The sequence below is a fragment of the Arachis ipaensis genome, chromosome B5, assembly GCF_059453495.1.
Source record: "Arachis ipaensis isolate K30076 ecotype BB chromosome B5, ASM5945349v1, whole genome shotgun sequence".
NCBI classification, from domain to species: Eukaryota; Viridiplantae; Streptophyta; class Magnoliopsida; order Fabales; family Fabaceae; genus Arachis; species Arachis ipaensis.
In genome coordinates this window covers 124,051,824-124,123,912 of record NC_142440.1, presented here as the reverse complement: position 1 = coordinate 124,123,912, position 72,089 = coordinate 124,051,824, and the positions used below count along the sequence as shown (strand labels likewise).

At 37.1% G+C, this 72,089-nt stretch overlaps 2 protein-coding genes and 1 pseudogene across 6 annotated transcripts; 2 read left to right on the top strand and 1 right to left on the bottom strand.

The window, feature by feature from the left end:
* Positions 1-31,705: 31,705 nt before the first annotated feature.
* LOC148565659 (uncharacterized) lies at positions 31,706-36,569 on the top strand. Of its 4 annotated transcripts, none has more exons than XM_088486139.1 (3): positions 31,706-32,099; positions 32,515-32,629; positions 32,738-36,569. In XM_088486139.1, exon 3 carries the CDS (start codon positions 34,618-34,620, stop codon positions 35,188-35,190), a length of 573 nt encoding a protein of 190 aa, XP_088342265.1. In that variant the 5' UTR covers positions 31,706-32,099; positions 32,515-32,629; positions 32,738-34,617; the 3' UTR covers positions 35,191-36,569. The 4 variants fall into 4 exon arrangements, with proteins under 4 accessions (XP_088342265.1, XP_088342264.1, XP_088342263.1 ...); XM_088486138.1 differs by having other exon boundaries at positions 32,515-34,441; positions 34,601-36,569; XM_088486137.1 differs by having other exon boundaries at positions 32,515-34,441; positions 34,598-36,569.
* Positions 36,570-41,031: 4,462 nt separating this feature from the next.
* Positions 41,032-42,243, top strand: LOC107643854 (zinc finger protein GIS3 pseudogene; annotated as a pseudogene). Its single transcript, XR_015883597.1, has one exon. The product of XR_015883597.1 is annotated as a zinc finger protein GIS3 pseudogene (transcript).
* A 15,818-nt stretch (positions 42,244-58,061) lies between these two features.
* LOC107643852 (uncharacterized) lies at positions 58,062-59,842 on the bottom strand. Its single transcript, XM_016347601.3, has 2 exons — positions 58,744-59,842; positions 58,062-58,633 (listed from the first exon to the last, which is right to left on the bottom strand). Exons 1-2 carry the CDS (start codon positions 59,524-59,526, stop codon positions 58,472-58,474), a joined length of 945 nt encoding a protein of 314 aa, XP_016203087.1. The 5' UTR covers positions 59,527-59,842; the 3' UTR covers positions 58,062-58,471.
* Between the last annotated feature and the right edge of the window lie 12,247 nt (positions 59,843-72,089).

Here is a 72,089-nt window from a genome sequence, read left to right as displayed (position 1 = left end):
AATTTTGAATAAAAACTAATAAAAATATACTAAAAAGTAATTAAAACATACTGAAAACTACCTAAAAATAATGCCAAAAAGCGTATAAATTATCCGCTCATCAATCCCATTAGCGAATCCACGCCAAAAACCTACACCCAAAAATCAAATAAAATTATACTAAAGTAAGGTGAAGGCCACAAGGACCAACCTTGCTCTGATACCAAACTGACGCCGGGACGTCGCTTGGGCTCATAATCTTGGTGATGTTAGCAACCCCACTATGGTGACATAGTTTAGATTCACTAATCCTGGCGAGGTTAGCAACCCCACTATGGTAAAAATAGCCATAAACCCACCTTGGTTGTCCAAGCCAAAGATGCACCTCTTACTCTCAAAGTGTCTATAGGAAAATAAGTACACAGCTTATTTCATATTCAAATAAACTTTAACTCTATTTCATAAATAAAAGGTACATGAGTTATTTATACTAATGGGAAAAGGAAAAGCCTTCATAACTTGGACGATGTTTGACTAATACGTAACACAAATTTTACCATCCTAAACAATATGGGACTTGTATTCCCTTATTACAATTAACTAATATAATTAACCTACTAACTCTACTTGCTCCCGCGTTACTAGGACATAAACCAGAGGTAGCGAGGTCCTACAACTTCTAAAAATAAAAATACTAATGTAATATAATTGAAGGAAGTTGTAACTTGGAGCCTTGCAAAAACAGAACAGAAATCGCATCACTCAGAAAAGTTATGCATAGATGGATAAGCAGGTTCAAAAGGAAGGTTTAAAACATAAACATACTTATATACATATATGCATAACCCAAAATACAATCCCAAACTATATAATAAACTCATGTTTCTCCAAGTCAACCTCTAAGAGGAACAAAGTATAAAATACAAAGAGCGGATAACAACTATGTAAATATATATACAAGCAGAACATAATGCTAAACCCAAAATATAGCTCTTCACTTCCAGAAGGTCTCTAGAATGCTCAGTGTTGTGCCTCCCGACCTGCATCTGAAAAACAGCAACATATGTATGGAATGAGAACCGGGGATTCTCAATATGGTAAAGGTGCCTGCATAGTTAATATAAAAGGTCTCGGAAAAACTAGAGGCAATCATAGAATTTCGACACTCAAAAAATCAAACTTAAAGTCAATACTAAACCATAAATTTTGGTACTCTACCCAAGCGATTCCCTTTTCTAATTTAACTCGTCTCCTCTTGTCTCTTTCTAAACTAACACTTGACTTCCTGTCTTCCCAGACCTCCAAATCATAGGTGGAATTACCCTCAACGTCACTTCCGCCAGCATAAGGGATATCTCAGTTGCAAACACAAATAAAATAGACAAAGAAAGTACAAGTATAGATAGAAGTTACAATTGATAGAAAAAGTAGCAATTAATTACAGTTAAACAATTAGGCAAGCCAAAACAAAGCATACTCAAACAAATCACACAAATGCACATGATGTATATTTGTCCTATGGCTAATGAGCTCATTTGTTGGTTATACAACCAACCCGACATGTCTGGTAGCTAACCCAGGCATTGTCTATCTGTTGTGCACAAATATCTCAGCACACCGGCTGACTGTTAGAGGGAGAGTACTCTGTCACCGTTAGAGAACATATGTGCCCTGTCACCATTAGAGTGAATAAGTGCCCTGTCACCCTCACAACCAGAGAGAAAACACAGACATACTCATCATAAATCATCTTCATTTCTCATAATCATAATCATTCTCATCATAACTTAATCAGACTTATACCCGGAGCAAGTGAACAATGCCATGCATCATATCTGGCTTCTCAACTCTTACCCAGAGCAAGTGGATAATACTACTGCATCTTACTCAGAGTCTCATTCAGAAATTCATTCTCTTTATCATTATAATTCATTCATACTCATTCAAAGTTCATAATTAACTCAGTTCTCATTACTCCTCTTTCTCATAACCAACCTCATCATTAAACACATATCAACTCAGCCACATTTCTTTACTATTATCATTATCTTCATTATTTACTTCTTATTCAACAATACCAATGCCTCGTTAATTCAGTTAACACTTTACAAAATTCTTCCAAATATCTCCTCAACTTATTTAATAGACCCATCCTCATTCTAAGGCTTAAAGGTTCACTAATGGACCTTAAACAAGTGTAAAAGAAGTTTGAAAAGCTAGAGGTTTAATTAAATATTCAAAATATCACACTTGGCCAAAACAGGGGTTCCGCATACGCGAGACTAAATCCGCATACGGGGGAGTGTGAAAATGGCATCTTGCATACGCGACCCCTGGTCCGCGTACGCGAGTCATGAAAATAGCAATACTTCTCTGCATCGGGTGCAGGTTCTCACGTATGCAAGCCTCTCTTTTTCACCAAAATGACTAAGTTGCAGAAAAATCATATTTGTGCACCAAAATTTATACGTGCATAATTTTTTTGTTTTAAATTATTTTTCATCCATTCTTTGAATAGAATAAACTTCACAGACCCAATTTTTATTTGAAACAAGTTTTACTCAAATTGGAGGTCTGGAAGACAAGTTATGATTTGCCAAAGTTGGTTAAAAGTCAAGTTTTATCAAAAAGCACAAAACCTTTATCCTTTCTAAATTCCCAAATTCAAAACCAAGGCTCATATCCCAAAACAACACAACCTGAATTTAAACCACATTCCTACACTTTCCATCCCTTCCACAATATACCAACATCCCATTTTTATAAATTTCATTCCAGACAAGCCATGATCAAAACAACACAATCATTATTCTTCAACATATCATCATCATAACTCATAATCATTCTAAGTCATCACCAACATCAATAATCATCACATTTTCATAATAACTTAAAACTTTCAAATTATATACATACACCACACATACTCGATCAAAACAACCAATTCATTTAACAATTTCTAATAAAATCACTAATCCTCAATTATTCATATAATTCAACTTATCCTACGGTCAATTAGCCTAAGTTTTCACGTGACATTAAACATTAACTACAAGAAGCCAAAATCATACCTTGACCGATTCTTCCGTAGCTAAAAACACCTCAAAGTGCCTCTCCTCCACCAGCTCCAAGTCACAATTTCTAATTTCGCAAGCTCAATTACCTGAACTTCATTCCAGACCGCCAAATTGAACTCCAAAATAACAAGAGGCACAACCTAACTCACACAATATCATAATAATCAACATAGAGCTCACTAAATCACCAATTCACAAGAGTTAGGATTTTCTTACTGTTACCCACGGGTCAAGTGGATAGAACTCAGTGATTATCCACTGCTAGAGTACCCCTAAACCATCAAAATAAAAAATATCTCAAATTCCAAAACATAAATCACAAAAATAAAAGGAGAAGAACTGGGCATAAAATTTCAAATTTCTTACCAAATTGTTTCATGAATTTTGTAGAAAATTCCAAGACGAACGCATGGCCGCTGATGGCTCGTCAATCGGAGCTCCGAATTGAAAGTTATGGAGGATTAAAGTTTTAAAGTGAAAGGAATTTGGGGTTTCTTCAAATCCTGCTTCTTCTTCATGAATGGAGGAATGAAAGGGAAGGAAGGCTGAAATAAGCCTTATATATATTGGACGTTGGGCCCAATGTAGGTCCGGTTCAACCAGTTTGGCCTAATTTTAGGCCAAAATCTTTAAAATTAGTGCCAAAGTTCATATTTTAATTATTTTTACTCTTCTAACTTATCAAATTTAATTTCCTAATTTTTTTAAATAATAATTAATTTATTAGTTAACTATTTATTAATTACCCAGGATTTACAGCTTTGCTAAAACATCAGCTGGCGAAGCCACTCCTAATGCAGATGGGGGCATCCCTCCCATGGAAAACCACGTATCATATGGACTACCTACAAGTTTGTTGAGGTCAACCACAAACTGTGGCTAGAAGCCTGGTATGTGAGTGGTAATTCGGTATCTACGCCAGAACCTGGCATCTGGGACTGTTAATCCAGTATCTACACCTGAACCTCTGGCATCTGGGGCTGGTAATCCGGTATCTGTGCCTAAACCTCTGGCATCTGGGGCCTATAATGCTAATCATCATCATCTCGTATTATGGTCGCGAACTCTGCGTAGAACTGTGAACCGCCCATCTGATTGTGAATGTCCATAGTCATGGTAGTGGTAGCAAAATCAGCATACATCTAGGTGCTAATATCCTAAAATACTTGAGAGCTCAAACTAATAGTATATGTGCCTCCGCTAATGCCGATCTCCATATCTCCAACCCTTGAGGATCAGCCTGGACTCCATCACCTGCACTAGCGGAGCTCCCATCGTGTCCAGCCGATGCACTGCCACTTCTAGCACCTCGACGTCTAGTTCTAGCTCAACAAACATGATGATCGCCAAGTCCTCTCCCGTCATCACCTGTTTCCTCCTCCTGCATCATATCATCTAGCCATCACCACTCCCAATCGATAGCTCGTGTATCAAAACGTCATCGCCACTCCACACACCTGTTATCAGGCATATCTGGCACTTGCACCCTAGCAGGTTCCTGTGATGACCCTCTATCAAAGGCATCACCTAAAATTTCAACTGGCCTAGGATCAGCAAATGCGATATCTGGAGACCAAACCCTGTGTACCACCAATCTAAGTACTTCACGGATGGACCTAGATCAACAACTATCTGGATACTCAAGACATAATCAACTCTGTTACTCCAAAGCAGATGCCATGTCTGATAATAAGCGGGGAACCACTTATCTCCACCCTTATCGTCTTTCGCATGAAGCCAGTCTATATTCAGAGTCGGCTTAGGTACATGTTGTACGCCGTCAAGCTGTGGTACCACCCTATCAACTTGATGCCATTCAATCACAGCAAAATATATCAAGCTCGTGACTGCCCGCCATAACCTAGAGTACTCCTCAGTAAGTATCTATGAATGAACCACGGCAAGTACCTGAGCATCAGAATAAGGCTCCCACACAAACTAAAAAAGAGAAGATAATCTAATGTTAGAACACGACATACAAAGAAGTCGGTGAATTACTTATGAAACATCCAATCACACATAAACAAATTACATCTCGACCACCCAATCAGCCAAATGCAGGAGGAAGCTGAATAAGTCTTTGCTCTTTGGCATCAGAGGTCGGTAAATAAGTCGCCCACCTAAAGCATAATAATGTAAAATCAATATTTAATACAATATCTAAAAGGTTAATAACTTGAAACAAATAAATAATGCGCTCATACATTAAATGATACATGGATGCCAATGGAAAAGCAAATGTGTCAAAATCTTGTGGCCTCAACATGGAGAATCGCTGGAAGATCCAAGACTGTAGAAGTTGAAGAGGACCAGCCAAGTTGATGACATTTTTGTTGGCCACCCAACACATGGATCTATATAACTATGCCAGTGCAGCTGAACCCCAGCTATAATTCCCATCTCGTCAAGCTTTGCCACAAATGGCAACCACCGAAGGTGAACTCAATTTTCACTCTTGTCACTAAACAGTTGGGTGGATAGTAGCATCATGATGTACGCACGTACGTATACGCGAACAATATCATCACTCGCATCGGCTGGTAGCACCCTAAACCTCTCATGGAACTATGTGAAGTGGATTGTCATCTGCTTGACTTTATTTTCCGGCGATAGCTCACTGAATAACTCCTGAAACCACTCCCAAACTGGTCTACCATCTTATATAAACTGTTCAAAATTAGTGAGGCACCTACTAACAGCCTTTCCATCAACGAACAATCCCATCTGATATGCGACATCCTGCAGCGTGATGGTGCATTCTCTGAACGGCATGTGAAAGGTGTGCATCTCAAAAACACCACCTCTCAATGAATGCACTCACTATAGGCTCATCCAATCAGAATCAATGAGTGTTTAGCCTAGCCAGGTAATACAAACCAACCTTTTCCAAATAAGGTATGATCTGCTCATGCAAAGGCATATTCCGTTGCGTTTGAACGCTGTAAATACACCTAGTCGGCTGCATCATATAAAAATTAATGACATCCTAATTAAATTCTAAAATATACAAGATTAATCCATAAATTATTTCTAAAAATGTCTTAATCAGGTACAAAAACTACATAAACTACATAGATATTATCTATCTAATCTTTTAAATATACAAAAACTACATAGATCATACGTGAGAATAAAAAACATAAAAATTCTAAAATATTAAAGCCTAAATCATAATTTTTTTATAAAAAAATTATAATCAAATTTCAAACACACGAATACGTGTTATCTCTCCAATCTTTTAAACATACAAAAGCTGCAAAAATATTACGCAAGAAAAAATATTTAATGTCACTTATATATTTAAAAGTTATAACTAATCTCTTAATACAACGACAACTCTTGTAGTTAAATAAAAAAGAAACTAACCTCTTCATTAATGCTTTTGGCAACATGAGCAATGTCGTTCAGCCAGAACAAGCGATTTTCTTCTGTCATAGTCCCACTTGAATATAGTATCTCCAAATTCTCTCCAAGCTTCCTCCCTCTCTCTCAATCCAAAGTTTTCTTTCTCTATGAAATGAAGAATCCGCTGCTGACTATTACAATTTTATAACCATACAACACGTAAATTGTGGCACCCTCTAGCGAATTACGCTAGTCCCCTATTCCTTCATAAACTGCGAAACTCTCTAGCAGTTTATGTATTTCCATCTTTTTTATAATCTGTGAGACCCTCTACTAATTTATGCATGTGCATTTTTGAACCTAATCTATGATATCTTGGAATGGATTACATATAAATGTTAAACTGTGGTTGTCAGTAATAATTTACATAGAATTAATTCAAAACAATAATATAACCTGTTTAAGAAAATTGTACATGCATAAATTTAAAATCCAATTAACTTATTCACGTAAATTATCCTAAAAAATCTAATTTTAAATTTTGTGAAACTATATTTCTCAAAAAACTTGATGTGAAAATGATATTAGTATTGACACGTTGGCCACGAAGTGGTGATTAGTGGCACGTAGTAGGTCCATTTGGGAAGCTTTAAGGTCCAATTTGGGTAAACAGCTTAATTAACTCACTTTTGAAAAAATAGGTTAAACAATAAATGACTATATTAAAAGTAGTTTGTAAATAAGTTATTTTGTGTTTGGATTTTTAGTTCTAAAAGTGCTTATTTTATAGAAATGTGATAAAAAGTAGTAGTATTATGAGAGAAGTCATTTTTTTAACTTCTCTATAAGCTTCTAAATAGCTTCTTAGAAAGCCGCAATTTAGTTTTGAAAATTGCGCCAAACATTAATACTACTACTTTTCATAAGTCAAAATCTCAAAAAAGTTACTTTTAAAGCTTTCTAAATGACCCCTAAAAGTGGTTTTCTTAAACTTTTGACTTATGAAAAATAGTAATATTAATATCTGGTACAATTTTCAAAATCAAATTGCAACTTTTTAAGAAGTTATTTAGGAGCTTATAGAGAAGTTAAAAAAAATTATTTCTCTCATCATACTATTTGTTCTTACCAGACCTCGCCGAGAAATAGATCGCTTTCCTGATAAGGATGACGTATCTCTCCGAAGTATAGCTCGGTTGATGTCGACGATGAAGAACCAGGGGGGTGGGTACCTGCAAAGGCACTCCGACGCTCAAATTAGTGAGAGTATTTTGGTATGTAAATGCTTCTTAGAAAGATCGCTCACTTTTCTCTGTTCCTGCTTTCCCTCTTATATTCGTACGGAGCTGAACGTTAGATTTAGGTTGTAACGTTTGGAGAGGAAATTAATTGCTTATTCCAACGTTATTAAGTGGGAAATGAATGCCGATCATTGCAAACGTTCGGTTGCAACTGTAGATACGTTACCGAGCTTATAACTCGTAACCGACTTTACTGGTCATATCACAGCCCCCAAGCTTTGCCTGACTTGGAGGAGACAGGTTGAGCTTTTAGTTGATGAGTTATAGCTCGGTATGTGGAGCCCCCAGATCAACGTGGCTCAGTTATGGTTTACCCTTGATATTCGAGCAGTTAGACAGTAATTTCTGATGTGTCATTGGTTTTTGTGTACTGTAATTATTATGGGTTGGTTCAACTTCCAATGGGGTTTCTTAACCGTTTAACGTGGTTTTAACTCAACGGCCAAGATTTAATCATGGAACTGAAGAGTTAAATTAAATTAGTGGCTAGGGAGGCTTGCTGTACGTTTATTGTGGTTGAGTGGGAGGCAGGAGTTCTTATAGAAGAATGAGTATGAGAGGTCAGTAAACTGCTTTTACTTCCTACATTTTCTAATTTTTCCTTTGGTTTATTCTTTGAAAATGAATGATAAGAAGAAAAAATTGTTGCCTCGTGTTGAAGATGACGAAAACTATGGCTGGGTTGATCAAGATGTACACATACGGGCATCATTGTTTTCTGATAGGGAGAGTGTCAACAGGATAAATTTGGGTAGGGTAGTGAGAACTGGGTTTCGGGTAGAACTGTTGCCATGCAATCGATTTGATCGCGTATTCCATAGAAAAAAGGATTTCGAAAATTTTTATATGTACAGCTGTATGTTAGAGGAGCTGCGGGTTAGGCTTCCGTTTTCCTGTTTCGAGTGTGATGTGATGAATCAAATGAACTGTGCTCCTTCCCAAATACACCCGAATGGCTGGGCTTTTATCAGATGCTTTCAAGCTCTGATGGATTTTCTTGAAATTGAAGCGAAATTGGAATTGTTTTTTTCTTTATTCCAAGCCAAGAGGGTATGGAAGGGTTTGTGGATAAATCTAAATAGTACGCCAGGGTTTTCAATTTTCAAACTTTATAAGTCGTCCTTTAAGGATTTCAAAGAGATGTTTTTGAAAGTAAAATCAGTAGATGAGGAATTTCCATTTTACCTTGATGAGCACTTGGGGGAAAAATTCCCAATGTATTGGTGTTGTCAACTGCAGCACATATTGGGGCCGGAACTCATCAATGGCCGAAATGAGTGTATAATCTCATTTCTGATTGAGATGGTTGATAGGGGTGGTTTGATATCTGTTTCTGACTTACTTCTGTGGGAGGAGGATAAATCGGCTGTTTTAAAATATTTTGGTAAGAAATTGGGGATTTAAATTTTGTTCAAGTTTGCTGATCAAATTAGGGACTGATCAGTTTTTCACTATTTTGCAGCTGGTAACTTCCCGGGAGTAACCGCCTCGAGCTTAAGGTCTCGTTTTAAGGCAAAAAACTTTGATGGATCCTCTTCGAATGTCGAGAAGGTTGATGGTGGCACTGAGGTCAACCAGCCTCAGCCGAAGAAAAAAGGAATTGTGTTCAAGAAGAGAAAGTCAGAGTCGGCTAATTCGGAGGAGGTCTTGTGTAAAGACAACAGTGTTCAACTAGAAGACTTATCAAATTTTACTACGAAGCAAGAGAAGTTGCATGTGTTTGAAGAAGAAGGAGAGTGTGCCTCAGTGTGGAGTAAGAAATTTCCTTTCAGTGTTGTAGCTGACGAAATTGTGCAAACAGTGTCCGACATAAATCAGGTGGAGGAGGTTGGAGATATAGGGATAGATCAGTTTCTGCAGGTTTGTATCAAGTGTCTTGTTGTTTTTTGTTTTTGTTTTTTTTTTTTTTTTACACCATTGCCTTGGAAATTTTAGGTGCTAGGCCTACGGCTTGCTAGCATTGGTCGTAGTCAGGAAAAAAGACATAGGAAGGCAGTTTATGATTTCTCCCAAATTACTGAGCTAAAAGATCAGTTAGTGTTGAAAGAAACGAGTGTCACTGATTTGAAAAAAAAGTTATCTGATACAGAAACTGAGTTGAAGGTGGAACGAGAATGCCATGAAAATATTTCTGGTCTGTTGAAAAAGAAAGAAAATGACCTGCTGAGTTTAAACGAGTGAGTTATTGAGTTGTCGGCAAAGATGAAGGAGCTTGAAAGTAACAAACAAGGTGACATCCTGGATGCTTTTACGGAAGGATTTCAAAGAGCTATTAACCAGGCAAAGTATTTTGCTCCTGGTGGGGATTTTTCTGCGATGGATCCCGGTAAGATAATTCGGGATGGGAAGCTTGTGGATGATGAAGAGACTGTTGAGGAGGGGGATGAGAATCTGGCTGAATGATGTTTTTCAGGAGTTTATTTTCTGTTAAAAAAACTTATATATGTTTTTTGTTTGTAGTCTGAGTGATTAGGGTTTGCTGTTTCCTAATCGTTTATTTGGTAGCCTTGATTTGGCTTAATGACTGTGGCGTCTGTATAAGTTTTTTGCGCATTCGAATTAGAGTAATGCGACTTTTAGTGGTATTGGTACTTTCACGGAATGAGTATGGTATATCATAATTTATATAATGGTTCCGTTCGTACTTTGAAAAATAAATGAGCATTGAAAGTAAATGAAAAGATTGAATTTTATTAGAAGTAGTACCTGTACAACGTTATTCAGATAGACCAGCCTCATTAAAACCTCTATGAGTAAAAACCTCTTGGGAAAAAAGCCTCAAAGTAGGAAAAAGAGTACTGGTGTGCTTGCTAACTGTAATATTGTTTCAAAGAGTTGACGTTCCATGTGCTTGGGATTTTGGTGCCATCTAATTCCTCCAATTTATAAGCTCCTCGCCCTAGTACTTCATATACTCGGTATGGACCATCCCAGGTTGCGGCGAGTTTTCCGTGGGAAGAAGGTCGGCGGGCCTGTTCAGTTTTTCTTAGTACTAGATCACCATTGTTGAACGTTGATGAGCGGATATTTTATACGCTTTTTGGGGTTAATTTCATATAGTTTTTAGTATGTTTTAGTTAATTTTTAGTTTATTTTCATTAGTTTTTAGGAAAAATTCATATTTCTGGACTTTACTATGAGTTGTGTGTTTTTCTGTAATTTCAGGTATTTTTCTGGCTGAAATTGAAGGAGCTGAGCAAAAATCTGATTCAGGCTGAAAAAGGACTGCTGATGCTGTTGGATTCTGACCTCTCTGCACTCAAAGTGGATTTTCTGGAGCTACAGAACTCGAAATGGCGTGCTTCCAATTGCGTTGGAAAGTAGACATCCAGGGATTTCCAGAAATATATAATAGTCTATACTTTGCATGAGGATAGATGACGTAAACTGGCGTTCAACGCCAGTTCTCTGCCCAATTCTGGCGTCCAGCGCCAGAAAAGGATCAAAAGCTGGAGTTGAACGCCCAAACTGGCACAAAAACTGGCGTTCAACTCCACAAATGGCCTCTGCACGTGAATTGCTTAAATCTCAGCCCCAGCACACACCAAGTGGGTCCCAGAAGTGGATCTCTGCATCATCCATCATAGTTTACTCATTTTTTGTAAACCTAGGCTACTAGTTTAGTATTTAAATAACTTTTAGAGACTTATTTTTGCATCTCATGACATTCTAGATCTAAACTTTGTATTCTTTGATGGCATGAGTCTCTAAACTCCATTGTTGGGGGTGAGGAGCTCTGCTGTGTCTTGATGAATTAATGCAAGTATTTCTGTTTTCTATTCAAACACACTTGTTCCTATCTAAGATGTTCATTCGCGCTTAACTGTAGAGAAGGTGATGATCTGTGACACTCATCACCATTCTCAACCCATGAACGTGTGCCTGACAACCACCTCCGTTCTATATCAGATTGAATGAGTATCTCTTAGATCTCTTAATCAGAATCTTCGTGGTATAAGTTAGAATTGATGGCGGCATTCATGAGAATCCGGAAAGTCTAAACCTTGTCTGTGGTATTCCGAGTAGGATTCGATGATCGAATGACTGTGACGAACTTCAAACTCATGAAGGCTGGGCGTTAGTGACAGACGCAAAAGAATCAAGGGATTCTATTCCAACCGGATCGAGAACCAACCGGTGATTAGCCGTGCTGTGACAGAGCGCGTGAGCGTAGTTTTCACTGGAAGGATGGATGGTAGCCATTGACAACGGTGATCCACCAACACACAGCTTGCCATAGGAGGACGTGCGTGTGTGAATCAGAAGACAGAGGAAAGCAGAGATTCAGAAGACAAAGCATCTCCAAAACTCCAACATATTCACCTTTACTGCATAACAAGTAACCTTTAATCCATGCTCTCTTGTTTATTCGCAATTCAACTGATCAACACAATTGACTTCCTAACTAAGATTTACAAGATAACCATAGATTGCTTCAAACCAACAATCTCCGTGGGATTCGACCCTTACTCACGTAAGGTATTACTTGGACGACCCAGTGCACTTGCTGGTTAGTGATACGAGTTGTGAAAAGTGCAATTCACAATTCGTGCACCAAGTTTTTGGCGCCGTTGCCGGGGATTGTTCGTGTTTAAACAACTGACGGTTTATTTTGTTGCTTAGATTAGGAAAAATTTTTCTTTTTGGTTTAGAGTCTCTTATTATTGTTTTTGGTTAAAATTTTAGAATCTTTATTTTCTTTTTAAAATCTTTTTCAAAAATAATTTTTCTATTAAATCCTGTGCCAAACTTTAAGTTTGGTGTTTTCTTGTTGATTTTCTGTGTTTTTCGAAAATTTTAGTTTGGTTTTCTAAAAATTTTAAGTTTGGTGTTCTTCCTTCATGTTCTTGTGTTCTTGTGAGTCTTCAAAGTGTTCTTAAGTCTCCCTTGCGTCTTGATCTTAAAATTTTTAAGTTTGGTGTTCCTTGGTGTTTTCCCTTAAAAATTTTCGAAAATAAGGAGCATTAGATCTAAAAATTTTAAATCTTGTGCTATTTTATTGTTTTTTTTTTCTCTTTCCTCACTAAATTCAAAAATATCTTTTCTCTCTAATTTTAAAACAAATTTTCGAAAATTTTGTTTTTAAAAAAAAATTTCACATTTTTTTTCAAAAATTTAAAATCTTTTCCAAATCACATCTTTTTCAAAACTTCCTTACCACTTTCTCTCTCCTCAATTTTTCGAAAATCTTCACCCATTTTTATTTATTATTATTTTATTTTCGAAATAAATAAATAATTAAATAAATAAAAATATTTTTCTATTTTACATCATCTCCCTTTTTCCATCATGGACCTAAGCGGAAATGAACAGTCCAGGAGGACTCTGGGGTCATATTCTAACCCCTCTACTGCTTCATATGGGAGTAGCATCTGCATACCCTCCATTGGAGTCAGTAGCTTTGAGTTGAATCCTCAACTCATTATCATGGTGTAGCAAAGTTGTCAGTATTCCGGTCTTTCACAGGAAGAACCTACAGAGTTTCTGGCACAGTTTCTACAGATTGCTGACACAGTACATGATAAAGGAATAGATCAGGATGTCTACAGACTATTACTATTTCCATTTGCTGTAAAAGATCAAGCTAAGAGGTGGTTAAATAACCAACCTAAAGTCAGCATAAGGACATGAAAACAGCTGACAGAAAAATTCCTGAATCAGTATTTCCCTCCAAAAAGGATGACGCAGCTAAGGCTGGACATCCAAGGCTTCAAGCAAGGAGATAATGAATCTCTCTATGATGCTTGGGAGAGATACAGAGAGATGCTACGAAAATGCCCCTCTGAAATGTTTTCAGAGTGGGTTCAGTTAGACATCTTCTACTATGGGCTTGCAGAAGGAGCTCAGATGTCTCTAGATTACTCAGCTGGTGGATCTATCCACATGAGAAAGACAATTGAAGAGGCTCAAGAGCTCATTGATACAGTTGCCAGGAATCAGCATTTGTACCTAAGCAGTGACCCTTCAATGAAAGAAGAGGTTAAAACAGCAACTGCTGAACTCAGTCCTATAAAACAAGCTGCTGAATTCAATCAGCAATTGGACTTCCTAACAAAGCAGCTAGCCGACTTTAAAGATAGGCTACAAGAGACAAAGATGGAAAATATACATATGGAAGAACAGTTTAGGCAAACAAAGCAGCAGCTATCAAGACAGATAATAGAAGAATGCCAAGTAGTTCAATTAAGAAGTGGGAAAACATTAAATACCCCACCTCAAGGCAGCAAGAAGCTAAGAAATGAGCAAACCACCCAAAATTCACCTGAGGACAGTAAGAGCCCAGGGAAAAGTAATTCTGGAACTAAAACGCCAGAAATTTGGTGGAAGGCTGGTGCTGAACGCCCAGACCATGCTCAGGACTGGCGTTCAATGCCAGAAACAAGGCAAAACTGGCGTTCAACGCCAGAAATGGGCAAGGATCTGGCGTTGAACGCCCAAAATGGGCACAATTCTGGCGTTCAAATGCCAGGAACAGACAAGGAGTTGGCGTCCAACATCTCTCCAACTTCTACTTCTGGCACTCAATTGCCAGTGAGGGATCAGACACACACAAATCATGATAACAACCCCTCTAAAAAGGCTTCTTCAACCACTTCTGTAGGCAATAAACCTGCAGCAACTAAGGTTGAAGAATATAAAGCCAAGATACCTTATCCTCAAAAACTCCGGAAAGAGGAGCAGGATAAGCAATTTGCTCGCTTTGCAGATTATCTCAGGACTCTTGAAATAAAGATTCCATTTGCAGAAGAACTTGAGCAAATACCTTCTTATGCCAAGTTCATGAAAGAGATCTTGAGTCATAAGAAGGATTGGAGAGAAACAGAAAGAGTTCTCCTCACTGAAGAATGCAGTGCAGTCATTCTGAAAAGCTTTCCTGAAAAGCTTAAAGACCCTGAGAGTTTTCTGATACCATGCATATTAGAAGATAATTGTACCAAGACAGCTTTATGCGATCTTGGGGCAAGCATCAACCTAATACCTGCATCCACTGTCAGAAAGCTTGGCTTAGCTGACGAAGTTAAACCAACCCGGATATGTCTCCAACTTGCTGATGGCTCCACTAAATACCCATCAGGCGTGATTGAAGAGATGATTGTCAGAGTTGGGCCATTCGCCTTTCCCACTGACTTTGTTGTGCTGGAAATGGAAGAGCACAAGAGTGCCACTCTCATTCTAGGAAGACCCTTCCTAGCAACTAGACGAACCCTCATTGACGTCCAACAAGGGGAAATAACCCTGAGGGTCAATGATGATGAGTTTAAGTTGAACGCTGTCAAAGCCATGCAGCATCCAGATACATCAACAGACTGCATGAAAGTTGATCTTATTGACTCGTTAGTAGAAGAGATCAACATGGCTGAGAGTCTCGAATCAGAGTTGGAAAATATCTTTAAAGATGTTCAGCCTGATTTAGAGGATTCAGAGGATATGAAAGAGCCTCTGAAATTCCTTCTAGAAGAGGAAAAACCTCCTAAACCCGAGCTCAAGCCATTACCACCATCCTTGAAATATGCATTTCTAGGAGAAGGTGACACTTTTCCAGTGATCATAAGCTCTGCTTTAAATTCACAGGAAGAGGAAGCACTTATTCAAGTGCTAAGGACACACAAGACAGCTCTTGGGTGGTCCATAGGTGACCTTAAGGGCATAAGCCCAGCTAGATGCATGCACAAAATCTTATTGGAGGATAATGCCAAACCAGTGGTTCAACCACAGAGGCGGCTAAATCCAGCCATGAAGGAAGTGGTGCAGAAAGAGGTCACCAAATTACTAGAGGCTGGGATTATTTATCCTATTTCTGATAGCCCCTGGGTGAGCCCTGTCCAAGTCGTCCCAAAAAAGGGAGGCATGACAGTGATTCATAATGAAAAAAATGAACTGGTTCCTACAAGAACAGTTACAGGGTGGCGCATGTGTATTGACTACAGAAGGCTCAATACAGCCACAAGAAAGGATCATTTTCCTTTACCATTCATAGACCAGATGCTAGAAAGATTGGCAGGTCATGAGTATTACTGCTTTTTAGATGGCTACTCAGGCTATAACCAGATTGCAGTAGATCCCCAGGATCAAGAGAAAACAGCATTCACATGTCCATCTGGAGTGTTTGCTTATAGAAGGATGCCATTTGGGCTATGTAATGTGCCTGCAACCTTCCAGAGATGCATGCTCTCTATTTTCTCTGATATGGTGGAAAAATTTCTGGAAGTCTTCATGGATGACTTCTCAGTATACGGAGACTCATTCAGCTCCTGTCTTGATCACCTGAAACTTGTTCTGAAAAGATGCCAAGAGACCAACCTAGTTTTAAACTAGGAAAAATGTCACTTTATGGTGACTGAGGGGATTGTCCTTGGGCATAAAATCTCAAACAAGGGAATAGAGGTGGATCAAGCAAAAATAGAGGTAATTGAAAAATTACCACCACCTGCCAATGTTAAGGCAATCAGAAGCTTTCTGGGACATGCAGGATTCTATAGGAGGTTTATAAAGGATTTTTCAAAAATCGCAAAACCTCTAAGCAACCTGCTAGCTGCTGACACACCATTTGTGTTTGACACAGAGTGCCTGCAGGCGTTTGAAACACTGAAAGCTAAGATGGTCACAGCGCCAGTCATTTCTGCACCAGACTGGACATTACCATTTGAGCTAATGTGTGATGCCAGTGATCACGCCATTGGTGCAGTACTGGGACAGAGGCATGACAAGCTTCTGCATGTCATTTATTATGCTAGTCGCTTTAAATGATGCCCAGAAAAATTACACAACCACAGAAAAAGAATTACTTGCAGTGGTTTACGCCATTGACAAGTTCAGATCCTACCTAGTAGGATCAAAAGTGATTGTGTATACTGACCATGCTGCTCTTAAATATCTACTCACAAAGCAGGATTTAAAACCCAGGCTCATCTGATGGGTGTTGCTTCTGCAAGAGTTTGATATAGAAATAAGAGACAGAAAAGGGACAGAGAACCAAGTGGCTGATCATCTGTCCCGGATAGAGCCAATAGAAGGGACGTCCCTCCCCTCTCTTGAGATCTCTGAGACTTTTCCGGATGAGCATCTATTTGCCATTCAGGAAACACCATGGTTTGCCAATATTGCAAACTATAAAGCTGCAAGGTTCATACCCAAGGAGTATAACAGTATACAAAAGAAGAAATTAATCACTGATGCGAAGTACTACTTGTGGGATGAACCTTATCTCTTTAAGAGATGTGCAGACGGAATAATCCGTAGGTGTGTGCCTAGGGAAGAAGCACAGAGAATCCTATGGCACTGCCATGGATCTCAATATGGAGGCCATTTCGGAGGTGAGCAAACAGCCACCAAGGTCTTCCAATGTGGCTTCTATTGGCCCACACTCTATAGAGATTCCCGAGAGTTCGTACGTAACTGTGATAGTTGCCAAAGAGCTGGCAATCTGCCTCATGGTTACGCCATGCCTCAACAAGGAATCTTGGAGATTGAGTTGTTTGACGTATGGGGAATTGACTTCATGGGACCTTTCCCACCATCATACTCAAACACTTATATTCTGGTGGCAGTTGATTATGTATCAAAATGGGTTGAGGCCATTGCCACACCCACCAATGATACTAAAATAGTACTGAAGTTCCTCCAGAAACACATCTTTAGCAGGTTCGGTGTCCCTAGAGTGTTAATCAGTGATGGGGGCACTCACTTCTGCAATAAACAACTTTACTCTGCCATGATTCGGTATGGAATTCGCCATAAGGTGGCCACTCCATATCATCCACAAACTAATGGCCAAGCTGAAGTCTCTAACAGAGAATTAAAGAGAATCCTAGAACGGACAGTAAATACCTGTAGAAAGGATTGGGCACGGAGCTTGGATGATGCTCTGTGGGCTTACAGAACAGCATTCAAGACTCCTATAGGGACCTCTCCATACCAACTTGTGTATGGTAAAGCATGTCACCTGCCCGTGGAACTGGAACATAAAGCCTACTGGGCAACCAGATTCCTAAACTTTGATGCCAAATTAGCAGGAGAAAAAAGATTGCTCCAGCTAAATGAGCTAGAGGAATTCAGATTCACAGCTTTCGAAAATGCCAAGCTTTATAAAGAGAAATCCAAAAAGTGGCATGACAGAAAGCTGTCATCTAGAATCTTTGAACCAGGACAGAAGGTTCTGCTGTTCAACTCTAGACTCAAGCTGTTCCCCGTGAAATTGAAATCCCGGTGGAGGGGACCATACGTGATTACAAGTGTATCACCATATGGTTATGTGGAGCTTCAAGATATTGATTCTGATAAGAGGTTCATTGTCAATGGACAGAGAATCAAGCATTATCTTGAAGGCAACATTGAGCAAGAATGCTCAAGGCTGAAGCTAGATTAAAAGCTCAGCAAAGTCCAGCTAAAGACAATAAAGAAGCGCTTGCTGGGAGGCAACCCAGCCATGGGGCATCAATCCTCTAAGCATTCTGCCCTATTTCTATTTTTATTTTTATTTGTTTATATAAAGTTCACTGACACTAAGGTAAAGAATCATTTGCATAAGTTTACAGGGTTACAGAAGGAATCTGCACACAAAACAGATATAGGGAGCTCACTGGCAAGAAAACGCCAGTAAAGGCCATTTTGGGCGTTCAGCGCCCAAAATGGGCATCCAGTGGGCGCTGAACGCCAGGAAGGATAGCTATCTGGCGTTCAACGCCAGAAAAGGGCAGCAACTGGGCACTGAACGCCCAGGAGATCAGCATTTGGGCGTTGAACGCCCAAAACCGGCAGTGTTTGGGCGTTCAAACGCCAGAATGGCAGGGGGAGCCAAATTCATTTTTCCACACGTTTTTCCATTCTAATTTCAAATTTTATGTTTCAATGCATGATTTTTACATAAACATGTCAAGAACCCTGATTTCTAAAATCCCTAATTTCTAAAAATCTTACTTTCAAAATATCAAATGTATCTTAATCCATAAGCACACACCCTCTTTGCAAATTCAATCCAACTCTTTTCAAATCTTTTCTAAAAACAAATCTATCTTTTTCACTCTAAAATCTTTTCAACTAATCAATATCTTTTTCAAATTTCCATATTATCTTTTTCAAAATCTAGATTCATCTTTTTCAAAAATCTATCATATCTTCTCAATTTTAAACTATATCTTCTATCTTATCTTTTTCAAATCAATCTTTTTATCTTATCTTTTCCTTTTTTCGAAAACCCCCCCCCATCCCTTTAAATATGGGTTCGGCCTCCCTCCTCCTCCATCAACAATTGCACCTAGCTCTCCTTCCATCCCTCTCCTTTCTTTTCTTTTGCTTGAGGACAAGCAAACCTCTAAGTTTGGTGTGTTTATCCGAGATCACTAAGATCATGGCTCTTAAAGGAAAACAACCCACTCCAAGAGGCAAGAAAGAGAGCGTTCCAAAACCACTTTGGAATCAAGGGAAGTTCTTATCTAAAGAACATTCGGACCATTATTACAAAATAATGGGTCTGAGATCAGTGATCCCGGAAGTTAGATTCGATCTGAAAGAAGATGAATATCCGGAGATCCAGGAGCAAATTCGAACCAGGAACTAGGAAGTCCTAGCTAATCCTGAAACGAAAGTGGGAAGGAACATGGTCCAGGAGTTCTATGCTAATACGTGGCAGACTGACAAGCAGAAACTATCTGGGACTGCTCTCTATGACTATCGGACCGTGGTCAGAGAAAAAATTGTTCATACCCACCCTGACAGGATCAGGGAGATCTTAAAGCTACCTCAGCTGAAAGATGATCCAGACTCATTCAACAGGAGAATGATGAGAACAGACAAGGGCCTGGACAAGATTCTAGAGGACATATGTATCCCTGGAGCCAGGTGGACCACCAACACAAAGGGTGTCCCAAATCAACTCAAGAGAGAAGATCTCAAACCAGTCGCCAGAGGATGGCTGGACTTCATTGGGCATTCTCTGTTGCCCACCAGCAACCGTTCTGAAGTCACCATTAAAAGGGCAGTGATGATCCATTGCATCATGATGGGAAAAGAAGTGGAAGTCCATCAGCTGATCTCAGCTGAACTCTACAAAATTGCTAACAAAAATTCTAAAAAGGCCAGGTTGGCTTATCCAAGCGTGATCTCTCTGCTCTGCAAGGATGCTGGAGTAAGGATGGGAATAACTGAGTATATCTCAGTTGAGAAGCCAATCACCAAAGCATCAATGGAAAAACAACAAGTACAGGATGATCCCACCAAGAAGAAAACACAGGAATTTCTCCCAGAGATCCCTCAGTCTGAATACTGGGAGTATCTTGAGACGTCTGTTACCAAGATACGGGAAGCTATGGAACAAATCATAAAAGAACAAAAGGAACACGGTCAAATTCTTACCTATATGTTTAAAGAACAAGAGGAGCAAGGGCGTGACTTAAGGGACTTGAAGCGCCAGAAGTTATCTCTTGCAGGACCAAGCACCCCAAGGATCAGAGGAACCCCCATTCCCCCAGAATAAAGGTTGTTAATTTCCAATTTCTGCCTTAACTCTGTGATAGTGTCCTTATAGAAGTTTACCTTAGGAGTCATATAGTAGTAATTAGTATCTATTTTGATTTTATCTCCAATTAAGCTATAGTTTAATTTTCTCATCATCAGCAAATATGAATAAAGTAGTAGATCTTTTGAATAAGAGGCAATAAAATTTAGAGTTTTAATAAGAGAAATTCTAATTAGTTAAATGTGGTGGCAATGCTTTCTGTCTTCTGAATGAATGCTTGAACAGTGCATATGTCTTTTGAATGTGTTGCTTAAGACTGTTAAATATGTTGGCTCTTGAAAGAATGATGAACATGAGACATGTTATTGATGATCTGAAAAATCATAAAAATGATTCTTGAAGCAAGAAAAAGCAGCAAAGAGCAAAGCTCGCAGAAAAAAAAAAGTAGCAAAAAAAAATAGAAAGAAAAAGAAAAAGCAAGCAGAAAAAGCCAAAGCTCTTAAAACCAAGAGGCAAGAGCAAAGAGCCAATAGCCCTTAAAACCAAAAGGCAAGGGTAATAAAAAGGATCCCAAGGCTTTGAGTATCAGTGGATAGGAGGGCCAAGAAGGAATAAAATCCTGGCCTAAGCGGCTAAACCAAGCTGTCCCTAACCATGTGCTTGTGGCGTGAAGGTGTCAAGTGAAAACTTGAGACTAAGCGGTTAAAGTCAAGGTCCAAGCAAAAAGAAGAGTGCGCTTAAGAACTCTGGACACCTCTAATTGGGGACTTTAGCAAAGCTGAGTCACAATCTGAAAAGGTTCACCCAGTTATGTGTCTGTGGCATTTATGTATCCGGTGGTAATACTGGAAAACAAAGTGCTTAGGGCCACAGCCAAGACTCATAAAGAAGCTGTGTTCAAGAATCATCATACTGAAATAAGAGAATCAATAACACTATCTGAATTCTGAGTTCCTATAGATGCCAATCACTCTGAGCTTCAATGGATAAAGTGAGATGCCAAAACTGTTCAGAAGCAAAAAGCTACTAGCCCCGCTCATCTAATTAGAATCTGAGCTTCATTCAAAAACTCTGAGATATTATTGCTTCTCAACCTATTAGTCTTCTATTTTATTTGTCTAGTTGCTTGAGGACAAGCAACAGTTTAAGTTTGGTGTTGTGATGAGCGGATATTTTATACGCTTTTTGGGTTAATTTCATATAGTTTTTAGTATGTTTTAGTTAATTTTTAGTTTATTTTCATTAGTTTTTAGGAAAAATTCATATTTCTGGACTTTACTATGAGTTGTGTGTTTTTCTGTAATTTCAGGTATTTTTCTGGCTGAAATTGAAGGAGCTGAGCAAAAATCTGATTCAGGCTGAAAAAGGACTGCTGATGCTGTTGGATTCTGACCTCCCTTCACTCAAAATGGATTTTCTAGAGCTACAGAACTCGAAATGGCGTGCTTCCAATTGCGTTGGAAAGTAGACATCCAGGGCTTTCCAGCAATATATAATAGACCATATTTTGCATGAGGATAGACGACGTAAACTGGCGTTCAACGCCAGTTCTCTGCCCAATTCTGGCGTCCAGCGCCAGAAAAGGATCAAAAGCTGGAGTTGAACGCCCAAACTGGCACAAAAACTGGCGTTCAACTCCACAAATGGCCTCTACACGTGAATTGCTTAAATCTCAGCCCCAGCACACACCAAGTGGGCCCCAGAAGTGGATCTCTGCATCATCCATCATAGTTTACTCATTTTTTGTAAACCTAGGCTACTAGTTTAGTATTTAAACAACTTTTAGAGACTTATTTTTGCATCTCATGACATTCTAGATCTAAACTTTGTATTCTTTGACGGCATGAGTCTCTAAACTCCATTGTTGGGGGTGAGGAGCTCTGCTGTGTCTTGATGAATTAATGCAAGTATTTCTGTTTTCCATTCAAACACACTTGTTCCTATCTAAGATGTTCATTCGCGCTTAACTGCAGAGAAGGTGATGATCCGTGACACTCATCACCATTCTCAACCCATGAACGTGTGCCTGACAACCACCTCCATTCTATATCAGATTGAATGAGTATCTCTTAGATCTCTTAATCAGAATCTTCGTGGTATAAGTTAGAATTGATGGCGGCATTCATGAGAATCCGGAAAGTCTAAACCTTGTCTGTGGTATTCCGAGTAGGATTCGATGATCAAATGACTATGACGAACTTCAAACTCATGAAGGCTGGGCGTTAGTGACAGACGCAAAAGAATCAAGGGATTCTATTCCAACCGGATCGAGAACCAACCGGTGATTAGCCGTGCTGTGACAGAGCGCGTGAGCGTAGTTTTCACTGGAAGGATGGATGGTAGCCATTGACAACGGTGATCCACCAACACACAGCTTGCCATAGGAGGACGTGCGTGTGTGAATCAGAAGACAGAGGAAAGCAGAGATTCAGAAAACAAAGCATCTCCAAAACTCCAACATATTCACCTTTACTGCATAACAAGTAACCTTTAATCCATGCTCTCTTGTTTATTCGCAATTCAACTGATCAACACAATTGACTTCCTAACTAAGATTTACAAGATAACTATAGATTGCTTCAAACCAACAATCTCCGTGGGATTCGACCCTTACTCACGTAAGGTATTACTTGGACGACTCAGTGCACTTGCTGGTTAGTGGTACGAGTTGTGAAAAGTGCAATTCACAATTCGTGCACCAAACGTTCTTGGGAGTACTTTATGGGCATATCGTCGGCTAAGTTGCTGCTGTAGTGCCCGGTGCCGGACGGCTGATGTTTCGCGAATTTTCTCAATTAGGTCGAGCTCTGCCTGCCGAGCTTCATCATGATGCTCGGCTAACATCCGAATTGAGTCTTGTGATATCTCCATTGGAATCATTGCCTCGGATCCATAAACCAAGCGAAATGGTGTTTCTTTGGTCGTTGAATGTGCTGTAGTGTTATATGCCCATAACACTTCTGGAATGAGTTCGGCCCACAATCCCTTTGCATCATCGAGCTTTTTCCGCAATGCTTGAAGGACGACTTTGTTAGCGGCCTCTGCTAGCCCATTAGACTGTGGATGTTCGACCGATGAAAAGTGTTGTTTTATCTTTAAATTCTGCAAAAATTCCTTGAAGTTATGGTCAGTGAACTGCCGACCATTGTCGGTTACGATGTGACCCGGTACACCAAATCTACAAATTATGCTTTTCCAAACAAAGCTTATCATTTGGGATGATGTAATTTTTGCCACAGGATGTGCTTCAATCCATTTGGAGAAATAATCTATTGCAACAATTAAATATTTCACCTGTCTTGGGGCAGTAGGAAATGGTCCGAGAATATCGATTCCCCATCTATTGAATGGACAACTTACCACTGATTGATGAAGCTGCTCAGCAGGCATATTAATGACCGGTGAGTGCTTCTGGCATTTGTCACAGGTTCTGACTTTTTGCCTGCTATCGTCCCATATCGTCGGCCAGTAAAAGCCTGCCCGGAGTACCTTTTGCGCTAAGCTCCGAGCTCCACAATGTATTCCACAAATGCCCTCATGGGCTTCGGATAAAGCAAGATCGGCTTCTGTCCTGTCCAAACATTTTAACAAAGGTCAAGAATAACCTCGCCTATACAGAATGTTATTCATCAGTGTGAAAAAGGAGGCTTGTCGCCTGAATTTGTTCTTATCCTTGATTTCTTCTGGAATAGAACCAGTACAAAGGTATTGTATGTAAGGTTGCTGCCAACTTTCTTTATTAACTATGCTTAGGATGTTAAACATATCAATGCTTGGCTTACTTAAAGTTGACTGCAAAAGTGTTGCAGTTTGTGTTTGTGTGGTGGCCAGTTTTGATAAAATATCGGCTCTATGGTTTTGCTCTCTAGGTATATGGGTAACCTCAATTTTTGAAAAGTCATTTAATAGTTTCTGGACAATGTCTAGGTATTTCAATAAAATCTGATCTTTTGTTTGAAAACTATGATTTACTTGCTGAACAACTAATAATGAATCATAGTAAACTTTCAGATTATTAACATGCAAATCGGTAGCTAACCTGAGCCCAGCAATGAGGGTTTCATATTCAGCCTGGTTGTTGCTTGCCTTGAACGAGAATCTGAGAGAATGCTCGATTACTATGCCATCTGAGCTTTCGAGTAGTATTCCTGCACCTGCCCCTTGAGGGTTCGAAGCACCGTCCACGAATAAGGTCCAGGGTTGACCTTCATCCTTGGAGTTTGAGTATATAAGTTCGGCCACGAAGTCCGCTAAACATTGTGATTTAACAGACCCTCTAGGTTGATACTGAATGTCAAATTCCGACAGCTCTATGGACCAATTAATTAACCGTCCTGCTAACTCAGGCTTAGAAAGTATCTGCCGAAGTGGTTGTGCTGTTCGAACGATAATTGTATGGCTCTGAAAATAAGGTCGGAGTCGTCTGGCGGAGAAGACTAGTGCTAGGACGAGCTTCTCGAGCATTGGGTAACGTAGCTCAGCATTTTGTAGTAACTTGCTCACGAAATAGACCGGCTGTTGATCCTTGTTGTTTTCTGTAATAATAACAGAACTAATGGTCACATCAGTTACGGATAAATATAAATATAATGTTTCGCCGAGCTTTGGCTTCTGCAGAACAGGTGGCTTAGACAGAAATTGTTTTAAGCTCAGGAATGCTTCTTCACACTCTTCATTCCAAGAAAAGTGCTTTGCTGTTTTCTTTAAACATTGAAAGAAGTTAAAGGATTTAGCTGCTAAACACGGCAGGAATCTTGATAACGCAGCTAATCGGCCTGTCAGCCGCTGAACTTCTTTTACCGTTTTAGGACTGTGCATGTCGAGAATAGCTTGGCACTTTTCTGGATTAGCCTCTATTCCTCGGCTTGTCAAGATAAACCCGAGAAATTTTCCTCCTTGAACACCAAAGGCACATTTTTCAGGGTTTAACCTCATGTTGTATTTTCTGATTTGAGTAAATATCTCATCAAGGTCCTCTATGTGGGGATGGCCGACCTTTGTTTTGACGACCATGTCATCCACATATACCTCGACGTTCCTGCCAATCTGCTGCTCAAAGACTTTATTCATCAATCTTTGGTACATCGCACCTGCATTCTTTAAACCAAAGGGCATAACATTATAGCAGTAATTACCGTATTCAGTTATAAAAGCTGTTTTTTCTTGGTCTGATGGATGCATAAAGATCTAGTTATAACCAGAATATGCATCCATGAAACTCAGAGTACCATAACCACATGAGTTATCTACTAAAGTGTCTATGCAGGGTAGGGGATAAGCATCTTTGGGGCATGCTTTATTTAAATCAGTAAAATCAACGCACATGCGCCATTTACCATTACTCTTTTTTACCATAACAACGTTGGCCAACCATGTTGTAAATCTGAGTTCTCTGATGAACTGAGCATCGATGAGTTTGTTGACTTCTGTCATTGAGGCCGCTCGCTTCTCAGCTCCGAGGTTCCTCTTTTTCTGAGACACTGGTCGGACTGTTGGGCTGACTGCTAACCTGTGTGTTATTACTGATGGACTAATTCCTGGCATATCTCCGGAGGTCCAAGCAAATAAGTCGGTATTCTTACGTAAGAATGCAATCAGCTTCTCCTTTGCGTCTTTATCCATCGACGCTCCGATAAAGGTGAACTTCGTCTGATCGTCAGTCAGGGTGACCCTTATTAGATCCTCATTTGGTACAGGGCGCTCTTGAAAGTCGGCCCTTGGGTCCAGCTCGGCTAGGACTGGCTGTTCTGATTGTATGGAATTGACACGAGCTTCGGTGTTATATTTCACGGGCTTAAGGCTTATATTGTAGCACTGCCGAGCTTCGCGTAAATCACTGTGGATTGTTGCAATGATGTTGTCCTGCATAGGAAACTTGACACAAAGGTGAAATGTTGAAACTATTGCAGTGAATTTATTCAAAAATGGTCTCCTTAATATAACATTATAAGGACTAAAACAGTCTACCACCAGATACTGGATGTCTTGTGTTTTAGACAAGGGTTGCTCTCCGAGAGTGGTTTGCAACCACACAGATCCCATCACGGGAACTCGTTCTCCTGAGAAGCCGACCAGTTCTCCCGAATATTGCTGTAAAATGTTAGTGCTCAGTTTCATTTTCTGAAATGTGGTAAAGAAAAGGATATCAACACTACTTCCAAGATCGAGTAGGACTTTTCTGACTATGAGGTCGCCCAATTGGATGGAAATAACCACGGGATCATCGTAGTTGGTGTGACTGGAATTAAGATCGGCGTGTCCGAAGGTCAACTCGGGGACGTCTTCCATCGGCGGTGGGTTATGAGCGCTATTCTCGACTGCTAACATGGCTCTGTAGGTCCTTTTTCTAGCCGAGCTTGTATGGCCACCACCAGCATAGCCACCTGAAATGCAATTGATCACCCCTCTAGGGTGAGCAGGAGCTTTATCCTTGTCCTTTGACGATGGACCTGTTGTAGGTTGTTCGAAGCCTGATGCTGTTCTCTTTTGCATATGTCCTGTAATGAATTTGTCAAGATGGTCTTGCCGTGCCAAGCGCTCCAATAAATCTTTGGCGATGACGCATTCGTCGGTTGTGTGGCCATGCTTTTGATGAAAAGTGCAATATCTGGTTTTGTCGACGTTTTTTGCTTCTGGATAAGCGCTTGCCTTTCGGGGGGTTTGATCAGTTTGGAATTCAGTATCTCCTTGATTATATCATCCCGTTTGGTGTTAAACTGGGTATAAGATTCATATCGCGGGACTGGCTTGAATTCCTTCTTGTTATCGCGTGGCTTTTCATCGTCCTTGGTGGCCGATTTATCTGCCTTTCGTGCTTGGCGAAGCTCTTCGATGTCGATCTGTCCCTTGGCTTTCTCGCGGAACTCGGCCAAGGTTTTTGGTTTTGCGACAGTAATGGTCTCCTGAAATTTACCTGGACGCAGGCCACTTTTAATGGCATGAAGATGGACCTCAGGATGGAGATCAGGGATCTTCATGGCCACTTTCGTGAAGCGAGTTATATAGTCTTTCAGGCTCTCTTGTGGTCCCTGCTTAATGGTCGTTAAATAGTCAGAATCGTGGAGGTATATTGCGGATGCTACAAAATGGTCTTCAAATTGGCCGGCTAACTCCTGAAAACGGGATATCGAATCTGCAGGCAAAGAGCAAAACCAGTCAAGTGCAGGACCGTCTAAAAAAGATGGAAAACATCGACAAAGAATTGGATCAGATGCACCGTTAACAATCATAATAGATCGGAACTTCTTGACGTGTTTCTTTGGGTCGCCCAATCCGTCATATGGGGTTAGAGTTGATGGAAGAGTGAATTGTCTGGGGAGCTGAAAATTCATTATATCTGCTGTAAATGGCCCCGCAGAGTTATCGGGCTGTTCTTCCTCATTATCAGGCTGAGCTTCTTCATTCTGATGATTTCCTTCATTGTTGCTCTGTGGTGTCTCAGAAACATGAGTTCGTTCGTTGTTTCCTTGCTGCTCATGATCATCATTATTGTGTTCTAAGCGAGCTTGTACTAACTGGGCGATTTGGTTTTGCATTCTCTGGTTATCCTCCGCCATTCGTTGGTTTGCTTGTTGGAGCTCGGTCACCATCCGTAAAAGCTCGGATGGGGTGGGCGGGGGAGCATCAGCCATGAGAATGTATAAAAATTTTGGGGCTTAAAGGATGTTTCAAACTTCTGGGCCCCACGGTGGGCGCCAATGTTCTTACCAGACCTCGCCGAGAAATAGATCGCTTTCCTGATAAGGATGACGTATCTCTCCGAAGTATAGCTCGGTTGATGTCGACGATGAAGAACCAGGGGGGTGGGTACCTGCAAAGGCACTCCGACGCTCAAATTAGTAAGAGTATTTTGGTATGTAAATGCTTCTTAGAAAGATCGCTCACTTTTCTCCATTCCTGCTTTTCCTCTTATATTCGTACGGAGCTAAACGTTAGATTTAGGTTGTAATGTTTGGAGAGGAAATTAATTGCTTATTCCGACGTTATTAAGTGGGAAATGAATGCCGATCATTGCAAACGTTCGGTTGCGACTGTAGATACGTTACCGAACTTATAACTCGTAACCGACTTTACTGGTCATATCACTATTACTTTTTATTACATTTCTATAAAATAAACACTTTTAAATCTAAAAATTCAAATACAAAATAATTTATTTATTAATTATTTTAATATAACCATTTATTATTTAAGTAGTTATTTTTTCAAAAAGAGTTTAATTAAATCGTTTACCAAAGTAACGTTAATGGTGCTTAGATTAGAATGTTATACTCATCGTAGCTAGTTTAGGATCTGGGGTGCCACACACTGTCATCATCTAAAAGCTCTCTTGTGGCGGCTGTTTTGACCTTTCATTTCTTAACCTTTTTGTGGGAAATCTAGAGTGGCGGTGGGTAAGGGTGTCGGCTTATAAGATTGACCCAAGGCATCATTGATAATTTGCTAATATATGCGGTAGGGTGAGAGATAAAAGGACATACATAGAGAACCTGAAAATATAAAAGAAGCTAAAGTGGAGGTGGAAGTTAATACCACCAAGACATAAAGCAGAGATGTGCAATGGCAAACCTGTAATGATATGTTATATTACAGTACCTCGTGCATATTTGTGGTAAAAATTTGAAAAAATACACCCTCTTTGGTAAAATGTCTAAATAATATTTCTCTCATCTATTTATTACACTTTTTTTCCGATTAAAATAATGTATATTTTAATCTATTTAATTAAAATATCATTTGATAATACTTTATTAAGAAGTCTAACAGCATAGTTTTACTTTTAGTCCATCTCATCACGTTATTAATGGTTATGTGATAAAAATAAAGTAAAAAATTAACGTGAATCATGAACTAATTAAATAAAGAATAATGTTAGAGAACTAAAAGGGTATTAATAAAAAATTAGTTAAATATTTTTGGGTGAATCCAAAATCTCTACGAATTAATATATATGGATGTTTCTTCTGCTAAGAATCAGAATGTTTCTTTTTCATATTAAATGAATGTTCTTTTATATATTTTTCGAATTTTTTTTGTATTGTAAATATAAATGTCTCTATTTCTTTAAGAATTTCATATTTTTTTTAAATTTTATAAATATTTAATTATTTTTACTAAAATATAACTGGATATTTCTTTTGTTAAGTATTAGGATGTTTTTTTTTCATATTAAATGAATGTTTTTTTTATATTTCTGTAATTGTGTAGTTTGCAGTCTCTTTAATCATCAAAACGGCTCCTAATATCCCAAAACGCAGAGAGCAACATCCTGATGATGCTCCTACCGTGCGACTACTGTGAAAGCCATTGGCAATCCAAACTTCAGATGATCACCTGCGCATCATAGTACCCTCCAACCAAGTCCACCTTCAAAAACAAGAACATATATACTTCAATTTTCAACTTGGGAATTATCACAAACACCTAGAAATCTAGAACTAGAAATTGACGTAACTAACTAACCCCTTGTTCTAGACCATCAGTGAGGCTGGAATGGTGACGCCAAGAGACGCGCTGGTTATAAGGAATTCTTCCTCCGTCGCCTCTTCCCTCCACACCCGCCACCGCCTCCATGGCTTCTCCGGCTGTCCCCCCGCCCTCGAAATCGCCGCCGCCTTAGGGATCGAGCTCAAGTTCAACTCCAACTGCAACGGCGACTTCGATAACGCATCTGGTTTACAAAAGGGAAGCGGTTCTTGTCGACGGTGGCGAATTTGACGAGTCAGATGTCGGTGATAGAAGAGGAGTGGGTCGCAGTGGGGAGGCGGAGAGGACCTGACGATGAGAGAAAGAAGTCTGTGTGTGTGATTGTTGGAGGTGGGTAGGTTAATGTGAAAGAGAAGAGAAATGTTTTTATAGGTTTTAATTATGTTTACTTAATTAATTTTAAATTTTTTAAATTTTAAATTTAAAAAATTTAAAATTAATTATTAATATAAATTAATATGATTTTGTTTAGTTTTTGACTGATAACATCTTGGTTCCATATATTTTTTCTTAAATAAAAGGATCAAATTAAATATATTGAAATTTTGAGAATTAATTTAATACACAAGTATAAATTGAGGGATCAATTTGAATATTAAATCTTAACGTTTCCTCGATGTAATGGGTTCTTAAAAAAAAAAAGGTTGGTATGTATTTTATATGGATATATGGAAGTATATAGGTCATATATAATGTCTGTCTCATAATTAAGTAACGTGGTTCAAAAACTATACACATTTGAGTTGAGTTAGATCTTGCTTTGGTAAATAATGTTTATTATAGTTGATCAAACAATTTGGTAAGCTTCTGATTGGTCATCTTATATTTACTTCAAATGGATCAAAAAGTGCGGATCAAGCAAGTACCAAAAATATCTTTGTATACTTTTTCTAACTTTCACCAAATTTTATTACTACGAATAATTTAACTAATTTCACTTGACTTGAAAAAGATTTACCGTGTGCATTAAGTCTTCAATTAAGAAAAAGATCCTTTTTATCTTAAAGATTCAAAATTTCCATCCTTATTTAAATAATTAAAATGTTTACAACCTTGATGATTCTTATAAATGATAATGTATACTTTTCTAACCTAATTGCATTAAGATGGCCTCATTGTCACCCACTTTCTAGTTGTTGGTTGGACTTTCAATTAAAAATTGTGCATGACTTAAATTATTCCGATGATTTAGTATATATATATATATATATATATATATATATATATATATATATTCATGAATCTAAGTTTAATCGGCTGAAACTTTCAGTGTTGCCGCTTGATACACATGTATATTTGTTTCTAATTATTTTATTTATTTTAAACCCTAAATATAAACTCATAATTTTAAATTTTAAATATTAAATCCTTCATAAAATGAGAATTTTTAGTATTAAAAAAGATTGGTTAATAATATTAGTTAAATAAAAATTGGTTTCTTATGCTTTCTTTTAATAAATATAACTTATAAAGGCAATCATTCAAAATTAAAGAATATATTATTGATTATCTTTTTAAAATATTTTCATAACATTAATGCTATTAAAATTAAATAAACTTAATTTTTTTATTATCTACAATATTTTTTAATTTGACATATAAAAAAAGAATACATCCTAAATCTAAACTCTATTTAATCATATGCTAATGGAAATATTATTTTTCTCCTTCTTTTAAGGACTTTCTACCCGTCCCATACTCTCGGTCACATGGATCACATTCTCAATCCTCGTCTCGATTTCATTTAAATATTATAATAATCATAGACAAATATTGATTATTTGCATGGTTCTGAAAACCGGACCGGACCGGCCGGTTCAACCGGAAAAACCAGGAACCGGTCACCTAACCGGTCCGGGTAACACTAATAACCGCCTGGCAAAAAACCGGCCAAAAACCGGTCGAACCGGCGGTTAACCGGCGAACCGGAAGAACCGTCCGGTTTTTTTGCGGTTCAATGGTTTGCGAATTCATAAGCCAAACGACGTCGTTTTGGCATTTTTTTAAAAAAAAAAAAAAAGAAAAACGCTCGCGACTAACCCTAATCTGATATCCCCCCTTTCTTTCCCCTTTCTTCCCCAGTTCCCTTTCCCCACAGTGTCCATAGCCACCCACAGCCACAGCCTCTCACCCTCTTCAGCCTCTTCATCACCGTCTCACCCTCTTCAGCCACTCAGTTTCTCTCACCCTCTCACCCTCCGACAGGCCACAGCCACTCATCGCCGTCGCACCTCTCTTCCATCGCCGTCGCAGAGCTCCGGTCCTCCATCGTAGTCCCCCAGCTCGCCACCTCCACCGTCGCACCTCTCCTCCATCGCCGTCGCCCAGCTTCCCACCTCCACCGTCGTCGCCCAGCTCTCCACCTCCACTGTCGTCGCCGAGCTCTCCTCCATCACCGTCGCCCAGCTCCCCACCTCCACCGTCATCGCCCAACTCTCCACCTCGCCCAGCTCGCCGGTAATACTCTTCCTTCCACCTCCGTTCATGGTTCTGTTCTTGTTCCTGTTCTTCTCTATCACAGAAAACATGTTGCTCTCTGTTCATGTTCGTTGGTGTATTCTGTTTATTCATGGTATTTGGTTGATCATGTTCTGATTCTGATTCTGATTCTGTTCATGTTCCTGTGAATTCTGTTTACTCTGTTCATGTTTTGATTCTGTTCATGGTTTATTTCTGTATGCACAAAGTGGTGTACTCTGTTTATTCATGGTATTTGGTTGATCACCACCTTGGTGATTTGCTTATGTAGTAGGTGCTAGCCTGCTAGGTGGGTTTGAAAGAGTTTGTACTTGAAATTAGATCAGTGGTTTGGTTAATAGTGGAGGACATGGTCCTGGAATTAGAACTTACACTAATGCTGATTTCTTTCAAGGGCTTGATGAATCACAAGAAAGCCAGGAAATAAGAGACTCAGAAGCCATACTGCAGATGTTGAGGAAAACTATTTAGTTACCTCAGAGTGCTGAATTGCATTGGCACTAAAACAGGTACGAATGTCTAACTTTCTAATTGTAAAGAGTAAAACTTATCTCAGCTAATGCACATGCACCTGGTGCTTTGTTAACCATTACTGTCTAAATATTAATCAATGGCAGAAGGGAGCTTTATCAAACATAAATTGTGTCATAATTGTGCTTATAACTCAAATAAATCTACGTACGGTAATAAATCTACACTCGCCGATGATTCATAATCCAAGTACTCTAGATTGGTAAGCCTAATCATATCCTTATGTTATTTGATCCTGTTAATGTATTAAGAGGTTAATCATATTGTCTCATCAGGTGGTTTTCCTTGTCTTTGATCCTGTTAATGATAATTATGATTTTTGATGAGTTGCACCTTTGATTAGTTGAAAATTTGCTAGTAATTGTATCTTTTGAATGTAGAACACTATGGGTTTGTCATTATGTACGTTTTATTTTTTGTTTAGTTATAAACTTTGATGTTTGAAGTTGTTTGTGAACCTCTAATCTTAAGTAATGGATAATTTATTATGTAAAATATTAAATTTTATTAAGTTATAAATTATTGAATTTTATTAAGTTTAATAATTTTATTTAATATTTAATTAAACCGGTTGAACCCCGGTTCAACCTCGGTCGAACCAGTGAACCATTGAACCAGTGACCTCACCGGTTTATTGACCGGTCCGGTTCTCGCAACCTTGATTATTTGTAACAGTCCGTAAGATCTATTACATTATATTGATTTCTTCCCTCCCCTTAATATTTGAATACGGAAGTACAGAACCAAGTGCGCAACGGTGTGTTTGTGTTTCTTTGTCGGTCTACTCTCGAAGAGGTAGATAAGTACTTCTGGTGCATTTAATGTTTTGTATTGAAACTAAAATATTTCAAGTTTATAATACATTTAAATACAGTAAAATTTATAAAAAATGTTAAAGTGACAATATTTTTTCTTTACATTTACTTTACATTTGAGTTAATACTAATTAATTTTCTATTTTTTTTATTAAAAATATTAATCTCCTAACATTCTCAAAAGTTCATAATTATGTTTTCAGATTCAACTAAAACAAAGGAGGCCTAATAATCATTATACTGAGTTTAATCATTATACTCTAGTTTAAGAGTTTAAGATATTAAATGTATTTAAATTTTTATTTAATTTAAATTTTAAGATGATATTTACAAAGAGAAATATTATCATTCTTTCTGCAATTTGGAACTATTTATTAGTTAAATAATTGAAAATCTGATAAGGAAAGCCACCTTTGAATTTTGCGGTTATAATTTTACTAACGCATTGTGGCATTGATATAAAAAGACAAATGGAAAACATAACTGCCCAGAGAGGCAGATAGACACTTGGGTCGGTGTAGGGGTGGCAATGGAAATCATGTCCGCCCTATAATAATTTATATAAAATTCGTTCCGTTTTTATTTTTGGATAGTAAAAAATTGGGATAAGTATCATTTTGATCTCTAACGTAAGGGCCAAAAATTTATTTCGTCTCTAGTCTTTTTTTCACAACAAAAAGGTCCTAAAGATTTCTCTTTGTTTTAAAATTATCCTTTGTGCCTAAAAATAATTTTTTAAGACCAAAATATCCATATTGGTTGCTATTTCTTCCCGCGAAATCATTTTGCCTTTCCCAAACAAGACATTGTCTGAGAATAGGATTGCAGAGTGAAACGTTTATATGAAATCATTGTGTGAAACCCTTGGAAGCCCTTCCTACGAGGACTGTCCGGCGTTGGTAGCTCAAGCGAGGTTGCCGGAAAACTTCCTGCATTGTTGACTTGGCTTCGTTCCTACAGAAAGTCCTTGGCGAGGTAAGTGTTATTTGAATGCAATTTCTCCTTTGTTGATGGACGTAACCGGTTTAGGGTTTAATGTGGATAGTGCGAAGGTGTGTGAAAGGCTAGGGTTTGAACTGGTTGTAGTTGTTGCTGTTATTAGTTGGTTTACTAACGCCCTGTGTTGAATAGTAGGGTTGTTCAGGAAGGAGATGGCGCTCTTCAACATGCGGGTGCACCATGGTGGGGTATTTGGATATGAGAATGGTGTGCTCAGGTACTTGAAGGGTCGATCTACAGTCGTTGAAGACATTGACGGTGATCGGTGGAGTGTGTTTGAGGCATACGAGGAGCTCAGGCAGCTTGGATACTTGAAGTCCACCATCGCCGCGTTATGGTATAAAGACCCAACTGCGGATGATTATGAGAGTCAGTTGAAGCTGTTGATAGGTGACACAGATGCAATTGAAATGTGTACCATAGCAGCTAAGAGAGGCTTTGTTGATTTGTTTGTGGTGCATGAGGTTGGGAATGTCGAGGGGTTTCCAGAGGTCGATTTTCTGGACGTGGGGGGAGAAACTGTAGGCGGCGAGAGTGAGGGACCTTTACGTGATGGTCTGGATTTAGTGGTGTTTGAAGGGAATGTACAAAAGAGTGATGGAGCTGGGGTTGCGGCTGAAGCAGAATGCCAGAATAAGGACGGTGGAGTGGAATTAGGCCAAGAGGGACATGAGGCGGACAACGAGAGTGATACCAGTGGCGAAGACAGTGATGACCCAACATAGTTGCCATCTAATGAAGAGGAAAATAGTGTCGAAGACATCCACTTCACTGATAGTGATGAGATCTACGACTATGAAAGTGGATTCGGTGAAGATAATGTTGTGCCGAAGGACTCCAGTGCGGGGAAAGACAAAAAGGTTGTCACAAGTGATTTGGATGATGACGATGCAGTTGACAGTGATGAATTGGAGCAGGACCATGTAATTGGAGGACAAGAGTCTGGTGCTGATGATGGGGAGGAGGCTGCTGAGGGTGAAGGACAGAGGTTTTCAGTGCATAAGTCTCAAAAGGACATGGAAAAGTACCAATGGAAGGTGGGCACATTGTATGAATCTCGGCAAGAGTTTAAAGACACAGTAGCGACCTATGCAGTCCACACAGCTAGAAAACATTAAATTCAAGAAGTGTGACTTGGTGAGGGTCCGGGCTGTTTGTCAGAAAGGCTGCCCCTTTTAGTTATATGCACACAGGGTCGGTGAGGAATCCACTTGACAACTAAGAAGCATGAATCTCCAGCATACCTGCATGTTGACACACCGGGTTGGAATTATGCACAGCAAGTGGTTGGGTAGCCAGTTTAAGAAGAAAGTTGAATCCAACCCAAGGATCAAGGTGAAGGAGCTGGTTGCAAGGACTCACAAAAAATGGAACCAGACCGTTACGAAGGCAATGGCAGCTAAGACAAAATAGGAGGCTTTGAGTCAGATACAAGGAGCCTTTAGAGAGCAGTACAAGCGAATAAATGACTACTGCCATGAACTCCTAAGAACAAACCCAGGTCCCACAGTGATTCTGAAGGTAATTCGATCACCAGATTTTGGTCAACCAACCTGCCAACATCTCAGCCCAGGAAAACCCCCCTCCCAAGGTCCAAGAAAAATGCAGCCCGGCCCACCACACAAGCACCTCAGCCCAAGAAAGCTTCCACTCAGCCCAACATCATGCCCCCCAAGAAGAAGGTTGCATCAGCTGCAACCTTCACCAGCAACAAACAGCCCTTTAGCCAGCCAACTGTGAGGAAGAGACAATTTTCTGTCCTTCAAACCAGTGCACCTCATGTACCCCTGCAGAAGCTGAGGTTGATGGCCAAGTTACCTCCATCCCAGTGGGGGAATCTTTAGGATCTGCATGTGATTTCTTTTGTGACTCATGTCTTAGTGATTTGCAAGCAGTATTTTGTATTTTGGTATTGGCTTGTTAGTTTCAGAACATTACCTTAGTTACCTTGGTTTCATTACTGTATTTTGGTATTAAGTGCCTGGGGACACTTGAAGTGTTGCTTCTCTGTATTTTGGTACTAGGCATGTTGAGGCAAACAGTTTACTCGTGTATGTTTTAACTACTCATCAAATGAAATATGCCATTAGCAATTACTGAATTTTTAGATCCTGTATTCAATGCTTTTGTGGTTTACTCATAAGGTACATTTACATTACAAAATAACATAATTCCACCATTAAAGAAGGTGGCATTTGAGCAACATTAAACAGCACTTCTCTTCATTAATTCAAACAACTACTAACATGCTACACATCTAAACCACTGTAACATCACAGAATACCCTTAAACTCTACCCACACAACACAAGAAATCTGATAACATTCCCTACGAAAATCATCTATAACATAGGTGCAATCCATTCAGGTGCTTTAAGTTATATTGATTTTGCAGCATTAAGAACAAAGACCCCACCCAGCCAGCAATACATAGAGCAGCAACAACCCAAAGCTTCTTCTCCACTTCCTTCAATCTTGTCTTTAATTTCGTTATATTTCTCCTATTTCTTGCAATTTCAGCCTCTTGTTGAATACCTCCAGGTTCTGGATCTGCCCATCTGAAGAAATCACAGCCATCATAAACCTGCAGAAGCCACAGAAGCATATGAACAAATCCCAAATTCTCAGATCCACGATGGCAAAATAGGAAGAACACCTTACCTCATAGTATACGCAACCCCAAAATCTTCGTCCTGAGTTTTCTTTCGTCGATGAAGTTCGCAAAATCGGCCTCTCACCATGTCCACAGAGCAACTCCTTTGCAGCTGAACGAAAACTTGAGGCTCTTGAGCTCTGGGAAGCCATGGACGCCGTCTCCTGAACCCTAGCGCTGCTACTCTTCGTCGACCTTCAGCAGCAGCCGCCGTTCGTCCTCCCCTGCACTTCACATTCATTCAATTTCATTATTTAATCCTTTTATTATTATTAATATTAATTAACATTACCTTATATCCGTTAAAACGGTCGTAACGGAAGCTAACGACCACAAGGGTAAAATCGTCCGAGGGACGATTTTAAAACAACAAGGAACTTTTGGGACCTTTTTGTTGCGAAAAAAAGGCTAGGGACGAAATAAATTTTTGGCCCCTATGTTAGGGACCAAAATCATATTTATTCCTAAAAAATTTGAGAGAAGTGTTAAGAGGTCAGTAGATTTTGTGATTTATAGTGATCAATGTCATTATTGATGTTTTTAATAGTGTGAGATTATATTGATATAGGATAATTTTTTTTCTTTTACTGATTAAATGCGAGCCAAATTTCAATAAAAATACTAGTCCCTACACTTTAAATTCTAATTCATTTTTATGAGTGCTCGTCTCGTTTTATCTACTCATATAATTTTTGAAATTTAAGAAATAAAAATAAATTTACTAACTATGTTATATATAATATAAATTAAAATAAATACTTAAATATAATATAATATTATTAATTATTTTACTAATTATTTTATATATATTACATAAATTATATATTAAAATTATATATATTTATATATATACTGAATAGGGACAATAAATATTATCTAAATTTAGTTTTGACTTTGTCTCTGATTCAGTAAAAATCTGTCCCTCATCAAAACAGGTAATTACCCATTTTGAATAGATAAAGACGAAATGGGTACTTACAGATTCGAATATCTTGATAAATCTTTTGACCTCAATTTTTTCTCTTAATTATTAACTGTGATTTTTTTTATAATCTTACATATTTTTATTTTTACTTAAAAAATATATAATAAAAAATATTTATTTCTCCATAAATAGTGCTTTCACATTTAAATAAAATAAGATTTATATATTTTTTGTGTATTTTTATATTACTTTTATAGTATAAAAAATAAATATTTTATCTTCTCTTATTTTTTTTTATTTATCACTTTTAATATCAAGAATGCAAGATATATAAAGGGGTGTAAATAAAAATGATTTATATATCATTTCTGTATTTTACATTTTTTTCATTAAAATTTTTGCAAGCCCGAATCACCCCTCTGTAGCTCTTTTCATTTGGCTGCTTCTGTATCTATATTTATATTTATATTTAAATGACTATTAAAAAATTATCTGTATACTAATCATTAAATTAATTAAGTAACTGATTTAATAGTTTAACAGTTCAATCAAGATCGAATGATTTAATTTAATATTTTCTAAACTAATAAAATTTAAAATTTTACTATTTCACCAAATAATTTGTTCATATTTTTCATAAAAAATTTACAAAATAAAAAAATTTAATTAACTTCTAATTCTAATATGATAATCAACAACAATACTCATCACATTACATAAAAAATTTAGAATAAAAATATTTTAACAATTATGATAATTAGTACTAGTGAGAAGAAGAAAAAAAGCACAGCAAAAATTGAAGTTGTAAGGTAAAAAAAGAGAGAGTAAAAAATGATAACTTGTGATTAAAGTAATACACTAATATATATACTTGAGTAAATACACTTAATTCAATCTAAATTTTAAACACTGATATATATATATATATATATACTAAATACTTTTAGGAACTAAAGATTAACTAAAATTAGTTGTAACTAACTCTAAAACTAACTTCGAGCTATGATGTCAATTTGTTCTTTAGAATCTAAAAATAGAAAATTCACCATCCAAAACCAGATAATTTAAAAACAAAAAAACTGAGTAAAGAATCTAAACTCAACATCTAAACTAAATTCTGAATTACATTAGCAACAATCTTAACTCAGAAAATAAAATTATTTTAAAAAATCAATGACTCAGAATAACAAATTATTTCAGAAAATTTAACAAAACACCATCAACTATCATCCATCAAAATTTAACAAAATAAGCAAAAATTAACAAAAATAAAAAAAACAACTTTAAATTAGATTTTAACAGTTCAGAATCTGTAAAATTAACAAAATAAACAAACACAAATTGAAGTAGTAGTTCTTACTGACGGCAAAAAAAGCAGGAAAGTGATAGCAAGAGAGGAAGGAAAGTGAGCTTGAACAGAGAGAGAAGGGGAGAGAGAGGGGGTTCGAAGACAATAGCTTCACGATGAGGACAAAGACAATAAGTGACAACAGCTCCGAGCAGACTTTCTGGCGATGTCGAGGAGAAACGGGTCTAGGAGGAAAAGTCAAGTAGACTTTCAAGAGGCAACGACGGCAATCTCTTGCTATTACCGTCTACAGCGATAACGGTAGCATTCTAAAATTTAAAGGTGGCTGCTGAGTAGCCATATATTCTAAGAAAATGTCTAATCCAATCCAAATCGATCTTATAATTTAATTGGTTTGATTATAATTTATCTCCAAATCTGACCAAACTGATCTATAAACACTCCTATTACTTAACCCTTAATAGGGTTTTGTTCTAAAGTTTAGGGTAAGATTTTATTTGTGTATGTGAGAGAGAGAATGAAAGGAGGTTTTCTAGTTTTTTTTTTTAATTAAAAAAAAAAAAAAAAAAAAAAACTTGTCCGGTTCAAACTATTGTCAGTTTGATTGGTTCTTTTATCAATTTTTTGCCAACAAGTTTTTCACTTCAATTGAACCAGTTAGAAATCAGTTTTTGATTAATCCAATTAAATTTTTCGATCCAGTTTGATTTTTAAAATTATAGTTCTTATACACGTAAGTTATTATTATTAATAATTACATTATCGTTTTCATTTTCATTTATCTCATTTTCTTTAATGTTAAATTAAATTGATATTCATTGATTGAGATATGAAACTATCATTATCAAATTTATTGTTATTGTTAGGAATTAGCTAATAGAACATATGTTAATAATTAAATATACTAAATAAAACTTTGATATTTTTTTATTGAAAATTTAAAAAAATTTTCCTTTTACTTCCTCAAATATATATTAATAAAAAATATTAAGAGATTATCAAAATTTATTGTTTTAGATCATTACTTAATTATTAACTCAATTTTTTTAGTTTAATAATTTAACAAGATATTTTATTTCATATTTTTCAATATTAATATTTAAGTGATGACTAAAAATAATAATTTATAACTCTCTAACATTCTTCTATGTTAATCAAACTAACCCTTATTAAAGTGTAAGCCTCAAATACAATAGATAGGTTTTTCATTTAACATAGTGGGGAGAACAAATAAGTATTATTGTTATTAAAACTGTTAGGTATATATCAAAATTAAATTATTATGTAAGAAAAAGTTTAAAGACCAATATTTTTATTAAAATTTAATCAATATTTAACCAAAAAAATAAATAATCTTATATCATTAGATATAATTTTATATTATTAAAAATATTAATAATGACTACAAATCATAGAACTTTTTGACATCTAACACTTCATATATTTATAATAAATATTTTTATATTTTAATATATATTTTTAATTGACGACTGATTTTGATAATATATATATATTAATATTATTATTATTATTATTATTATTATTATTAAAAAATATTATTTATATATTAAAATTTAAAATTAATTATTAATATATTTATATATATATATAATTTAATTTATTTTTAAAATATATTTATATTTTAATAGTTAATTTTAGTATATATAGCATGATCGATTATTATTGTGGTCAAATCCCATATATAAATAGATCCCCAAAGACATGCAACAACCTCTTAATTTCAAAGTCTCAAGTCTCAACGCGCACAACACGCACCATTTTATCCCCTACACAGTACACACAAACGCTTCATCTCTCACTCTTCCACTACCCCTTATCTTCAACACAAACAACACCAAACAATTAATTTAAACTTCCATGGAGGCTCAACTCCATGACCACACTAAACGACAAAATCCTCTAAAGCTTTTCGGCTTCGGTGTGGACCACGATGACGATGACCTTTCAACGCTCTTCGACGCCGTCTCCCCGTCCGTCTCACCTGAATCCGATGGCAGAGCCGGAGGCGCGTCGGTGTTCCCTCCCTCGTCTTCCTCCTCCGGCGAAAGGAAGTACGAGTGCCAGTACTGCTGCCGCGAGTTCGCAAACTCGCAGGCTCTTGGAGGGCACCAGAACGCGCACAAGAAAGAGCGCCAACAGCTCAAGCGCGCGCAGCTCCAAGCAACGCGAAACGCCGCCGTTTCATTCGTTAGAAACCCGATCGTCTCCGCCTTCGTTCCGCCTCCTCACCTTCTTGCCCCGCCGGGGTCAGTTGTGGGCCAGTCGGGACCTCATCACCCATGGATCTACATGCCGCCACGTGCTGCGCCTCCTTCTTTCCACGTGTCCGTTTCTCACGGCTGCGTCTTCCCCAACAGCAATAGCAACGGAAATTTTAGTAGCTGTAACGGTAGTGGTGGAGGTGGGAATTATAGCGCTATAACGGGTGCAGGGGTGTTGCCTTACGCTGGTGGAGTAGGGGAATCCTCGCCCCCATCTGCCAAGATGGGCTCGCAAGTACAAGCCCGGGCCCACTATGTTAGGATTGATGGGCCTTGTTTGGATAGGTTATCGTCCAAAGGGGATAGAGGTACAAATTTGGATGATGGGTTAGGGTTGGACTTGGTCTTGGCCCACCTTGATGCCTTGGCCCGATTCGTAACGAATTAGTAAGATTACAAATACCCATAAAAGTGAGTGTAAATGATGAAAATGTTGTTGGCCATCTTTTCTCTCATTCTAGGTGTGAGCTTTTGATCCGCCGCTTATGTGCCTATTTAGCTTCTTCTGCAACTTATTGTACATTTTTTCACATTTAATTTGTTTATGGTTCAAGATCCAGAAAAAAAATGTTTATTTATTTAAAAATAAAATACTTATCAGATTAACTAATTTTATGTTTATAATTATTATACATATTTAATTAATAGAATGATAAATTAATAAGTTCCTAAGTATTTTATTAAAATATATATTGTACTGACTAACAAAAATATGAAGTGTACGCTAAAAATCAGGTATTATTTATCTGTTTATAAATATATGTATTATTTAATTTATTTTTAATATGAATTTTATATTTTAATAATATATTTTATATCGATGGTTAATTTAGTGATTAATTTATAATGTATACCTAACATGATATACTTGTTAAATAGTGCTTTTCCTAAACTGATTCAATTCAATAATAAAAGATTACCCAGATTAAAATGAGATGTTGAAGAAGAGAACACGAATTCATAGACAAGAAGTTGTACTGAACTATGATGTAAGGTAGGTCTACACCTAAAAAAGTATTTCCATGGTCAAGTTAGAAATACTAGAGATACTTAATTAGATGATGAATTAGATAAATATTTTTGGACTTTGATACTTATTTATGCTATTTGTTATGCCTCTGAAGCCTTTGGTCATCATTAGTAATTGAATATCCAATTAGTAGCAGTTCAAGCATTGGAGCAATTCAGCAAATGACTTAAGCGGTTGAGCTCTTTGAGGAGTCATAACATTGGTGGAGATTCCATCAATAAATTTTAGAGTCATCATTGGAGATGCCTTCTTAGAGGTTTGTCTTAGATACTATAGTCTTGGATCTGTTTGAGATTTCACTTAGACCAAGTTTTAGTTTTTTAACAAAACGAAATAAAATTAAATGTTAAAGAGTAATCCTGAAATTGTTAGTCAATTCACATCGAGTGTCTCAGACTTTATAACAACATCCAATGCTACCTCTCTAAATCCACAAGGAGTGATTGATGATGTGGAGAATTAGGTGATAACGTATGGTGATGAGGATATTCAGGAAGGGACTGAGATATGCTCCAAGTCTGATGGGTAGACTCTTTGTTGACAGACAATTCAGTACAAGAACGTTAGAATTAACCTTATATGCCATATGGATTCAACTAGAGGGTTTTAAAGTTTTACATCACGGAGGGAACCTATATCAATTTTTTTTTTTGAGAAAGCGGTTGATTTGCTATGAATTGAAGGGGTTGCTCCTTGTCTCTTCAAGAACTACAAAATTAACCTGAAACGGTGGAGAGAGAATTTCCTAATTTGTGATGAAGAATTTGCCACTATCTTGATTTGGATTCAACAATGGGGCCTCCAGGAGTAATGCAAAAAAAAGGTTCGGGTAAGAGGGTAGGCGAGACATTAGGAGAGGTGATGGAAGTTGGTATTTTCTCTATGAGGCATAAGGAGTAACCGATGCTGAAAATTAAGGTCAAGCTCGACATTAAAAAACCACTAAAAAGAGTGTTGAAAATCTATGGTAGCAATAACAGAGTCACTGATCTTCAACTCAAATATGAACTTGTTGGTGACTTTTGTTGTGGGAATATTGGACATGGAATCAGAACCTATCAAAAGCACTTGGAGAATATGGCAGCTGGAAAAGTAGAAGAGGAGAAATGGAGAGGATGACTCTGAGCAAACTAATTTGAAAGGAGACTAAAGATGATAAAGAAAACATGAATCCAAACAACAATGAGAATAATAAATCTAGAAAAGATAGACAAAAAAACCAATGTCTGTTAATCTACTACGTGAATTTGCAAATCTGTTAGTCTAAAATAGGAGTTCACAGAATCAGGAGAAGGAGAATGGGATTCAGACCTCATGTAGAATTCTGTTCAGCAAGAAAATTAAAGAAAAAAAGACTGAAAATAAATAGCTAGGAGAAAAAATTCACACAATGCAATCTCAGAGGTTAAAAAGAGGACCGAAGAATGCAATGTTGAGGCTAGTTACCAAAAACAATGCTCGGAGAAAACGACTGAATCAGAGGAAAGATTGGGTACCACCTAACAATTGGAACCCAAAAAGGTATGAGGATGGTGATGTGAAACTGTCGGAGTTTGGAAAAACCCCTAACAGTTCACAACATCAAAGGGATTAATAAATCCCATTTTCCCGAGGTTTTTCTATGCGAAACAAAAAATAATACCTCGACCGTGGAAGGAGTTTTGAGGAGGATAGGTTTTGAGTTTAGCTTCATAGTTGATCCTATTGGATTGTTGGGAGAATTGGTAGTGGCATGGAAAGAGGGAGTTAATATGCATATAGTGAATCGTGATACTTCCTTAATCCATCCACTTTATTATGAAAAGTCAATAGGAAGACAAGAAATGTGAAGTAATTTGTAACGACCCAATTTTTAGTATGTCTAGATCATACCGAAAATTGAGCACTACCAGCTTGTCTTTCTAATTATTATCTATTATTTATTATATGAGCCCGAGTTATTGTTAAAAGTGTAGTTATTTTGCGATGTATTTTTTTATTGAAAACGTTTGTTTTAATATATGAAATCATTCATAATCAATTCACATATAATAACAGATATAACAGTTATAAACAACCGCACTTATATACATCTCAAGCAGTTAACAACATTCAGTTATCCAGCCTTTATTAGAGTATAGATCTTAGTTAGAACACCCCTAGATATAGCTAGATCAAAACTCAAGTCAGGTGAAATATCATCAAAAGGCAAAACATCATCTACTTCTCCTCTGCACGATCATACATTGTCATAGGATGTCTCACTGGTACTCCATCAAGTAGCCATATAAAATGAACCTCGTACAAAGGATTTAGGTTAAAGTTCATATTCAAACGGGGTGCAGACGTCAGCTGGTCTCACAGTATTTACATATAAACAGATAATAGAGTTCGCCGTAGACTCAAAAGAATACCTAGAGCAGAATTTTCTTTGCGGAATGATCACTAGCAGATGACAGAAGAGTATTCCTGCCTCCATCTGAAGGGGGAGAGAAGTGAGTATGAACTGGAAAGTTCTTAGTAGAGTCAGGCTAATTAGTCATGTTAATCGCTTCCGTCATTCTTAACAGTTAGTAATATATTTCACAATAAACAAAGAGGATGATATTGATATTTATTTGTAGGTTAATTGGTAATTCTTGGTGATTAGAGCAAGAATCAAGAGCTTGGAATTGAGGTAGGTAATTTTATGAAACTGAAGATAAATTGGTGTTATTTTGTTTAGTTTCGATCATTGGGATAACTTGAACAAATGCATGGCTTATTTAAATTTTAATACTGTTGGAATTTGGTTTTTCACTCTGTCAGTAAATTTTGTATAATTTTGTGTGAATTTTGTAGACATGGTTAGAAGCTAAAATTTGTATTGAATCTCAACAACTTCTTGAACTATGTACATAATTTCATTCAAGACTAATTGGATGAATTTGGTTCACAAAAATATCTAGGAAACAAAATCAATCCTAAACTTTGTTCGGTGACCCAATCATCAAGATCGCAAGACTTGGATTTTGTTAAACAAGTTAGACATTGTATTTTAAGAACATTTAAAAAGCCATTTGGTATTTTTAAAAATTTCAAGAACCTATGTTTCCCTAGAATAGTCTAGTATTTTGTTACCAATGAAGATGATATTCGTCAGAGATTAAATTCTAATATGATATCCATAATATTCTAGGTTAACATGGTGAATTTTTTTTGGAGTAAATAGTTTGGTACCTAACTCCCGAATTGCCCTAGGACAACAGGTGGTCCAAGAATGCTTCTTGACAAGAGAAATTTTATGTGGTCTAGAAATTCGCAATTAAAAGCTCGTTGAAAGTATAGCTTCTAAACCAACAAGAATCCCTTCGTACAAAAGTTTGGTTGTCACAAGTAATAAAACCCAATAAAATTTATAACCGAAGTATTTAAACCTCGGGTCGTCTCTCAAGAAATTGCAGGGAAGTATGATTTATTATTGGTTATGGAAGATTATCTTTTTGGGGTTTTTCTAAATAAGGAACAACAAAAGTAAATTGCAAGAACTAAAATAATAACTAATAAAGCTCTTAGCAAGATATGAGAACTGGAAATCCTATCCTAGTTATCCTTATCAAGTGTGATGAGAATTGTTTATTGCTCCCACTTAGTTAACCCTTACTAAATAAAGGAAAGTCAAGTGGACCAATTAATAGGATTCCTCAAGTCCTAGTCAACTCCTATGGAAAGACTAGCTTTAGAGGGATCCAAATTAATCAGCAAATTCCAATTTTCAATCAACAGCTGAGTTTGATAACTCAAGTGTCACCAATTACTCAACCAAAGCCAAGAGGAGAAAATCTATTCGAATAAAAATGCCTTTTCATCAATTAAAACTAAGAATATAAAAAGCTAAATTAAAATCATAAATCTGAAATACCTCAAATTGCATTAAATAGAAATTAAAATCTAACATGAAGAGTTCATAAGCCAATTTGGCTAAATAAGTAATTACCAAGAGAAATAGATAAACCCAAGTACTAGAATAAATAAAAGTAGATAAGAGAAACTAAATTAAAAGAACATTGAACTTGGAATGAAGAAGAAGTAAACCTAACCTTAAGAGAAATCATAAATCCTAAAACCTAAGAGAGAGGAGAGAACCCTCTCTCTAGAAAATTACATCTAAAACCTAAATTGTCAATTATGAATTGTTGTTTTTTGTATGAATGAATGGATTCCCCCACTTTATAGCCTTTAATATGTGTTTTCTGGGCTGGAAACTGGGTCAGAAACAACCCAGAAATCGCTGGGGGCGAATTCAATTACGTACAGGTTGCTGGTTTTTCTGCAGAACCACACGTGCGAGTCAATTTTCTTTAGAGAAACTATGACAAATTATATATCATTTCGAAGCCCCGAATGTTAGCTTTCCAACGCAACTAGAACCGCCTCATTTGGATCTCTGTAGCTCAAGTTATGGTCAGTTAAGTACGAAGAGGTCAGGCTGGAAAGCTTAGCAATTCCTTCAACTTTTTGTATTCCCCTTTTGCATGCTTCCTTTCCATCCTCTAAGCCATTCCTGCCCTATAAATCATGAAATCACTTAACACACATATAAAGGCATCGAATGGTAATAAGAGAGAATTACAATTGGGAAATTTAAGGCCAAAGAAGCATGTTTTCAATCATAGCACAGAAGTAGGAAGGAAAATGTAAAATCATGCAATTAGTATGAATAAGTGTGCAAAGACTTAATAAAAATTACTCAATTGAGCACAAGATAAACCATAAAATAGTGGTTTATCACTTCTCTTTAAGGCTCGCTGACCCACACAAGGTATAATATATCCACATGAGATCTTATCTAAATCTGGCACGAATTCACTCTGATTTTCTGACATATTCTTATGAACACTATAAAAAGAGGCCAGATATTCACCCCTTACGTGGGATCTAACTCTAATCCTTACATCTCTTTGACCAATACTGACTTAAGCATAAGAATTTATTATAGATACCCTTGACCCTTGGTTTGTTAGACCATCACTGGTTAGAAGCCTATCGTTCTCTTTTCTTGAGATAACCTAGTTAAGGATTTCGGCTAGCACCTACTTAAGATTGACGTTATTTATGTAGGCTTCCACTCAGTGATCTCAAAATAAAACTACCCACCATCCAAGTAGAATCCTTTTGTTTTCCCCCCTTTTTGTACAACTTTCAAGCCATAGCCATAAATCCTTAAACACCTCGCATGAGGACAGTAGGATGGCTTGACAACCACCTTCAATATCAGAACCCGAACCACCGAGTTTTCTCAAAAGAAACCGATAAAAGCCTTCAAAAGTTAGTGAAAGAAATCATCAACCAAGATGATAAATTATGCTAATTAGTTAAAGTCTTGTCAACATTCTATAGAACCACCATTATGACTCCTAAAACACAGAAAGAATAGGAATAAGCACGAAAGCAGGCACGAATCTTGACAAAGTGCATAACAAACTTGGGAGCCAAGAGTATATAATCTTACCAGCGGATGAATGAAGGAAATCTGGACCAATCTCATCATTTATCTACTATGGAGCTCCCAAATCATTCATGCTCCAGGTTGGATGCTACGCAAGCACCTAGAAAAACTATTCAAGAAGCTTGTTAATCAAGCGCTGAAGTAGAGGTAGGGAAAGAGACTCTTACAGGCCTTTATAGAATTTTTCAATGAAAAAATCCAAAAAGGTTCTGCCACTGCAGAGATATGGATACCTAAGGCAAACCACCAATCCATAACACTATTTGGATGCCTTTAAAATTTGGAAGGGGTCTCCGATGCCCTCCAGTATAAAGCCTTCGAGTAACTCTAAAAAAATCCTATCTCACATGGTTCAATATGCTTCCACCTAGGTATATCCTCATCTTCTAGGATCTATCATGTAATACCCTACCACACAGAGCATTACGCCTAGGATATAAATCAGAGGTGGCGAGGTACTACGACCTCTAAAAGTAAAATACGTACATATATAACAAGAATAATATAGCTAGGAGCCTTGAAGGAAAATGGGTAAGATCAAAATAAGACCAAAGATGCGTCGCTCGCAAAAAAATGATAAGACAGAAGGCTTATACAGAAAACTAAATGACAAGTATATAAACAACATTTAAAAAGATAGATACATAATCAAGCTCTGAACTCGACTTGCGAAGCAAAGGCCGACTAGAGTATATTTATATACATATATGCAACCCAAGAAGTGTTTACTAAATTATGGAATATAAACCCTATTTCTCCAAGTTAACCTCTAGGAGGAACAAAATACATATATATACAAGTAGAGTAACTACATGTACATATACAAAAAACAAAGTATAAAATCCCAAAGGTAGATTTTCCCGTCCCAAGAGTCTCCAGCAAGCTCAACCTGATGTATCACGTCCTGCATTTGAAAACAAAAATATATGTATGAAACGAGAACCAGGGTTCTCAGCATGGTAAAAGTGCTCGCATAGTTAATATAAAAGGTCTCGGAAAAGCCAGAGGCATTCCTTGAACTCCGACACTCAAAAATTAAACTTAAAGATTATACTAAACCATAAGTTTTTGGTAATCTATCCAGGGATCCTAAATTCTAATCTAACTCTTCACCTCTTGTAAACCCAAACCTCCTAATCACTAGTGGAACTACCCTCAGCGTCATCTCCGCCAGCATGAGGGATCTCTCAGTTGCAAATACATACAAAATAGACAAGGAAAGCACAAGTATAGATTGCAGTTACAGCAAGTAGAACAAGTAGTAGATAAGCAGAGTTAGGTAGTTAAGCAAACCAAAAAATTCACACTCAAGCAAAACATACAAATGCATATGATGCATGCCTGTCCTACAGGCCATGAGCTCATGTGTCGGTTACCTTTCCAAAATCCGACACACCCAGTAGTTAACCCGGATATTGTCTCTCTAATATGCATCCACACTCTTGGGATATAGTGCCTGTCACACTCTTGGGATATAGTGCCCGCCACACTCATGGGATATAGTTCCCGCCGTATTTCCGGGATAAAGTATTTCCACACTCTTGGGATATAGTGCCCACCACACTCTTCGGATATAGTGTCTACCACACTCATGAGATATAGTGCCTGACACACTTTTCAGGGTAAAGTGCTCCCACACTCTTGGGATATAGTGTCCGCCACACTCATGGGATACGGTGCCCGACACACTTTACAAACAGAGATAAAATGATGCAAGAAAAACGGAACAGAATATACATTCACACTTTACAATCATAATCATTATCCTCATAATCACTTTCAATCATTCTTCTTCCTTATCTCTTACCCAGAGTAAGTGGACAACGCTATTGCATCTTACCCAGTATCTCAACTCTTATCCGGAGCAAGTGGACAACACCACTGCCTCTTACCCGAGGTCTCTTTCTCAATCAGATTCAATCGCGTACCACATTCAATACTTCCGTACCTCATTAATTGATCTCTTCTCTTCACAGACCTCCTTCCACTTCAATTTAACTTTCTCAATAATTTCACTCTTCTTTTGTGATCTAAAAACTAGCCTTCGGGTCTTAAAGAGTGACCGAGGTTTGAAAAGTTAGAGGGATGGTTTTCAAACTCAAAAACATAATTTTCAGCCAAAACAAGGTTTCGCGTACGCATGCCTTCCGCGTATGTGGGACGTTTGGCAGAGCCCAGGGTCTGCATCGCATGCATGTCCATGTACACATGGGCTGCAAAATTGGCATAAAGCTACTAAGTTCATAAAAATCAGTTTTTTAAACCAACTTTAAACGCGCATAACATTTTCGTTAAAAATCGTTTTTGTTCCGTTCTTCAAACATTGTAAACTTCACGAATCCAATTTTTATTCAAAATAAATTTTAAAAAATTTGATGGTCCGGAAGCCAAGTTATGCCCTGCTAAAGTTGGTCAAAAATAAGCTTTTACCAAAAGTTTCCAAACACTAATTTTCCAAAATCCTCAATCCAATTCACTTCAATTACAACCATAAATCACTACCAATTACCTCTCCATCCTTCCTCAATCATTCCACACCCAATTTCTCAAATCACATTCCACATTCCACATTCATAATTGGGAGTAGCTTCAGCAGAATTTGTCGATCCATTGAAAATTGGTGGATGAACCTTGAGAAACGAAGCCAAGGTCATCGGAGTAGCTCCCTACCGTTTCCATCTCCATTTCCATTTCTATTTCCATCTCCATTTTCACTTCCATTTCTGGCCGGTTGACCCAGCCTTTGTACGGCTTGCAATGTTGCAGTAGCATTCGCTTCCATAGTATTAGCCAAGTTGGCCATCACTGCCATGAACTCAGCGTGATTATCCGTTGATGGGTTACCCTCATTCTCTCTTCGAGTACGTGTCTGACCTCGTCTGTGAGTCACCATTCAGGGTCCTGTCTACACCAAATAATCGATATCAAGGTGATCAGTTTTAATATCAAAAGCCTAGTGCTTCGATTATCCCAAAAAGGCACTCACAAACAAGCATGCTTTGAAATATCAAAAGATAACCTAAATAGCATGAAAGAAAAATGACCCAAAGTATGCAATGAAGCACAATCGGTCCATCCCTCAGACTCACAAGGACGAACCGCTCTGATATCACTAAATGTAACACCCTAATTACACTAAGCCTTACCTCATGCCATAAAGCAAAGGTTAATCAAAGGTCACGATAATTCTAAGGCTTATACATGAATATATATAGAAGAAATAATAATTCTAGAAGTCCGATGAAAAAATAAGCTCAAAAACCAAGATACAAAAGCGTGAAACATTCACACGAAGCTACAAACTTAAGGCACAAGATATATATTAGATAACAAGATATAAGTATATAAGAGAGTATAATAGTCATAAGGATCTAGCCGCCGCCCGCGGAGTTTAAGCCGTCTAGTTATATACAAATAAATAGAGTTTTGAAAGTAAAACAACTTATACAAAATATCATTCTCAAGACTCTAAGGCAAAAGTAAATACAAAAGTGAGGGTACTAATAAAAATAAATCAAAGGACTTTAAAATAGGATAAAGGAACTCCGCTCTGTCACCATCAAGCAACTCACCAAGGTGGGTTGCGACCTGCTTCTGAAAAAATAACAACAAAGTATGGAATGAGAATCGAAGGTTCTCAGTATGGTAACAGTGCCCAGTGATGTAAGATATAAGACTCCTAGACACCAGAGGCAATCCTAGAGCTTCATATCTATTATGAGATTCAAGCTTAAAACATAAATAAATTTATAACATTAACTTTAAAGCCACAATGAAAATAGGGTAATCTAACTTAAGGAATTTCTAACTAACAATTCTCCGCTATCCCACAGCCTTTCGCCTACCTAACCGCCATGCGATCCCATCGCCACCGCCTTCCGAACCTCCTCAATCCCAGTAAAATACACAGATAATACAATACAAGGAAAGCACAAGTATAAGCATGTATATCAAGTAATTTAAATAGGCAATTAGACATGTTATACAATTAGACAAGCAATTCAAGTTGACAAAGCAAACAAACAGATAAAAGATGCACATGATGAATGCCTGTCCTATTAGCTGTGATATCATGTCGTCGGTTCAACTGCCAACCCGACACACCTCCATGGAGATGTCGCCTTTCGGTCTCATAATGGTAACCCCCGAGATATCGTGCCCGGATCACGGTCTAGGATGTCAATGCCTGCACACTATAGCGATTCTGAACGGATGCGAGCGGGATACTCTTGCCACGGACATCACATCTCAACGTAAGCGGGACGAACCACCGCCCTTTCGCCGTTGCTGCGACCTCGACAGGCGGGATCCAACCGCCATCCCTGCCAGGCGCATAGCATCTCAACAATTTCAGTATAAAAACATTACATCAGTTGTTTTCAAAAATTATTTCATTCAGTATATCAATGATCCATCATTCCATTCCGAATCCCAGACTCATCTCAACCACCATCAATTCATAATTTCCACAATTCATTAGAGTAAATCCCCAAAATAGTCTCCCAGATTGGGCCCGTGCACCAATGTTGCCCCTCAGTTTCTAAATGCTCTAAATGCACCCTCCAATTTGAGCTCCATGTGAAATCCTGGTCCTTTCACCCAATTCTGGCATAACTCAGCAGCCGGAGCGCTGAGCTAGCGGTTCCACCACCTCCACGTAGGCTTCATCACCCTCCACCATCACCATCATTCCTCCTCTTCTCCCAACGGAGCCACTACCCTTCTCTCTTCTTCCAATCCTCCTTTCCCTTTCTCCCTTCCTCAAGCATTGTAGCCCTTTCCTTCTCTCAGTTCACCAGCCTTCAGATCACTACCTCAGAACCACCGCCACAACCCTTTCTCTTTTCTTCTTCCTCTCTTCTTTTCTCTTCTTCCTCAAGCTTGGAGAATATTTCCATACACTTTCAGCAACAATCATAATCCAACAAACTAAATTAACCTATCATAACCACCTAAAATAAATTAAAACAGATAATTAAACTAAACTAAGCCTAAAACTGGTGAAAATTAAAACTAAATTCTAAATAAACCTAAACTAATAAGGGAAGTTAAGGTGGTCAGACAGGGAAAGAAGGCAAACCGAAACGTGAGGAAGGAGATGAGTGTTAGTCATCATGGGTGATGGAAATGACAAGGAGAAGCAGACGAGGGGAGGACACTGGCAGAGTAGTGGTTGCAGCGGCTATTGCGGTAGCAGTAGTTCGGTGATGAGGAACAAAGATAAAGGTACCCGGCTCTTTAGCTGAGAAGAGAAAATGAGGAAGGAAGATGTGGCGATGCTGGGTAAAGGCTGGAGGTGATGGTGGTGGCGATGGAGATGCTGGAAGCTACGATAGGACTAGGGTTCGGTGCGTGGAAGAGGGTGATGAAGATGGCAGATTGGCGGTGACAGTAAGCTCGGGCCCGGCGGAGGTGGTTCGCCAAGAAGAAAGCTTGACGTCTCTGGACCTGACGGGGAAGGAGAGGATAGAGGGAGGAGATTGGACGCGGTGGTCACAGATGGTGGAGGCTATGGTGGCTTGCGGTGGTGGTTTAGCACTTCAGCCTTAAGCCAATGGAAAGGGCTACAATGCTTGAGGAAGGGAGAAAGGGAAAGGAGGATTGGAAGAAGGGAGAAGGGTAATGGCTCCGTTGGGAGAAGAGGAGGAACAATGGTGATGGTGGAGGGTGATGAAGCCTACGTGGAGGTGGTGGAACGCCAGCTCAGCGCTCCGGCTGCTGAGTCATGCCGGAATTGAGTGGAAGGACCAGGATTTCGACGGAGCTCAAATTGGAGGATGCATCTAGAGCATTTAGAAACTGAGGGGCAACATTGGTGCACGGGCCCAATCTGGAGGACCATTTTGGGGATTTACTCCAATTCATTGTCAGTGATCATCAACACAATATTCCGCCTTCTCACTCAACCAAACCCGTCCTCAGTACTCCAGAAACCTAAGTCTCCATTTTCTAAACTTTTTACAAGACATATATCTAATTAAACTTACCTAAAGCATCCTCCATGAGTTGACACCTAAAAACAAGCTAAAGGATTTTAGATAAGGGTCACGGAAGTTTATAAGCATGCTAGGAAGGTGAAACAGTTAAAAACAAGGTTTTTTATTGAAAAACAGGACAGTGTGCGTATGCATAGAATTGTGCGTACGCACGCCCATAGGGATTTTCAAGAGGTATGCGTACGCATAGAGGGGTGCGTACGCACATGAAGTAAAAATCTTCATTCTGTTTATACGCACGATGCGTGCGAACACCCTCAACAGAATGCACCTTCCAGCGTGTGCGTGCACACAAGGTTGTGAGGTTGTGCGTGCGCACAACTTGCAAAAATTCAGTAGGTGGTGGGTGCGCACAGAGCGTGCTAGCACTCCCAACAGTAGGCATCTCCTTGTGTGTGCGTGCGCACAAGCGTGTGCGTACACACGTTTTCAAAAGTACACAGGGTGTGCCGCACAAGGCTGTGCGTACGCACAAGTCAAAATTAGCCACTGATGAGAGCACGCGCATAGCAGTGTGCGTGCGCACACAAACCAGAAATCATAAAATTCTGCAACATCACAAAATTCAGATTTTGACACCAAACTTTAAACGGTCATAACTTCCTCTATAAAAATCTATTTTCTATAAACTTTATATTAATTGAAAGCTCTCAAAGCCATCTTTAATTTAAATCAAGTTTCATCCAATTTTAAGCTTTGAGATTCACATTATGATCCATCAAAATTCACTAAAAATCTATTTTTACCAAAGTTCACTAAGTGCTCAAAACTTCAAAATTTACAACCAAACCAAACCAAACCACACCAACTTCAACTCACATCAGTTCTTACCATTTGTATCACATTCCACCACTCATATCATCAAATTCTCAAACCCAAATATCAATTATATCGCCCTAAACCATTTCTCAAATAACAAACTCATCAATCATCATTCTATCACTATTAATCATAAAAATCAACTTCAATTTCAATCTCCAACATCATTTATCAACATCAACACCAAAATCCATCAAAATAACTCAAAATTATCAAATCATCATACATCATCATACAACAAATTCAACAACCAATATAATCCAATCCTATCCTATGGGTCACTAGCCTAAGTGTCCAGAAATATTATATATTACATAGAGAAAACCGAAACCATACCTTGGCCGATTCTCAATATGCACAAAACACCACTTTGAGTCCAAACAAGCTTTCAATCACTAACAAATCACCAATCTCACCTTCAAAGCTCCAAATCAACTCCAACAAGTGCAAGAACTTAACTAAAACCATATAAATTACCATAAATCAATACATAGGGTTTCTAAATACATAATTTCACAAGGTAAAGAGTTTTCTGACCTTTTATGATGGTTTTTGAGGTACAAACTACCAATAGCCCAACCTTAGAGACCACCTAATCAATCAAAACACAAAAATTCACTCAAAACCAAAATTTAAATTTTCGAAATTTTTAGGACAATAAGCAGGACAGAGATGAGTGAAAATCTTACCATAATACCTAGCTAGAAGTAACGGACTTGGCAAGAGTTTCGCGTAGCCGCTGACGGCACGCGAATCGGAGCACCGTAGCTCGAGTTATGGTCACCGGAAGAGAGGAGTGAATAGTGACAATGGTAGAAAGCTCTCACCTTTCTCCTCACTTCAGCTGCTATTGTGTTTATGTTATGAGGATGAATGTGGCTGAAATGTGTTCATTTGAGTGTATTTATATGTTGGGCTTGGACCCAATTTGGTTTCGATCCAACCCGTTAAAATTTTGGGCCCGTTTGACCCAACTTTGGGCCAAACCTTTAAAATTAGTGTACGATTTTCAATTCTAAACATTTTTCTAAGGTTTTTTACTATTTTTTTTATTCTCGCACAGTACTGGATAGGTTTAAGCCGGTACTGCCGGTTAATTTACCGGTACGCGTTTTTACGCAATTTTCCGAAAAAAATTATATTTTCCAACTCAGAAAAATCTGCTAAGTCCAAATATAATATTTATATTTTCTAATTAATATTCTAAAATTTTGGACCTATTCCGGACAATTAAATTATGATTATTTTACATTAATTAATCAATTATTTTAATTCGCGGTTCTTACAGTTACACTCTGCATTGTTGAATCCATGTTAGGTTTACCTTCCCTAACGTGTGATCCTGCGGATCAGCCTGCTTCTCAAAAATTGCTATGCAGTTCTCCACCAAGTACGAGTGACTGCTGTCCGATCTGTCCATCTCGGGCTCCTCATTAATTGGCATGCCAAGAATATGTAGCACGTCTTCTAGGGTGACAATCACCTTTTTACCAACTTGAACGTGGAACGTGTGAGTTTCAAGACTCCATTGTTCCACTAGAGCACCCAATAGTGCGAAATGTCCTTTCACCTTACCTAATCGCGAAAACATGCATTAACCCGGTTGATGCTAGGGCAGCTATAGTGGTCTCGTTGTAGGTCTTTAGTGGATCAAATTTTTTGACAATAAAGTCATGATAGCCTGCCGTAGACAACAACAACAACAACAACAACAACAACAACAACAACAACAACAACAACAACAACAGTATAATAATAATAATTACATAATAATAGAAAATAAAATAATAATAATAATAATAATAATAATAATAATAATAATAGCTATAATAACAACATACACAAATAAATTGACATAATAAAAAAAGCTTACAAATTGAAGATTATCCAAATATTCAATAATATGTTCTTGAACTAACGTAAAATCATGAACTATTTTAACACAAATAAATTGACACAACAAAATAATATCTCACAACCCTCATTGATTTTCTCTCTTCACACACAAGCTTGTTCATTTTTCTCTTCAGAACATTTCTTCTTCATCGACTTGAGCAAAATGCAGATGGAGTGTGAAGCATATAAAGGGCCAGCTTGTCTACGTGTCAAACATGCGACACCTCTCACCTGGAAACGCAAGTTGTGAGCTGCTCTGTGCTCCTACAAAACACAGGTTACATTCCGCTTAGTCTAAGAAAAAAGTGGTTAAAACTGTCTATATGCAATTACACATACCATGATACAGTATACTTGAATTACACTACTTTTATCCATTCTTAAATTAATTTTTGAAATTTTTTTTCTTGGTCACTAGTGCAAATTGTGTTTAAATGCAATTAAAATGTCTCTGATTTTTTGAAATGGATCATCTCCAGTGAAAAAAACATTTGAGAGAATAAAGTGTGATCTTTCACCTTTAATTCTCTAAGTAGGACCAAAATTAAATAAGAGAGAGAAAACAATAAAAGGTTATATTAAACACTGGATAACATCCCGTCTTTTTTCTACTGAAGAGTATCCACTCCCCTGATTTTTTCGTCCCATTATTGTTTTTCTTGTTTTTTCATTTACACGCATAGATTTCCGCAGAAATGCAATCTTAAATGGAGGCCTGTGATGGAGTTGGGCTGGAACTCAGGGCATTTTTAACCGGCCCATTGCCATTGCTAGAGCTATTCTATTCTTGCCTTCTTGGTGGTCACGACTCCACACCAAATCACTTGTGAAAGAAACTTGTGATGCATGATATTGGGTTCGAAGATGAACTCTTCTCAGGAGAGTCGAATTCACGTTTCGCGAGCTTGTAAAGTCCGATTGCCAGTAACAAGGTTCAATACCTACTACAGTTTAGCTACCCAACAAAATTGCTTCTCGACACCTTCTTCCCCACCACGTTTAGCGCGTAATTGGAAGCTTCTTTGCATAGAAATGGGTCAATATGATCTTGGTTTACACCAGTTTTGCAGGACCATAGTAAACAATTATCGTAGTAAATAAGCATATCGCATAGCCTGCATTAGAAACATACTATTACACTAAAATCTGATATTCCGGTTTAGCAACTACATAACTGCTTTTCTATTAAATATATGAGTGAAACCAGCAACATAAATATACAAAGAAAGACAACATTCACTCATGAATCATGATACAATTCAGAGAACAAAGGAAAAAAAGAGTAACAAAAAGGTGCGCGCTTTAATGGAATTTGAGTTTAATTTCTCCAGCCTAAAGAAACCTAGCTCAGAACTCAAGAAACTAGAAGAACCAAATCTATGTAACTGCCACTGATCATTATCTAGACTAATAACTTAAATGAATGCTATATAGATGCGTCCTTAAAGCCACAGAACTTCACAAGCTTTAATCAATTAACTAAGATATTCTTTTCTATCACAATCCACTTTCTTCGGTAGAGAGTTACATATAAACAAACGAATGAACGAACTATGTACCTACTACCAAAAGTAAATTAGCTTTCAAAGCAACAAAACAAGATTGTTGTTATAGGCTTTCAAGTTTCAAATCAAGATTCTTCATCAGAGTCAGAAGAAACAAGCATCTTGTCCTTTCCCTTTCCCTTTCCCTTCCCCTTCCCAGATTGTCGCGCCTTTCCATTCCCTGCGTCTTCAGCAACCTTGTACAAATCTGCTGTAACCTCTGTTAACCACGAACCAGGAACAAGACCCTGCACAACCACGTTAGCGCAGAATCAGATTATAACAAATCAAACAAAGAGTACAGCGACGCTGCAGAGATTCAAGTTAAAAGAAGTCAAGAAAAATCGATGCAACTTACATCCAATTGCTTCCGGATACTTCTGGGCCTTTTGTTGGGCCTGCGCGGCGGCCGGTGGCCCACCATCTTTATGAAATCTTCTTCAACCTCCTTCCTTGACAATTGAAGGGAGAATTTCGGCCTCGGCGCGCTCTTATCGGAATTGCTTCGAAGCTTCAGCAACTTAACGGTGCCGCCGTCAGTTCTTGCAGGAGAGGAATTCTCATCAATCTTCAACGCTTTCTCGCTGCCGCCGCCAAGTCTGCCGTCGGAGAATGGAATCTTCCACTCCGCTCGCCTTGTCCTCAGATTCCACGTCCTCGCGCCCTCCCTCGCTAACAGAGGCGGCGATTCCCGCTCGTTTTCATCCTCCCCCACATTCATCTTGTCGTCCTCTTTGTTCCTCAAAATGGCGTCTTTCATCTTGTCAGCCTCGGTTTTCAGATCAAACATCAGTTTTTGCCTCATCGCCTCAATTCCGTCCTTCACGCCATCGGCACCGCTGCGGCCCTTGCCATTGATTCGCGACCTCGGTATCTTTGCCACCGAGTGGTTTCCCTCCTGTTCCGTTTCCCTCTTCCGCCTCGGCGGTGACTCATCGGACATTGAAACTGAAGATCGGCGATCTCCGCTGCTGGAGCGGCTAGAGCCGGCGGAGTTTGTGCACCTCAGGTACTTCTGGCTTCCCCACTTCAAGTGTGGAAGGTTGAAATTATGAAGGCGGTTTGATCGCTTGGGACTGGTCGCCATGGACTCCGGCGCTGGAACTGTCCCTCTATCTCCGTTCAAACCCGGCAGCACCATTTACATGAAGACAAGGAAGAGAATCGGAGGAACGAGAAAGAGAGAAGAAAACCCTTTCACTCCGCCAAGTGTTTTGGGGTGCGTAGGCAGAGGAAGAGAGAGCTGAAAATTCTATCGAAAATCAGAAACAAAGAGATTGAATAGGCTTTTTTCTGAGGTGGCCGGGAAATTAAGTTAATATAAGGAGTAGGGACTGAGAAGAGGGGGCGGTTTTAACGTTTGGGTTAATGGACTTGGAGTTGGACCTTGGGATGCATATGCTCATGTTTCCGTGATTCTTTTTTATTTACACCATAAACTTAATATAAATTTAAATATTTTGTTTTCAACTGAAATCCTTATCTAAATCGTAAATCTCAAATTTGTTTTTATCACATTTTGATCCGAAAACTTAGTTCTTAATATAAATGTATGAGGCAATTCGACCTATTTAAAAAAAAAATATTATATGACTAATAAAATTTATCATTTTAACATTTTTGATAATCTAATCGAATTGATTTTTTTATTTTATTTTTTATGGTATTTCTATTTCGACAAGTTAAGGATTAATCCGTCGCGATACTGAACTGAACTCTATTTAAAAGTTTGTCGCTGAGTAGGTTGCTGCATATACCAGACAGAATTCGAACTCTCAACGCTTACTTAAACAGACTAGTGAACTAACCACTAAACCAACTAAACTTAGTTCTCTAACCGAACTAGTTAGCTCGAACGAATTAACCAAAAATTAACTACTAAGAGTATGTTTGGTAAACACGTTGAAAGCAAAAAAAGTGCGTTCAATCTTTTTTAACGCTGTAATTTTTGTTTGGCTAATTTTTTTCTTCTGAACGCGAACATGATTCTGGATTTGAACTCTCGTTTACCAGAAGCAACAAATTGTAACTTCTACGTTTAGCTTCTTCGTTCACTTCATAAATTAAAAAATTAATTGGCATTCTATCAATTTTGTCATTCAATCTCATCTATAACAAGAAATACCAAAAACAATCATCAGAGTTTTTGAATTTTTTTCTTCACAAATAAATATTTTTTAATATTATTATTAGTACTCTTTGTTAAGTTTTAATTTTTATCAATTATTTATTTATTTTTTTATTAATAGTATGAATATTTTTGTTTAGAATTTTTTATGTTCACTTATGTATATTATTGTATTTTTTTAATTGAATTTTTAATATTTATTATTCATATGTTTTTTTTAATTATTTTTATTAATATGTATTTTTTTTATAGAATTTTATTTTTTTATTTGACTTTGTATATTTTTTACTATATATCCTTAAATTAGTATATATTTTATTTATTATTATTAATTTTTATAATATAAATTTTATTAAAAAGATATAATTAAATACAAAAAGAATACGAAAGAAGAGTATTAACAAATTATAACAAAAGAGTATTAATTTTCAATACATAAATTTAAATTCTTTTCAAAAGTAATTATAGTAAAAAATGTTAAAATAATATAGATTTGAATAATATAAATTTATGTCCTTTTTAATAATTTTTGTCTAAAAATAATTTTAAATAATGTAATCCAAACAACATTCATTTTATTATAATCCATTTTATCACAAAATTATCAAATATAATTATATAAATCACGTTAATACCAACTCATTTTTATCAAAATTAAATTTATAAAATCAATTTTATACAAAATTTCATTTACAAACTCTAATTCAAACATACACTAAATTATGTCGCTTTTTAATTTTATTATGGAGGCAAAGTTGGTGCTCGACTTGGATATGGGGAGGAGTGGTGCTTAACATTGGTGGTGGTGTCAGGCACCACTCAGACCCAACAATTTCTTGAACTTAATTCAAAAAGCAAATTAACAGAGAAAACGGACCATCCGATTTCATGTAAATCGTCAAAAAAAATATTGATTATGGAAAAATCGCAGAGTCCGATTTATTTTATGTGAATTTCAGATCCTCCCTCCATGCAAAACGGACCTCCGATTTGCATCCAAAAACTTAAAAACAAAAAAATCGAAAGGTCCGATTTCTTAACACCAAATTTAAGCAAAAAGCTGTCCCACAAATTAGTGTAGTACCTCCATCATCCATAACCCAACACAACACCTTCACCTCTTCCATAACCAAAAAAATCAACTAAATTATGTTAGTTCAGAGTAAAAATCTATCAGCAATGAATGGATAAAAAACCAAAAAACGATCAAACAAATAGTTAATCGGTCAAAGCGATTTTTTTAGCGATTAAACTAATTTAAAATAATAAAATACAAAATTTTTTTTAATAAATTTATATATTTTATACATAAATATATTATTTTATTATATTTAGTTCAATTTTAATTAAATATCAGATGAATTTTTATATTTTTAAATTTTTAATTCTATTAATTTAATCACCAATTTAATTTTTAAAATCTTACATTTTAGATAATACTTAATAAACAAAAATATTTTTATATTAAATTTAAAATTTAAAATTATAAATACTAATAATATAAAAATAAAATATTAATCTAAAATATTAACTAATATTAATAAAAAATCAACTTTTTTCTTTAAAAAATAATATTGCATATGTCAACATCAGTCAATTTGTATATTGAATTCCAATAAATTGCATATAAAACTTGTACTTAAGAGTTTTGAAACACATGCATTTTTCTTTTTTTTTTTTTGTTCGCGACATCTACAAGTCCAATAAGAATAAGTATTCAAATAAGGTGAATACTATATATCGTCTAAATTATAAAAAAAATCTATACATATAGATTATGTGTGGTTAGTTTCTTTGGATGATATTTATCATATTTTTGTTTTAATTCTATTCAGATGAGTTGATAGATAAAATAGGCACCACTTGCATAATAGTATTTTGTCTCTTTCAAATTCTATTAGCACGTAATTAATTGTTAAATATTTAGTTGGACTTTTATCTTCATTAAAACTCACCTTTTTTTCTTATTTTTGCAAAATCAAAATTAAATAGTTTAGATAATAAAAGAAAATTTCTTGTTATTATTCCCTATTTTTTTAACATTAATTTCAAAAAATAGTTTGTAAGTGTAAAATCTAGTTTGCCAATAAAACTCTTTATTTTAAAATTTTAAGTACAATTATATTTTCTGTCAGTCTCCTAAATTTAATATGAGAGACTATTATCATCGTCAAAATAATTATTACTATATTTTTATTAAATTTTATATTTTCTGTTTAAATATTTTTTTCTTCTTATCTTATTGCTATATTCTTTTTTGTTTATTTTACAAGATATAATTTTTTAATAGTTTCTATTTATCATTTTTTATTATTGTTTCATTTGATTTTTAGTACCTTAACAGGGTGTCAAATTAAACTTGTATCAAGATAGTGAGCTCCACATGAAAATTACTTAATGTTAGTGTCGAAAGTGAATTGTGCAATACAGTGTAGGCAATAAAGTGAAATCGAAATAAAAAAAGAAAAAGAAAATAGAGTCGAAATTGTTGAAAATGTAAAAAAATAAATAAATAAAAGACGGAATAACAAATGAGAATGAGTAATATAACACCCGAGTTTTTAAAATTAAATTTTACGCTTTGAATTTAAAAATAAAATTTAACTTAATGATGACTTATTCTATTATTTTAAATTATCTATCAAAAATTATATTGATAGTTACAGTCTAAATTGATTTTTATAAATATTATTATTATTATTATTTAGTTATATTTATTTGGCCGAAGCCATTAAGATTTGTATTATATTATTACAATATTATATTATTACTTGTTTATAACATGACACATGCTCTCTTTTTATATATAACCAAATGAAAGAATTAGAAACGTGGCTTATGTGCTCTTGTGCATATATATATATACATACATATAATTGTTACACATGCCACTCTTAATTATTAATCAATGACACCTAATGAAGCATTAGCCACCACAAAGTATCCATTCATTCCTATCAGCCTTATCACTTTCATTTCTTTACTCTCACCACCGAATTGAACTTGGCAAAAAAAGAAGAAAGAAAGGCCGAGAGAGAATGTGAGCTTTCATGGAAACCATGAGTTTTTAGCTTCAATTTCGTGTGATTCATAACTCCAATAAAAAATCTAATTTGGTAAAAGTGTTCGTATTTTCTTCTTCTACACGTTGGTATTACTTTGATCCAGTAGAAGTTGACGGTCACGTATCTCCTCTTTCCCTTGAGTTCGGCCAACTGGAGTTCTAGGAGGTACAGATGATTTCTGACGCTTTCCTCTTCAGCAGCTCGGTCAGAAAGTTTTTCCAGAGTTTTTATTGATTTCGATCTCATACGGAGGTAGGAGATTTATTTTTAAAGATAAACGTTTTTAATTTAGAATGCCTACAAAATTAATTGAATAATTGTAAATATCTATATATATATATATATATATATATATATATATATATATATAATAGTAATGTTATTGAGTATGGATTATTGCTGTGAATGTGACTGTTTTCGTATTATTAAGAATTTCGCTGATTTGAGAATTGTTGAGGAATAGGGAACCCGTAAGGGTGGTTTAGACCGAATTTTAGAGAAAATGTCGCCAAAATTTTATAAAATCTGTATAAAATCTGAGATTTTATTTGAAAAGTTATTTTAAAAGATTTGGTTTTGGAAATTAAATTATTTAAAATATATTTAGTTAAGAAAAGATTTACTCTATTTTAAAGTTTGATTTATTAAGAAAAATATAATGTTTTAAATCCAATCTTTTAAGGAGAGATTTTGTTTTAAGTAAAGATTTGAGCTCGGTTTATTAAGAAAAGGAATCTCTGTCACAGGAGAGCAGAGAACAAGGATTTAAAGAATATATTAATTAATGAAGTGTCTGCCACAGGAGAGCAGATGTGACATTGTTTGGGCCTTAGTGCCAAATGTAAAGTGGGGACGCCCACACACTGAGAACTGTTTTCCAGATGTACGCTTATTGATTTGGAAAGTCACACTGATGCGGCCTAGCCGTACGACTTAAAGTCACACTGATGCGGCCTGGCCGTACGACTTATAAGCACACTGATGCATCTGGAAAATCATATCTGGGACTTGTGCCCGGGTAATGTCGGGAGCGGGTAGGCAACCGACACATGAGCTCATGGCCTGCGTTAGGGATAGACATGCATCATATTGATTGCGCATTTGCATTTGATTGCGCTTGCCTGTTTTATTACTTTGTGATTGTATTGTTTGTCTTGTGGTGACTTGCTTGTACATTGAATTGAATCTCTTGCTTGCACTAATTGTTTGTGAGTATACTAAAGTGATTACAAGTTGACATTTGACTGAGGATTAACTATGTGGCTGAGAGACAGAAAATGTGACTAGTTTTATATTTAAAATTTGTTTTGAGTTTAGAAATTTAAAGAAAAGTAATTATTTATCTAAAGTAGAAATAAAAGTATTTCCAAAGGGTTAACAAAATAGTTTTATTGAGTAAAGTTAATTATTTGCATTAAATTCATTACTTTTACGGCATTCCCATTCCCTACTGAGAACGTGTGGTTTGTTCTCACCCCAAAATCTTCCACCCTTTCAGTGACACAGGTTCGAAGATTCAGTTAGAAGATGCAGACGACTAGTAGTTTTACTTGTGATTCCTGTTATTTTTATAGAGTTCCCTCGCCCTTGTTGCTTTAAGTTTTATTTTATCCAGAGGAATATGTATTGTATTTGAGTTTTATATTAAATTCATTTGTATAGCATTTATTATTATTAATAATTGTGTGATTTTAATTACTACAAATAATTTTCTGGTATTTTCTTATAAACTGAAACGCGATATCGACGTAAAAGCTCAGTATTAAATAGATAATATAGGAAATCAGGTCCGTAACGCCTTACTTGTGGTACGATCATGACGTGCTAAAAGTTAGGGTGTTACAAGTAAACTGAAATAAGAAATTTAAATAAATAAATAAAAATAACAAAACAATGATAAAGAAACAACAAATAACTGAATCAAAAAAAAAATAAAAATAAATAAATAGAATTAAATTGAGATTAAGAGAAATTAAATAACTGAATGAAAAAAAATACTAAAGGTCCTTCCCATAAAGGTGGTCATTTTTCTTTAACTTGCTCAGTAGGAAGTATTAATTTTAAAACTAAGTCACTAATTGTAAATCTTTTATTCTTCACCTTCTTGTTGTATGACATAGCTATCGATTCTTTCTGTCAAATTATTTTATCTAATGCAGTTAGTTGAGATTGATCTAACTCATCTAATTTATCCATTATATTCGACCAGTATTGTTTGACAGGCAAATCATTTTGTTCTGTCACTCTAATAGTTTGCAAATTTATTTTAAGTGGTCAAACAACTTTATGACCATATATTAGCTCATAAGGTGTTGAACTTGTGGCCTCTTTAGGTGAACACCTATATGCCCATAGTACTTGACTTAAAGTATTATGTCAATTTTGAGGTTGTCTCCCTATATACTTTTTAATCAAACTTATTTGAATTTTATTAATGGCTTCGACTTGGCTATTAGCTTGTGCATAGTAGGGAGTTGATTGTGTTATCTTAATACCTCGTGATTCAACAAACCTCTTTATTTGTCGATGATGGAGGCGGAAATCAGCCAGTTAAGAATTTATAATATAAGAATAGCGTTGTAAGTACAGCTCTTAACCAACTAAAATCCGCTTATCAATTTAGAAAGGTTGTCACAAAATTAGAATAAAAATACTAGGAGTATGAATCCCAAGTCGTCTCCCAACGAGTTGACAAAAGGGTGCTATTTTATTAATCAGGAGTTTTTCGAGAAATTTTTGAGAGTTGAATGACAGAAAATAAATAATTGTAAATTAGCGCAATGAAAATTAAAGGAGATTTATATATTCAAAATAAAAAGCCTTGACTGGGAGAATGATTAATTGGAAGTTCTATCCTTGTTAGAATTCTCTCAAGTGTAGTATAAAGAGGTTGTTGTTTTCACTTAGTTAACCCTTACTAAATAAAGGAAAGTCAAGTGATTGAACTAACTCTTATTCGCAAATCCTAATCCTCTCCCTTGGGAAGGACTAGCGTTAGTAAATAGAGAATTAGCCAACAACTTCCAATTTAACTCATCACTTGAGCATTCCAACTCTAGGGTCTCTGATGAGACGCAGAAGCTAGTGAATTAAAAATTATTAAAATGGTTACATTGCAAGTATAGTTCTTAACTCACCAAAAATCTGCCTATCAATTTAGAAATATGTCACAGAGAATTAAATTAAAAATTACTGGGAGTTTTAAGTCCCAGGTCGTCTCCCAACGAGTTGCAGAAAAGTGTGCTATCTTATTAATCAGATGTTCCAAGAAGTTGAGCTAAGTAAATTGGAATGTAAATTGAGGAAAGTTAAATAATATGAATAAAAGCCTTGACTGGGAGTTGATTGGTTGAAATTTCTAGTATTGGTGGAGTGATTGTAAGATTAATTTATAATTAATGGTTGTTCTGTTTGGTTATCCTTTACTAAGTAAGGGAAAGTCAAACAAGCTGGAATGCCAGATCTGTTCACAAGTTGCAACCCACTTAGTTCAAAGGGATTGGCGTTGGTGACAGGATAGCAATCCAACATTTAACCCAATTACAAATTTCTCTTTAATCCTTTCAACTCAAGAGTTCCTTTTAATCAACTCCCCATCAAGTAAGGAAACTACTCACGCATTGTAAATAAAGAATCCATAGCATATGAAAGGGAATTAAAAGAAGACATGATTATTGGAATTGAAATTAAATTAAAAAAATAATCCTTGCATTAAATAATCATAAAAGTATTCAAATAACAAAATTAAACAAAACAAGGAACATGGAAGAATAAAACCAAGTTGAGAAAACGAACTAGAATGACGAAGTCTTGATGAGGGAATAACTCTTCTCAATGTTCCAATGCTAAGACCAATTGAAAATTAAAATTCTAAAACCTAGAGAGAAAAACCTAAGAGAGTAAAAACTAGATCTCCCACTGTCTCTGAATGAATCTGTTATTTGTTTCTGCATGTTCTCTGACTCTAGTCTGCTGTTTCGGGCCGAAAACTAGGTCAAAATAGGGCCCAAAATCGCCCCCAACGAATTCTGCAGATTATGCAGATCGCACATGTCACGCGATCGCGTCATCCATGCGGACGCGTCATTCGCGCTTTTCCTCGCCACGCGTTCGCGTCGTCCACGCTACCGCGTCGCCAGAACTTTCCCAATTCGCGCGGCCGCGTGAGCCATGCGGCCGCGTCACTGCGATTTGCTCTCCTTCGCGCGGTCGCGTGAGCCATGCGACCGCGTCACTTCTCGCTGGTTATCTCCTCAAATTCTTGTGTTTCTTCCATTTTTGCTAGCTTCCTTTCCAATCTCCAACTCATTCATGCCCTATAAAGTCTGAAACACTTAACACACAGATCACGGCATCGAATGGAATAAAGAAGAATTAAAAATAAATAATTAAAGTCTCTAGGAAGCAGTTTTCAAACATGTAATAAATTCAGGAAGGAAATCTAAATGCATGCTAATTTAATGAATAAGTGGGTAAGGATCATGATAAAACCACACAATTAAACACAATATAAACCATAAAATAGTGGTTTATCAACCTCCCCACACTTAAACATTAGCATGTCCTCATGCTTAATTGAAGGAGATAAGGAAATAAGTATGAACATGTAGAAACTCATGAAATGCAATGCAAACCTATATACATATAAATAAATGCAACTATATGATTCTTGTCCACTTGATCAAAAGTAAATAAGCTCTTCAAAACAATTACAAATCAAATTCCACTAATTCTATCATTATACAATAAAATGGATAAAAGTGCAAGAAGATAGCTCATGAAAGCAGGGAACTTGAAAATTCAAGTATTGAACCCTCACTGATAATGTATGTACGCTCTGATCTCTAGTGTATAGGGTGGTCACTCTATACTTCTCTAATCATGCTTTCTAACTTTTGTTCTTCTCCTAACCAATCAACAATAGTTAATACACCAATGCAAACATCATGAGGTCTTTTCAAGGTTGTAATGGGGCTAAGGTATAGGCAGGGGTGTATATTTGGTCAAGTGAGCTAATAAATTGAATCTTTAATTAACCCAAGCTCTAATGTGACTTGTATACACTTAATGTCATCTTTGAAGTTCATACCTAGCTACCCAGAATTCCCTTTTTCAATCAATACTCATGTATCAACTTATATTTTTGGTTCTATCATATGTGCGTTGATCTTCGAATTCTGAATTCAACATTGGGGTAATTTTGTCCCCTTATTTATTGATTTTTCATATATATATATATATATATATATATATATATATATATATATATATATATAAATAAAGCTTGTCAATGCACATAGATTTTTAATTCTTGTAGTTTCACATGAGTAGGTATCCAAATTCTCTTTAAATTTTCATGACACATTCCCTTAACAACTTTTGTTCCCACAATTTCCCATACTTAACTAGCACACACAATTCTATCTTAAGCTAACTAAAGATTCAATTTGGGATATATGATTGTTTTTCGGCTTAAGGTTAGTAATGTGGTAAAATATCGAACAAATGGAAATTAAAGGCTCAAAGTGGTTAACAAAGGTAATTGAAAAGGGTAGGCTTAATTTGGATGAGTGAGTTTAAACAAATAATGGCCTCAATCATGTGCAAGCACGCAAATATAATAACTATTGGACATATAAGATAAAACAAAATATAGATTACAATCATAGAGAAGTAAACACACAAGAACGAAATAATTATGGTTAAATAATGTAACCATTCATAAAGGCTCAAATCTTTCACAGGTTGTGTGTTCTTTAGCTCAAATATCATGTTCCAAATACAACTCAAGCAAATTTATCATAAAAATTTTGAAAAATTAGTGAAATTTTGTTCCAAAGATAGATTTTTAAAAGAAACTTATTGTCTTTTCAATCAAGTAGAACATGCATGCAACTATCCTAACCTATGCAATTTATTCTATTCTATAAAGGAAAGAAAATCTAACTAAAATATCCTAATTATTGGTGCCAGAGAAGAGAATTTACCTCCGGAAGTTAGGTACTGACCGACCTCCCCACACTTAAGGCTTTGCACCGTCCTCGGTGCCATCTGTCAGAAACAAGGGTGGGCTGGTAGCAGTATCTCCACAGGCGGGGCCGTCATGGCTCCCTTTGCTGGTGAAGGAAGTAGAGTCCGGGGTGTCTGAGTCTCTAAAATGTCCCTTGAGTAGCTCCTTGAGGTGTTTGAATCGGCGCTCGTTACGGCGCTCTCTCATCTTTGCTTTCTGTTCTTGCCGATCCAACCGTTCGATTATCTGCTGGAGCAATTTCTCAGTGGTAGATGCTTGTGGTGTTGAAGAAGGATTATCTTCAACTGGAGCAGTAGAAAGGCTTGTAGTGGCTGCTGAGAGTCTGAGGTATTTCCCGTTAGGGACATACTGATCATCCCGTGAAAGCATGGCTTTGGTGTCCCCAGCTCTGTAGGAGACTCCGGCTGCTGAGACAAGATCTGAGACCAAGGCGGGGAAAGGTAAGTTGCCCGCAATTCATACGTGTTCCATAGCATTCCGGATATGTCTTGAGAGATTCAGAGGTTGGTCTGTAAGGATGCACCATAGTAGAACAGCCATGTCCGCAGTGAAGGAGGACTCATGAGTGCTCGGAAAGACGTAATGGGACATGATCTGTGCCCATACGCGAGCCTCCAAGGTAAGTGCTGAAGCCAAGATTCCCTTAGGGCGGGTACGGTGGTATCCGTAGATCCAACGGCTGCCAGGTAATGCGATGACTCCGAGAACGGAGTTCCAGTCGAATTGGTATCTCTGGCGCTGAAGGGTGGCTTCTTGAAAAGCGTCCATTCCTGTTGGAATAGGGGAAAGATTCAGAGCTTGCTGAATGGCCTCTTCTGTGATGGGGACTTGCTTTTGCCGGACATAAACAGACGGCAGGGTCGGCATGTAGAAGTTGGAGTAGAACTCAACTACCCAAGAAAGATTGACCTGCCTCGGCTGTCTCCATAGGAAACCCCATTGTCTTCGCTCAAGTTGCGGCTCAACGAAGGTGGCAATATTGGACGGGAGGATAAGAAGGTATTCATTGTTATAATTCCTTTCTGCCAGGATAAGGAACATCTGCTCACAGTAGCGATTGGGAAATCGCGCAGTGTCCTTTGCTGGAAAGGCTTTCTCTTTTTCGTCAACCTTTATTATCCGCTTAACTCTTTTTGTTGAGGGCTTGACTGTGGTTGAAGAAGGCTCTGCCACTAATGCTCTTTTAGTTCCTCTTCTTGCTGGTGGTTTGGAAGTTGCTTTCTCCTTTCCTTTCTTGGTGGCCATCCTGAAAGAAGGGAAGAGAAAGAAAATTAAATTTAAGGAGATATACAGCAAGGAAGGAAATGGAAAAGAGGGTGAATGATGCACAGCAAAATGTAGATGACAGTAACACATGCTCTCGAGTACATATGAAAAGCCATCAATGGAAAATAGCTAGTGCGTACAAAGTCAAGTGAATGCAAGGTGTTTATTGGCATGCCGGAAAAGGGCATGAGTGGCATAGACCAAGCATTACTTCGTAACAAACCATCACGTTTGTATTGACAATTGAATTCAATTAATAAAATAATAATGAAAAGTTGTGAAAAGCAAGCATTGAATAATATAGCAACATAGAGAAGTGCATAATGTCACATGAGCTTTTTCACAAACACATAGCATGCATGGTGAATAGGGTATAGAAAATATGAAGATGAACATGCAAGCAATCCCTTAAATGGGAGAAAAAATAATTGTCAAACAATTCGCAATAATCCACAAGCATATAATGAGGGATGATAACTCAAAAGGTTTCTAACACCATGTAAAGAAAAGAAAAGAAGAAGAAGAAAAATAAAAATTTGAAAAGAAAAAGAAAAAAAAAGAAAATAATAATATATATACATAATATAAGAAGAATTATAGGAAAAAGAGAAGAAGGAAGAAGAAGGTAAAACCTTGTTAATGGTGGTAAGAGAGATAGAGAGTGAAAGGTGAGATAGAAGGGGGAAGGGGGAAAGAAGAAATAAGGGGGGGGGGAAGAAAAATTAGGATTTGGGGAAGAGAAAGATAAGATAATTTTGCAATTTAGGTTGAGCTGTGCGGTGCATGCGACGCGGCCACGTGGGGAACGCGTTCGCGTGGGTGTGCGTCACTTAAGGGGACGCGATCGCGTCGGTCACGCGGTCGCGTGACCCGTGTTACGCTGCTGGCGCGAGTGCAGCCTCGCTCCAGCACAACTCTCTGTTCGATTTATTTTAATTGCCAAAATTGGGTGACGCGATCGCGTGGGTTACGCGATCGCGTGAGTGTGCGTTATAAAATGGGTGACGCGGCCGCGTCGGTGACGCGGTCGTGTGATAAGGATTGTGCTTCCAGCACTAATCCAGCACTACTCTTGCACAATATCTCAGTGTGCACCCTTTTACGTCAAAAATTCAGGGCACGCGGCCGCGTGGGGCACGCGGTCGCGTGGGAGGCCAGGATTTCCATGCGACGCGAACGCGTCAGGGACGCGGTCGCGTGGGTCGATTTGTGCC

Excerpts from the sequence above, each read along its gene's own strand:
- LOC148565659 (XM_088486139.1), top strand. The coding sequence starts at position 34,618 with ATGGCGCTCTTCAACATGCGGGTGCACCATGGTGGGGTATTTGGATAT.
- LOC107643852 (XM_016347601.3), bottom strand. The coding sequence starts at position 59,526 with ATGGTGCTGCCGGGTTTGAACGGAGATAGAGGGACAGTTCCAGCGCCG. Across the intron at positions 58,634-58,743 it reads GTATCCGGAAGCAATTGGAT|GGTCTTGTTCCTGGTTCGTG; the intron begins GTAAGTTGCATC and ends GTGGTTGTGCAG.